General features: G+C 41.5%; 2 protein-coding genes across 5 annotated transcripts; one reads left to right on the forward strand and one right to left on the reverse strand.

Moving 5' to 3' along the window:
• Positions 1-13,504: 13,504 nt before the first annotated feature.
• LOC147642253 (uncharacterized) lies at positions 13,505-36,785 on the reverse strand. Its single transcript, XM_086776937.1, has 5 exons — positions 36,544-36,785; positions 36,412-36,461; positions 35,708-35,813; positions 35,551-35,609; positions 13,505-14,178 (listed from the first exon to the last, which is right to left on the reverse strand). The coding sequence occupies exons 1-5, from the start codon at positions 36,634-36,636 to the stop codon at positions 14,148-14,150; spliced, it is 339 nt and encodes a 112-aa protein (XP_086633063.1). The 5' UTR covers positions 36,637-36,785; the 3' UTR covers positions 13,505-14,147.
• A 19,736-nt stretch (positions 36,786-56,521) lies between these two features.
• LOC147642254 (uncharacterized) lies at positions 56,522-62,574 on the forward strand. Of its 4 annotated transcripts, XM_086804441.1 has the most exons (6): positions 56,522-56,659; positions 56,830-56,953; positions 57,248-58,117; positions 58,376-58,574; positions 61,388-61,538; positions 61,633-62,574. In XM_086804441.1, exons 1-6 carry the CDS (start codon positions 56,583-56,585, stop codon positions 61,634-61,636), a joined length of 1,425 nt encoding a protein of 474 aa, XP_086660567.1. In that variant the 5' UTR covers positions 56,522-56,582; the 3' UTR covers positions 61,637-62,574. The 4 variants fall into 4 exon arrangements, with proteins under 4 accessions (XP_086660567.1, XP_086660568.1, XP_086660564.1 ...); XM_086804442.1 differs by lacking the exons at positions 61,388-61,538; positions 61,633-62,574 and adding an exon at positions 60,384-60,704; XM_086804438.1 differs by lacking the exons at positions 61,388-61,538; positions 61,633-62,574 and adding an exon at positions 59,192-59,924.
• Positions 62,575-72,089: the final 9,515 nt, after the last annotated feature.

Below are 72,089 nucleotides of genomic sequence, written 5' to 3' on the forward strand. Positions count from 1 at the left end.
GCCCCCTCCCTAGGAGAAAATGTGCACGTGTACATAAGTACACACAAACTTGAGACCAAAAAAAGACTTTGAAAAAAAGCATCACGCTATCGCATAAGCTCACGTGTGCTACGCCATCACGTAGACTCACATTGCCATGTCATCACATAGGCTCACAGTACCACATCATGACCCCCCAAAAAAAGTACCATATTCCAAAGGCTCATGTTTACCACGTCATCCAAATAAAAAACTTCAAAAAAAAAGTGACATCATCACATAGGCTCATGTTGCCATGTCATCACTCCCAAAAAAAGTATCACATCAACATATGTGCCACACCGTCACCCAAAAAAACTTAAAAATAAAAAATCATATATACACACACATTTTTTACTTCTTATTTTTTTCTTTAATAATAATAATCTGAGACAGAGAGCAAGAGAAAAGAAGTAGAGAGAAAGAGAAACAAGGCAGGAGAGGACGCATTAAAACCTCTCTTGAGACCAGAACCGAGAAGAGAGAACCTAACTTGGGAGAAGAGTCGACAATGCAACCAAAGTCGATAAAAGTCTAAGAATCAATCGGGCTCTACATCTCCCTCCAAGGCTCCAAGGTGTAAAGCACGCCCACTACCATACTAACCAAACGAGGTAGAGATGCCCAGATCACTGCAAAGTCTCATCCCACAATCTTGAAATTATCCAACAAGCGACCCCTCGCTCACAATTTACCAATGTACATACCATATTTGGTGTCCTAAATTCTTCCATACTGGGTGTCATAAATTCTTTCATTCTTATGAATAATCCAACCTCATTCACCCCCGCTTATCAGCCAATCTCGTTACACATCAACAATCAATTCCCTATCTAAAACCATGTGTAAGAGTTTAAAAAGCAGAATGAAAAGTGTCTAAGAAAGTAGGGTGTTGGAGTTTTCATCAAAAGACGCTTCTACACAAGCCCATTTTTTGGCCAATGCCTATGCATGCCACCTACAATATATCCCTCCACATCATCGACAACCCTCCGAGCGACCATGCCGAGAGAAAGCTTGGCCCATGGTATGAACCATCACCTACTAGACCTTCCTCAAATCAACAAAAACCCTACGTGACGTCATCTTCAACCACATCACCCAGTGATCCACACTACCTCTATTCCAAATGCTCGCCTACACCAAATCCATCAAGCCCCAGCAACCTCCTAGCTTTATTGCAGCTATGAGCATAGCCATGTGTAAAGTCTACTGGTATGACTCAAACAATCTAATGATATTGACACCCCGAGAAAAGAAACATCAAGTAAATTTTTAACAAAGCAACAATAGCAGAAACCCTTCATGCCCTTGTCTTCAATCGCATCACCCAGTGATCCACATTGGTCTATCCTAAATGCTCACCAACACCAAATCCATAAAGCCCTATCAACCTCCTAGTTGCATTGCAACCATGGGCATAGTCATACACAAAGTCTGCTCATATGCCTCAAACAATCTAATGATATTGATTCCCAAGAAAAGAGATGTCGAGTAAATATCAAAGAAAGTAGTTCAGTTTGAGAAGTCTTCGTGTTAGAAAAGTGCACACACGAACAGAGCTTCCACCCATTACCCATGCACATCACCTATATATTTCACCATGAGTATCACAATTTTTTCACTTCATGGCACGCTGTCGTGCCATGGCACGTCTATGGTGTGAAACCATGCATGTGAGGCCATCAAATGCAAATCCAGATGCATGGGTTAAGTGCCATGACGAGTCATTATATGATGCCGTGTACATATGTTCATATTGTAAATGAGGTTCAATAAGACGAGCTGAGGCTGAACCAGATCTAGGAGTTTTTGTATATGAGTGTGGTGGGTGATGGTTCTGCTGTTACTCAGAGCTCATGGGTAAGATAGAAACATCCAGTTATATATGATGGTATGAGTGGCTCGCAAAAGGGATAAGTTAATGATGTTAATGGCTTCCCATGTGCATAATGTGTAGTAGCTTCTTTATGGTATCGATGGGTCAAATTAGTGAATACCTCTTATGGAATGCAAACATGAGGGCATGCCAATGCACAAAGGAATGCATTTATGAAGACATGGAGATATATTTGAGTGAACAATTGGGGGATTCTATAAATCACATGGTCGATATGATGACATTATAAACTATGGAGGCATCAAGAGCAATGGAGATTTAATGGGGCATTAGAGTGCCGAAGTCTTTATTGAATGCGGGAGATACAATTGGATGATCTACTTTGTATTGGGAAGCTTGCCCTAATGCCAAGGTTAGGAGCATCACACACCTTATTGAATGAAGACTATAATAAGGGATATTAAGGGGGCAGCTTGCGTGGCATTAAAAAGAAAAATAATCGAAAGTATTGGAAATGGAAAGGTGGCGCATGAATATTTTGGAAGAAGGAAAATGCGTGAAGATAGCTGCAAAAGGCGTGGGGGCGCCGATTCCCTTGCGGGAAAGTGTAGAAAAACCAGAGAAAGGGAGAGGTGCGCTTATCAGAAAAAAGTCTGCAGAGAAATGGAGATAACCAGTTCGTGTTTGACCAGAGGCAAAAATTCCTAAGTGGCGGCTACTGTTCAGCGCTTGTAGGAGCTAGAAATGATGAGTAAATCGTGTGCTATCTAGTGATAAGGTTTTTAATAAATACATATTTTCTGCTTCTCACAGCCTGCAGCGAAGCGCTGTTTGGAATCTTACAAAAAAAATGTGGAATCCGCCTTCGCTTCAGATAAGTGTTGAATTACTTATTTAATTTTTCACTCTACATACCCACGATTTGAAAAATCGTTAGGTCCATAAACCATAAAGGTTTTTTGTAAATCAAAAACGACTTGGTGTGAAGAGTTGTGGTACTAATGTATCAAAAATCATGGGATCAAAAAAAAATCAGAAAATGCAGCAAGGCTTTTGGTAAGTTTGAATTGTTTCTACCCTAGTGGAGCTGAAAAGCAAGCTATGGAATTTCTTTTAAAAAAAATCATGTGAGCATGTTATAGTTATGCCATATATCGTCTTGTACTTGTGAGTTGTTGGAATTTATAGGCAGGTTTTCAGGTGATAAAGAACATCATGAGATGATGGGATTGGAGATACTGAATGTATGGAATGAAAATGGTCACATGTATGTTGGAATTATTTGAAGGTTATGCTATGCCTACATGTGATTGGCTTGAAGGATTTGGAAAAAGGAGCCAGTGAATCTATGCTTAGAAAGGGACAAGCACTTGGTACACAATTTTGTGCAATCATCAGGATGAATTCAAGGATGTACTGAAGTGAATTGACACATTTATATGTCATTAGAAATGGATATGTCTTATGCTCCTCGGGGAAAATTTTGTGTGTGAGTTTCCTTGTTAAATTTGGAACCTACTCTCACAGCTGGAAGTCTCGTACTTTCCCAGCGACACCGCCCACGTCACGACATTCTTTGGTGAACCCGACGTGAAACTGCTGGGGTGAGAGTGTGGTGAAATATACAGGGAAGCTATGGCTGAGAATTCTAAGGGTCAGGGGGTTCATTTTGACACCGGAGTTATGCAGATGTTTCAGATGTTTACTATGTACATGCAACAGCAGCAAGCTGCTGAGAGGGGACAAATTTCCACGACCAAAGCACTACAATCAATTGTGAAAAAGGTGGATCAATTTGATGGAAAGGATATCACAAAGTACCTGCGCAATTACATAAAAGAAATGGAGCTAAACAGGGTGACTGAGGAGGATATGGTTCGAAGTTTTGAGCTGGTATGTGTTCCTGAAATAAGAGAGCGCATAAGAGGATTGCAGATAGCACATGGTGGCAGAAATTGGGAGGAGTTCAAGCTTGCTTTAAAGGACGAATATTTCATGGAGGATTCTGAGCGAGTGACCAAACGAACTTTCTTGGAATGGGTCACAAAACCTAAAATGGGAATTTCTGCCACAGAATTGCTAAGAGAGTTTGAGAAGCGCTATGCCCAGCTGTCAAGGATAGAGCGCACAACTTTGGACAGAGAAAAAACAGAGCTCTTCTTACAAGCAGCTGGGAAAGATCTCCAAGAGAAATTGGAAATCCTCCTTGAGGATAAGGATACAGAACAGGGACTAAAGAGTGATTGGAATGATGTTGAGGATGCGGTCACCATGTTAGCAAAGCGGCAGCGAAGGAGGGATAAAATGGTGATGAGCTCCGCAACCCCTATAACTGTCGTTACCCCTGAGAATCTACCAAAACCAGCTGCTACAATTCCAAAGGTAGAAGGGCCGATGGATGAGCTTATTAAGGGTATGCGTGACCTAAAATTGAAGATGTCCAGGATTGAAGAAAAAGGGCTACCATTGGGGCAGGCTTCTATGCAAAGGCCTCAAAGCAAAGAAGGGTTTACATACAGATGCATATGGTGTGATGACCCAGAACATGCAAAGAAAGATTGTGCTAGCTATAAAGAAGCTCTTAAAAATCAACTTGTGTTTTTCAAAGATGGGAAAATCCATCTTACAGAGACTGGACTTCCATTGAGTACAAACTTTGGGAAAGGAGGGATGAAAAAGCTGGTCGAGGATATGGCTGCTAGTCATGCCATTTCTATGGTTGAGGCAGCAACCTATGGATTAAAGGTTGGTCAATCAATGCAGGGATTTGAGAATGATGAAGATTATGAGAATGAGGATTTTTGGCCATCAACAATGGAATTAATTGCGTCAAAGAAGGTGTCTAAGCAAGCTTTGCATGAGGCAGGTGATTGTATACATCTTGAGACTGGCTGGGAGGAGCCTGTGGATTCTTTATCTGTTCATGCCTACATTGCTAAATGCCAAAATAATGAGGCACAGGTAGAGGAGAAGCGTAAAAGGGAAAATGAGGAAGGAGGGCCATCAAAAAGAGTTACACGTGGAAGTGAAAAGAAAGATCCTGGGCCATCACATATGCCTCCACCGCATAGCAGACCTCCACAGGAAGTATCAATGGAAGAAGTGCCAGCAAAAATGAAGCATGAGAAGGAGAAGGGTAAAGGGAAAAGTCCACTCTACAAGCTTCAATTTGATATTGAAGCTGCAACAGATCTCAAAAAGGTGCTTGAAGAGAGGATTCTAAACAGCAGGGTGGAATTTACACTAGGGGAAGTCTTGGGGATTGCAAAGAAAGAATTTCATGATGAGATAATTGATATTATACGAAGAAAAAGGCAGTCTATAATTGAATCTATTCCATCGCAAGGGGAGGCAAGCACTTCCAAGACTCATGGAGTACAGGTACAGCAAAAGGAAGAGAGAGAAAATGTGGTGGAATGTAATCACTCTGCTGATGGGGCACAACAAGTGCGTTTTGTGGAAGAGGATGATGAAAAAGAAGTTCTTACAAAGAGTCATTACTCCAGGAGCCATTGGGCAAGAGCAACTACTGAAACCCTTGTCAAGATAGGTGATTTGGAAGAGCCATATGTCGCTCTAATTGATCATGGGTCTGAAATAAATCTTATGGCTAAAAATCTCTACAACAAATGTAAGTGGCCAATGGATGTAGATCATGGGTGGATGATTAAAGCAGCTAATAACTCATCTGGAGAGCTTTATGCAGCATGTCCAAATGTAAGGGTAACTATAGGGGATGTGAAAGATGATCAAAACTTCTTTGTTCAGGAGATGTCGTCGTATCCCCTCATCCTTGGGCAACCCTACATTACAGCTGTGAGGATGGAAACAAAAGTTTTGGACGATGGTTCGGCATATGCAAGAATAAGGAGTAAAGATGGCAAAAAAGCTGTTCAATTTTTGACAGTTTGTATTAACCATGAAAGGAATCGTGAGTCTCTTCGAGCACAGTCACTCCCAAAGATAAACAGAGAATTCATGAATTACAGGGAGATGAGGGATTTTGGCCAGGTGCCATTGTAAAGCGGGATTCCAATGGTACAAGGGAAAATGAGTTCTCGCAGGACTCAATCAATGTAAATAGCTTTTCGGTAAATTTTCAGGGATTCTCTAGCTATGGGTCACTGGTCTTTGTAAAAAGCAAGGATTTGAAGCGTGGCATGCGTAAACATGTACAAAGTGAACAAAAAAGTCTTGAGCAGTGTGGTCTTTTGGAGAAGAATGAGTTTATTTCAGGGGTGCTTGATGAGGTGTCATTTGTAGATACTATGGATGTGCTTTTTGATATGGGAAGAGCATGCTTACAGGGTGGAAATGAGATAATAGAGGTGTCATCTATGGAGATGTATGATATAATCCAGGAATTTGAGGGGGTGGAATGTAAAAACATGAATTGCGAGATGGATGCTCATGTTGATACAAAGTACAAAACAGTTGCAAAGAAGGTGAAACCAGTTGCCTTGCCTTTGCCACCAGGAAGCAAGGAGAAGATAGATGAAGCTTCTATGCAACCAAATCTTAGAGATCCGAAGAAAATTGGGCATAAATTTACTCAAGAAACTCTAAAAGAGCTGAAAATTGGTGAGAAGGATTTTCTGTTGCCAGTTGAAAGGGAATGCTTTGAGGAGATGCTTGTAAAACATGGGAAAGCCTTTGCTTTTCAGCCGCATGAGATAGGCTGTGTTGATCCAAGTGTAACAGCACCAATGGTGATCTTTACTGTTCCACATGTGCCCTGGAACCTGAGGCCAATTCCAGTACCAAAGGCTCTCTTGCCAAAGCTGATGGAATTACTAAAAGAAAAGATCAGGATGGGAATCTTGGAGCCATCATGTGCCCCATATTCCAACAGATGGTTTACTGTGCCAAAGAAAAATGGGACATTACGCTTTATTCAAGACATGCAACCTGTAAACAAAGTCACAATCAGGAATGTGGGAGCTGGTCCGATTGTGGATGAGTTTGCAGAAGCATTTGCAGGGAAAGCTATATACTCTATGGGTGATCTGTATTCGGGATATGATCAGTTCCAGCTGGATATACAAAGCAGGGACTTGACCACAATGAGAACTCCTTTAGGATTAGTAAGGATGTGTACCTTACCACAGGGAGCCACCAACTCGGTGGCACATATGATGAATGGAATGAATAAAGTCTTACGAGACTTTATACCACAAATAACTATGCCATTTCTGGATGATGTGCCAATAAAAGGCTGTGATGAGAAAGACAAAGATGGAGATTTGGATTCAAAGGGGTGCCGCAAGTTTGTGGCAAATCATATAAAGGATTGTGATATGATTCTATCCAGGCTTGAGGAAGTGAATCTTACTTTATCTGGGCTGAAATCAGTGTTTGGAGTTGGAGAAGTGCTAATAGTGGGACATCTTTGTAGTACTAGTGGACGCCGACCTTGTCCGGCCAAGATTGATGCAATACAAAGAATGAAAGAGACATGCATTAATGTTACAGAGCTGAGGAGATTTCTTGGAGCATGTGTCTTTTATGTTATTTGGATCCCACATTATGCACATGTAGCAGATCCTCTTTATCAACTTTTGAGGAAAAATCAAAAATTTCTGAGGAGTGCAGTACATATTAAAGCTATGCGGAAGCTGAAATGTTTGCTCCAATCATCACCTACTCTGAGAAAGGCAGATTATGAGTGTGGCAGGCCTGTGATTGTTACAGTTGATACTAGTCCTACTGGGATAGGATGGGCAGTAGGGCAAGATGATGAGGATGATCATAGGTATGTAATTAGATTTGGAGCAAAGGTATTAAGCTTTCGACAACGAAAGTATCCACAGATCAAGAGAGAGTTATGGGGAATAGTCACTGCTCTAAAATGTGAAAAAGAATATCTTATTGGGACATCTGTACTTATGGAAACTGATTGCTTGCCACTTCTTGGGATGATAGCAAGTTGTACCACTCCAGATATTGCTATGCTTAGGTGGATTGCCTATATCAAGTCACTAAATCCTGAGTTTGAGCATATTGCGGGAAAAGATAATCCAGTTGCAAATATGCTATCAAGAGCCAGGTATGAAGATGAAAAAGAGATGATTAGTGACATTGATGATGTGGGTACAAAGTTCTACACTATTGCATATGCAAAGGGGGACCATATTTGCCTATCAAATGCACTTGATTCTTTTACTGAGGAAATGTATGAAGGAGATTGGTTGCTTATTGGTCAATACTTGAGTACTCTGACAAGACAGGAAAATTGGTCTGACTCAGAATTTAAGAGGATCCGCAGAAAAGCATATGGTTATTTCCTAAAGGATGGGTACCTCTGGAAGCATCCTAAGCAGAGGAATGCTATGCCACAGAGAGTCATATGTGATAAAGAGACTCAAAGAAAGCTTGTGAAAGAATTCCATGAGAGTCTCTGGGCTGGACATAGAAGTGTGTGGGCCACCTTTACCAAAATAAAGGAAAAATATTGGTGGAAAGGAATGTACAAGGATATTTCCCAATATGTGGAAACATGCATGGTATGTCAAATGTACTCAAATGTGCGACATCGTGATGGATTGCAACCAATCTACCCACCTGCCATGCACTATAAATGGGTAGTGGATCTAGTTACAATGCCTTTGGGAATTTGGCAGATGCGGTATATAGCACTTGCAAGAGAAGATTTGACAAATCAGGTAGAGGGGCGTGCTCTTAGAACAAAGAGTACGGAAACAGTATGCAAATTTCTCTTGGAAGATGTGATCTGCCGATATGGTTGTGTTGGGAAAATAACAGCTGATAGGGGTGAGCTAGATGTTGAAGAAGCAAGGGAATTCTTCTCTAGAATTGGTATCAAACTGTCCCTAACATGTGCTTACAATCCTGAGGGCAATGGAAAAAGTGAGCGAGGACATCCTCCAATCATTAAAGCTTTGGCTAAGGCATGCAGAGAAAGAATGCGAGAGTGGCCAAAGCTGCTACCATATGCCTTGTGGGCTGACCGTACAACTCATAGCTCAGTGATACATGCCTGCAGAATTAATGTATGGTCAGAAGCCAGTGATGCCAGTTGAAGAAGTAGTTCTAACTTGGAATGTATTGCCCTGGGTGGAAGGATTGAGCAGAGATGACCTCCTTGCATTGCGAATAAGACAGTTGGAGAGGAGGCCTGAAGATGTAGAGCTTGCTAAAGCTCGCTTGAAAGATGCAAGGTTGAAAAATAAACAAAGATTTGATAGAAGACACTGACTCCGGCCAAAACCTATTGAAGAAGGTGATTGGGTTCTAATGTATGATAGTAGCCTTGACAACCAATTCACTGTTCAAAGAAAATTTGAAAAAAGATGGTTTGGCCCTTACATTGTCAAGCATGTGCATGGAAATGCCACTATACTCTGTGTGAGCTTGATGGAACAGAAATAAAGAATCTTGTGGCAGGCAAAAGAATCAAGATGTTTAAAAGAAGGCATGATAGTGATCCTTTTGATTCACAGCAGACTCAGGATGAGAGGCTTGACAGTGGTAGTATGGATATGGTTGAAGAGGAAGAGGATGATCTTCCTGGTAATGTAGAAGATGAAGACGACATCCAGTTATATGTGAATCTTGATGATGATTTGGCACATACCAGAGGATGTGCAGGTTTAGAGGGGGTGGATGTCGTGCCATGGCACGTCTATGGTGTGAAACCATGCATGTGAGGCCATCAAATGTGAATCCAGATGCATGGGTTAAGTGCCATGACGAGTCATTATATGATGCCGTGTACATATGTTCATATTGTAAATGAGGTTCAATAAGACGAGCTGAGGCTGAACCAGATCTAGGAGTTTTTGTATATGAGTGTGGTGGGTGATGGTTCTGCTGTTACTCAGAGCTCATGGGTAAGATAGAAACATCCAGTTATATATGATGGTATGAGTGGCTCGCAAAAGGGATAAGTTAATGATGTTAATGGCTTCCCATGTGCATAATGTGTAGTAGCTTCTTTATGGTATCGATGGGTCAAATTAGTGAATACCTCTTATGGAATGCAAACATGAGGGCATGCCAATGCACAAAGGAATGCATTTATGAAGACATGTAGATATATTTGAGTGAACAATTGGGGGATTCTATAAATCACATGGTCGATATGATGACATTATAAACTATGGAGGCATCAAGAGCAATGGAGATTTAATGGGGCATTAGAGTGCCGAAGTCTTTATTGAATGCGGGAGATACAATTGGATGATCTACTTTGTATTGGGAAGCTTGCCCTAATGCCAAGGTTAGGAGCATCACACACCTTATTGAATGAAGACTATAATAAGGGATATTAAGGGGGCAGCTTGCGTGGCATTAAAAAGAAAAATAATCGAAAGTATTGGAAATGGAAAGGTGGCGCATGAATATTTTGGAAGAAGGAAAATGCGTGAAGATAGCTGCAAAAGGCGTGGGGGCGCCGATTCTCTTGCGGGAAAGTGTAGAAAAACCAGAGAAAGGGAGAGGTGCGCTTATCAGAAAAAAGTCTGCAGAGAAATGGAGATAACCAGTTCGTGTTTGACCAAAGGCAAAAATTCCTAAGTGGCGGCTACTGTTCAGCGCTTGTAGGAGCTAGAAATGATGAGTAAATCGTGTGCTATCTAGTGATAAGGTTTTTAATAAATACATATTTTCTGCTTCTCACGGCCTGCAGCGAAGCGCTGTTTGGAATCTTACAAAAAAAATGTGGAATCCGCCTTCGCTTCAGATAAGTGTTGAATTACTTATTTAATTTTTCACTCTACATACCCACGATTTGAAAAATCGTTAGGTCCATAGACCATAAAGGTTTTTTGTAAATCAAAAACGACTTGGTGTGAAGAGTTGTGGTACTAATGTATCAAAAATCATGGGATCAAAAAAAAATCAGAAAATGCAGCAAGGCTTTTGGTAAGTTTGAATTGTTTCTACCCTAGTGGAGCTGAAAAGCAAGCTATGGAATTTCTTTTAAAAAAAATCATGTGAGCATGTTATAGTTATGCCATATATCGTCTTGTACTTGTGAGTTGTTGGAATTTATAGGCAGGTTTTCAGGTGATAAAGAACATCATGAGATGATGGGATTGGATATACTGAATGTATGGAATGAAAATGGTCACATGTATGTTGAAATTATTTGAAGGTTATGCTATGCCTGATTGGCTTGAAGGATTTGGAAAAAGGAGCCAGTGAATCTATGCTTAGAAAGGGACAAGCACTTGGTACACAATTTTGTGCAATCATCAGGATGAATTCAAGGATGTACTGAAGTGAATTGACACATGTATATGTCATTAGAAATGGATATGTCTTATGCTCCTCGGGGAAAATTTTGTGTGTGAGTTTCCTTGTTAAATTTGGAACCTACCCTCACAGCTGGAAGTCTCGTACTTTCCCAGCGACACCGCCCACGTCACGACAACGCACTAACACATGCACCTACAACTAACCTCATCAACACCAACCCTCCAAGTACATCTCTAGATGGAGAGACCATGGCGAACGTAAGCCTGGACCATGGTATGACCCATCGCCTTGAGAACCCTCGACCTTGCAAATACCATGAGCTTCCACACATCTCTACTTTCAATCCAATTTACCACGACCACATCCTCACCCTGGCCAACATATTCATAAAGAAGCCTTATCTCTATGTATCACACTATGCGATCAAGACCTAATTTCATGTCGCATCATAAGATCCGACCACCATCTATCCATGCAAATCATTCCATGGTGGTCTTGATGCTTATTCCGCCAATCTCATAAGGTGCAAACTCCTTCCACCCACTATCTAACATTGAGGAGTCTATAACCATGGAAGGCTTGGCATGAAAAACCCTCTACAACACCTATCACTTTCTGTACCGCCTCAACGAGATGTCTTCCATCAAGGTTGCCCAAAGCTTTCCACCAATTTTCCCTGCATCCATTGTGTGTCCATTCCAAACTATACCACTTACTCTCTCTCAGCCCCCAACTTCATGGTTTATCTTGAATCATCCACACTTTCCACCACCTCAACAACAATTTCACCACCAACTTAAGTGACAAAAGGACAAGGCCACCATTGGAAAGGGAGGTTATGTTAATCAAGAGTAGATTAACATGAGTTAACCTATACGACCTAACATAAGATACTTTGCTATCTTACCCATTTGAGCAAACACCTAACTTTTGTAAGACGTCGCTAGAACATATAATTGAGCGGTCTTATCCTATGCTTATTATCAAATACGAAAAGTCTATGGACTTAGCACACATAGTTGCTTAAAACTAGTAATAGAGATCGAACCATTTTTAAGTTTGGCATGCCTTGTGTAAAACTAGTTATTTGTGTGTAAATCATTTTTTACAATAAGCAATACCCAATCATTCCCTTGCTATAATTTACTTGTGAGCTCTCCTCTTCCCTCTTCTTGCTTGCTTGCTTGTATGCTATTGAATCTTGCTTGTTTGATGGATGCATGCTAGATAGATTTCATTGTAGGTTGTTTTCTTACATTATCTTCCCCTTCATTCCCACCTTTTGTGAGAGAAAACCACTGCGAATACAGATCTCTTTTTACCTCCATCAAGGCATAGGGTTCTCCCTTCACCCCATTGACAAAGAAACATTTCCATGTGACAACAGACAATGGACGAGCTAACGCAACCACATAGGAAAGTTGCAATTACAACTGGCAAAAGACCTAAAGACACATGCTTCGGCGGCTAAGGTAAGCTTTTGACTTGTACAGAGGTTATTTAAAAGCTCTTGGACAATAGGTAAAGAAAAATTACTTTGGAACTTAACCACTTAGATAGAGGAGGGCCTTACAAGTTGAAGCGTTGAATCTTACATTTTTAGGTTTCTTATGGAATTTCCTCACTCCTTCAAGATAAGAAGGCCTCCAGTCACAACTAAGTTTAAAATTTTGATACTCTCTAGGAATTCACTTTGGAGATGAGAAACTAGAATAAGTATGAGAAAAAATTTATTTCTCGCAATATATGCACTGCAAATAAAAATTCTTGCAAGTAATGGAGCATTTGGCTTGGGAAACTAAAATCACGGTAAAATCTACCAAGACAAGCTTTTGATTCACTAGTTGATGTGGCTTCGCTCAACTTTATGTTTACTTCCTTTTTTTTAATCCAACACCATGTATTCTCATAAGGTTATTTAGATTCACTCTTGCCATGAAAACATATATTTTTGAGAAAGAATTTCTAGCAAGTCTCAAGGTAACATTAAAAGAACACAAATACTCAGTGACATTAACAAACCATACACAATTTTACAAGATTATCACTAAAGTATTGGAGAATCTTCATGACCACTAAAGTGACGGAAAATTTGTATTCTACCTAATGAGTCCAGAAAATAATTGCACTTATTTTTACAACAAACAACCACAAACAAGGAAAAGACACCAAAAAGAAAAAGGAAATTTGATATAGTCACTACTAAAACAAAAAACTTCAAAACTTATAATTTGAATCAAGAAAAGCAATCTATAAAAAGAGGGAGGGAGGGCCTCTTAGTAAGCCAAGCAATACCTTATGTTTTATACCACCCTTGCATAAGTTGCTCACTAGGTTTCAAGCAAGTCTTATCTCTTCGGTGCACAATGTTCTAACTAAGTTCTTATTAAGAGGCAAGGAAAAAGTGAGAGAGAGATGAAGCAAATAAGAACAAAACTATAGTAGATATATAAAATGTGGCCTTCAAATATGCATGTATGCATAGATGTGAAACATACATTCTTTCAAACACACTAGAATGATGAAATCAAAAGCCAAAAGAAAGAACCTCCTTGATGGCTCAACAACAGTGAGCCAGAACCATAAAAGCTATCAGTGGCTATCAATGATGCAATGCTGCCCACAGCTAACTCTCTTATGGCAATCTGTGGAGATGGATCACATGAGAGCCACATCTGTATATTCTTACATTGTCTACCTCCAGTGTTGTGGATCTGAAAAACCACTCTACCCCAAAACAAAAACAAAGCCAGACAATTGGGGCTGCACACCGCCCCCCACCACACACACACACTGTATGTTCAAACTCACCACCTCATATGAATGAGATAATTTGGCTACTACAGTTCACTGCCTAGTTTAGAACAGGTATTGGGATGGCTTTGAGAAAGACGTGATATAGGAGTTACACATGCATGTAATCATGAACTATGCATACAAAGCCTAATGGACATCAGCTGAAAACACTAGAGACAACCTTTGAAAAAATCTTTAAAGAGACTCAAATTTTTTGTTTTTTGAGGTTTTTTGCCACATGCACTATAGCAATCCTAAGCAATATATCATCCATCTATCCTGTGATGCTTTCTCCGAGTGATTCCCTGCAAGCAGAAGGTTTTGGGTGTTAGTTTGAATCTTACAACCTAGAGAACAAGCTTAATTGATGCTTGATGCAATTTGCAAGTAAAAACTGTGATGTACATACATCTTTAAGAGAAAAGAACCGACAAATGTTTTAAGATGCTAATAAACAATGAGATATGCTTGAATTGTCATGTACATACATCAGCACCCACATGCAGTTCTCTTTATTAAAAATAAATGAGGTCTTAAATTTCTTTACATAAAAAATATCAGCTTTAAGTGCAATGAGAGAATCATTAAATGCTTCCATTCTGAAGCTCCAAAAAGCTTTGATTCTTTCTGGTCATGCGTTACAATAATTTGTTTTCCCCTATTTTTTTACAAAAGACATGGACACTAACCACCTGAAAATTTGCATTTTTTGAACACTGGTGCATGTGAGTTGTGTAAAAGTTGACTGTTGTCACAAATAGAGGGACTCCCGGAATGACGATAATAGACCAGACCAACACTTCAAATACCAGACAGAGCATCACAACACAACGGAAGAACATAATACAATAACACCGCACTGAGCCAGAACAGCCGGCCCCCCGTAGGAACTTCTTTATTCACACAGAAGCTTTTACAAGATACCAAGGTGCGGGTGCATACAGCACCGGATTTTCCACAACGCATCAGCACATCTCTTGCAAGATCTCAGTCTAGAGCCAAGATACAAACACAGCTCCAAAAGCCATCCGATAAACTGTCTCAAAACAGTCCCATAATCAGCTCATAATCAGCCCATAGACTGTCCATAAAACAGTCCGGTACGGAGCCCAAAACAGCCCCGAATTCCATGCCAAATCAGCCCCAAAACTGAGCCATAAATCAGCCCCAAAATCTGCTCCATAATCAGGCCCAAATCTGCCCATGACAAGGCCATAAGAGAGAGAACTGCTTGCTGTACGGCCAATGCAAGAGGTCATTACCAAGAGCTGCTGTACGGCCAGCGCAAGAGAGGAGAGAGAAAATCTGCAGTCGGCCAACAGGGGGGGAGAGAGAGAGAGAGAGAGAGAGAGAGAGAGAGAGAGAGACTCCAAGAGTCATGCGCATGGCAAAAAGAGAATCCCCCAGCTCCTTTTACTGACGTCGACTAGCTAAATTTGAAGTGCTTTTCCCCTTTTTCCCAAAAATAACCAGGTTGGCCCAAAATAACTACTTTATGCTTTCCTTGGCTTGTACTCCAAGTTTTAGCCCAAAAATATCAACTTTTATGCTTTTCCTGACTTAATGCCCAAGTTTCATCTAGGCGCCTCCTTTTGTCCACATATCCATGCCCAAAATAATAATATATCCACATCTTTAATGATATGTGAACACACCGACTTATAAATATTATAAGTCACTTTGATGAATAAAATCCCATGCTGCTCATGCTGTATGGCCATCTTTCAGGCCAAACCATGCTAGTAAAATGCTCTAGCTTTCTTTTGTGGAAAATCCACGTTCACACCTTGGTTCCGCTCAGTGTGTGACACTAGTCAAGACTGGTGAAGGGACCAAATGGTGACAACTGCCTCACTATGTCCGAAATATAGAAATAACAACAGAAGACAACCACCTACTAAAATAGCAGTTAAAGTAGATTGTAAGAGCCTTGTATAACAAGTCTAACAAGGAAGAAGCTTGGTCTCAGCTTGTCTTAGTCAATCTTCATAGGGCGACACCTAAAGCAATGACTTGTTGGGTGGGCTTGCCAGAAGTCAACTTACTTTGTGGAAAGTTTGAAACCTCCACCGTTAGGTCAGAATAGTTGAAGGTATATGTGAAGCTTGGAATAGATACAAATACCTTCTAAAATGGCATCAAAGTGCTGGCATTCATCTCATTTTCAGCCTGCCTAGAGGATCATCAATTTGACATCAAGTGGGCTAGAGGCCTAGATAGAAAGGCCTCTATCAATGGTGTGATTTTGGGGACCCCAATTTAGTTTCTGGGATTAAGAGGGATAACTAGTTCAGGAGATTCTTTCTCGATGTGGTGGACAGACACATCATGAGCCACATTTGTGCTTGGAAGAATGGGAAGGAATTTTGTCTCCACTTTCAAGGATTAGATTGGCTGAAAAAGTGGCATTGGGGTAGGTTTTGGCTAATGAACATTCCCTAGTTTACAAGTCACAAATTTCCCATGTGGTTAGGTGTTAGAATTTATGCATCTCTGTGTAATTGGGTTGTACCATTTATCGGACATTTATTGTATTTTCTCCTTCATTTATGGGTCGTGGATAGTCGGCCTGTCCCTAGAGGCAGTCGGCCAATTCACTCATGCACTATATAAGGAGGCCTCCCATTTCTCACTTTTCTCATCCAATCCCTTGCACAGGTTCAACATTCCCTTGCTTGCCGATTGCCATTGTAAAGCTTCAAGCTAATATAAAAGGTGATCTTGTCCACAAGCTCTCTCTACTCTCTCTCCTCTTGTTTATGTTTCCGCCTGTGCATTCTCCAACATGGTATCACTCGCTTAGGTTCAGGCTGCTCCATCTTTTGCAAATCTGCCCACCTTCTCATCTGTGCCTTGCGTTTTCTGCCCTAGCTCCTCCCGGATGCAGATCATTCCCAAACAGTGGCTGTGTTTTCATAATCTGCTGCATTTTCTGGTCCAGCCAGCCCTCTTCTTGCTGCCGCGGCCAGTTTCTTGGCTGCGTTTTCTCCTATAAAGGCAAGCCGGCCATGTTCTTGGCTGCGTTTTCTTCTACAAAGGCAAGCATTGGGTTTTTGGCTGTGTTTTCTGCTCCGGCATCGGTTGTTGGTGAGTTTCTTGCATGTGGAGTTGCCAGACAAGTGGCTGTACGTCTCCTCCTTCCTCCACGAGTCCCTTCCCTTCCGGTAGGAGGTTCCCGGTGGTTTCTTGGACTGTTTTGCTGCTGTCCAGACTCCTCTCTCAGGTTTGAGAGGGGGCTGATTGGTTCTTAAGCCTCGCTTCGTTGGAAAGCACTTGAGAGAAGTCTTTGAGAGCTGAGATATGTGTTTCTTGTTGCTATGGATATGGCTCCCCCCTATACGAACAAGGATGACAAGTTGAAAGGACCCATCTATGCCCATTGGAACCTTCAAATGCGGATCTGGTTCATCCACAAGGGTTTCTGGGATATTGTGGAGGGCACTGAGAGGAAGCCCAAGCATCCTCAAAACTCTAGGAGGTGGACTCAGGATCAAGAGGATGAATTTGTTACGGAATTACAAGACTGGGAGAATTGGGACTCGAAGGTGCATTCTGTGCTTGTGCGCACCATCATAGAGGAGGTCTCACCGGCCGTGCAAACTCTCACCAGTGCTCATCAGGTATGGTCTAAATTGGAGGATCTCTTTGTTCGAGATTCGTCGATGAGGACAGTTACTAAAACCGGTCTATGGACACATAAAGCGGTAATTCATTCACAAATAACCTGGACTTACTGAGACACACATTCACAGAATCCTCGCTCCCTCGCTCAACAACACATTGGCCCCGAAGTCCGGCGCCCCTTGCGGTATTTCTTTATTGTTAAAAGGTTGGAAATTACAAAGCACAAGTGCAACAAAGCACTCTACTTGCATCAGCTGAGTTTTACAAATTCTGAGAGAAATTTGCCAGCATAACTGCACTAAAACTGTTCCATAACATCTCAGAATGAGTCCCGACTGACAGGCATACTTCCATAGGCATCAAGCTTCCCAATGGAGTCCAAAACATCACAATTCAGCTTGCTGTAATTTTCTGCACAGGCCTGTTTTCAGCTCTGTTTTCAGCCCAAATTAACCCTTGTACTGTCCTGGAGGACTTTAGCAAAGTCCTACTGCATTTTGGCATCAACCGGGCAACATAACAGCCCAAAAACAGCACCTAAACAGTGCTGAAACAGCATTGTTTTGAAGAGGTTATTACCCTTTTCTGTGCCTGCTTTGGTGTAGGAACCAACTACACCTGTTCCTGTTCAAGGAGGCAACTAACCTTTGCATATAAGCATGAAATTCACACAACTGTACCTGATTTTATCTGATGAGAGCATTTCCATAGTCTGCAAGAGAGAGAGAGAGAGAGAGAGAGGCTGTGGGGAGCAAGCTCAACCCTCAATTCCTGAGTTAGGGCAAGGGAATGCACCACAATAGCTGGTTTTCCTGCAACAAAACACCACGATGGCTGCAAATTGAGCCTCCTTCCCCAAATTCCCACGCTTCCCTCTTCTTTATGAGGAAAATGCACCAAAATTTGACACTTGGCACATTTTTAAGCCTTTTCCACATGCAATCTTCCAGGCTAAAAATCTCCTGACTGGTTCACATTCTCACAACAGTCCTTTGTCAGCTTTTGGTCCCCTTGACATTCCGCACAAACTGACGCGAACACTTTTCAATTCCGACACTGCCAAAAATAGCAGTTCCCTAGATTTTAGGGATGATGTCATCTGCATTCCTTCTGGTCTCCTGACCATCTTTGACCACTATGGTCACTTCAGAATTTGCTTAGAATTCAAGATACATTCACATTTCGGTGGCGGCCACTTACTAATGTAAACTGGCCTATACCCTCATTCAGTGGCCATGTCCTGGACACTGTCCTTCATCTTTCAGTGCCCATGGCCTGGACACTGTCAATCATCTTTCAGTGCAGTTCTCAGGCTTAGCCAACCATTGGTCCAAAGTCCCACTGGCTGACCCATTCTGACATTGCAATGGCCCAAGCCCTTCCAAGAGATCCCGGGGGAAAGCAACAGCAACCAAAGAGAAAGAAAAGAAAAATATATATTTATAAAGAAATGTAAATAAGGAAAACAACTGCAAAAAGTTTCACCTCCTGGTGACATACCCCCCTCTTGAAAGAAGCAAGCGACCTCGATTGCAAGTCCACATGCAAACGGATGACACAGGACGATCACAAGATTCCCCATGTGATTAGTGTCATCGCATGTATCTCCTGCCAACGGATGACACGGGGCGATGACCACTACCATTTGTGCCATCGCAGGTTCAAGCCTTTCAAATACATGTTTCCGGATGCAACACAGGGCGATAGCATATGTTGTACTATTAGTGTCACAACATGTAAATCATTCATTTGAAGTGTAACAGATACAACTTCAAAGCACTGAAAGTTCATTCATTGATTAAGTCATTGACAACAAATGTCAAAACCGTACATTGCCAAACATATAATACAAATGTACAGGTCATTCAGAATTCAGCTTCAAAAAGCATATTAAATCATTGCAGGTTCTAACAGGAAGGCTTCCTTGTAAAGTTGCATCAACTGAGGTGAATCAGCCAGTTCAATCTCATCCATCCATTTAGCATCCATTGGTGAATAATTTCTGAATTTCACCAAATATCTTCTTGCAACTTGTCCTTTTACTTTTCTGTCTTTATGGGCCAGAATCTGCTCAGGAACCAGAATTTCATCCAATTCCTCCACTTCAGGTTGTTCCTCTGGCACTATATCTTCTGGCACATTGCCAATAAAAGGCCTCAAAAGGCTCACATGAAATGCATTATGTATCTTCCAGGTTTCTGGCAATTTCAGCCTGTATGCTACATCACTTATCTTCTCTGAGACTTGGAAAGGACCATAATATCGCATACTCAGCTTAGGAAACAGACGTTCCTTGCCCTTTCTTTTTCTCAGTCGTGCCTTTTCAAAGCGCAATAAGACCCAGTCATTCTCTTTAAATAAGAGCTCTCGACGATGCATGTCAGCAGCTCTTTTCTGCTTAGCTTGTGACTTTTCCAAGGCATATTTGACCTTCTTATACGCTTCTTGCCATCCCTCAACATACCGATCTGCTTCAAATATCTTATCCTTTGTCTGCAGAATGGGAGGTACTTTCTTGCCACCTTCAACAATTTCAAAAGGCGCCTTGCCAGTAGAGGAATGCACTGTATTGTTGTAAGCATACTCTACTAATGGCAAATAATGCTCCCAAGCTGCCTTATGTTCTGACACATAACATTTCAGCAGATCCAAAACAGTAGAGTTAGCCTCTTCAGACTGCCCATCAGTTTGAGGATGAAAAGAAGATGAGAATTTCAAGGTCGTGCCCATATTCTCAAATAATGCTTTCCAAAACAAGCTAGTCATCCTTGGGTCTCTATCACTGACTATAGACTGTGGCATACCATGGTATTTAAAGATATTCTGCATGAAAATCTTAACCATGTGCTCGGGCTTTATCTTCTTTCTAACAGGAATGAAGTGTGCCTGCTTGCTGAATCTACATATTATAGTCCAGATTCCATCATTGCCTGTCGTTGTCCTTGGAAGATCAAAAATAAAGTCCATGGCAATACTTTCCCATGGTCTCTCTGGAATAGGCAGTGGTTGCAATAACCCAGGTGCCTTCTGTCTATCAAACTTGACTTTCTGGCATACTAGGCAAGATCTGACATAAGCATCAAGATCACGTCTCAAAGCTGGCCAATAAAAGAAAGTCTCAACCGCTTTCACTGTAGCATCAATGCCTCGATGTCCAGCATACGGTGGAGCATGGCTTTCTAGCATTACTTTCGGCCTTAACTGCTTAGTCACACATAGCTTTCCATGCATCATGAGAAAGCCGTCTTTCAGAACATAGTGATCATGATGTTGATTATTCATTAGCTGTTCATAGATTCTGGAAAAATCTTCATCACTGGCATACTGTTCTTTCATATCATCCAATTCCTGGTGATAAGAAATAGAAACAGCTGACACTTGTGGTTTGCGAGACAATGCATCTGCAACCACATTCTTCTTGCCTTCTACATGCACTATCTGAAAATGGAACATTGACAGAAAATTTGCCCAGCGCATGTGTTTTTCTGACAACTTTGCCTGTGTGAGAAAGTATCTGAGCGTCTGATGATCCGTTTGCACAACAAAATCAGCACCAAGCAAATAGTGTTTCCAACTGGTAAGTGCATGGATCACAGCTAACAGCTCTTTCTCATAAATCTGATAGTTCTTCTCAGTGTCAGAGAGTATTCTACTCTCATATGCCACGACTCGGCCATTCTGCATCAAGACAGCACCAATGCTGTTCCCACATGCATCACACTGCACAACAAATGATTTAGACAAATCTGGCAATGTCAACACAGGATCTGTAGTCATTTTCTGTTTCAGGCATCTAAATGCTGATTTTTCTTTATCTGTCCATTGCCATTTAATGGCCTTCTTTTCAAGCGCATGTAACGGTGAAGCAATCTCTGCAAAATGCCTTACAAATCTGCGGTAGTAAGAGCATAGGCCAAGAAAACTGCGAACATCATGCACAGTCTGTAAATCTGGCCATGAAACGATTGCTTCAATCTTAGCAGGATCCATTGTGACACCATCCTTTGATACAATGTGCCCAAGGAAGTGAATTTCTTTCAAAAAGAATTCACTCTTCTTGCCATTAATGAGCAATCTGTTGTGTTTCAGCTCATTAAAGACTGCTGTCAGATGGTCTCTGTGCTCCTCTTCACTCTTTGAATAGACTATCATGTCATCAAAGAATGTGCCCACAAAGCTTCTGTAAGGACGGAAAATTCTGTCCATCATTCTGTTAAATGTGGCAGGAGCATTTGTCAATCCAAAAGGCATGACTAAGAATTCATAGAGACCAAATGTAGTGCGAAACGCGGTCTTGTGCACATCCTCGGGTCTAATTCTAATCTGATGGTACCCACTCTTCAAATCTATCCTGCTAAACATTTTTGCTCCTTGCAAACGGTCAAGAATATCATCTATGCGCGGAATCGGAAATCTATTCTTGATCGTGTTCTTGTTCAAGGCTCTGTAGTCAATACACATTCGCCATGAACCGTCTTTCTTTTGTACTAGTAACACAGGTGAACAAAACGGGGAACTACTGGGCTGAATTAGTCCCTTCTCTAACAGCTCATTAACCTGTGTCATAATCTCTTTCTGCTGGGCTGCACTAACCCTGTACGGTGGCCTATTGGGCGGACTAGACCCTGGAATAAGATCTATGGCATGATCCTCTGGCCTCTCAGGGGGTAACTCTCCTGGTAAAGACTCTGAAAAGCAGTCTCTGAACGTATCCAAGAAAGCTTTTCTACCTTCGTCTAGTGTAGACAAATCAGTTTCAACTTCATTCACTTGCTTTGCAAAAACCAAGTACGCAGAAAGATGATTTTTCATTACTGAAGTTATAGCAGAAGCAGAAATAACTGGGACAGACTCTCCTTTCAGCTTCACATCCAAAACATGAGTCTTGTCCCTATGTACAATTGTGATTTTCCTGTTGAAAGCATCCAACACTGCATGTTTCCTATGACACCATGGAATTCCCAACAAGACATCACATCCTTCCAAGGGCATGATAAGAAACTCCTCTGTGTCCACATAACTCTGTATATGCATGCGAAGTTTGCCAAGTATAGGAGTGACAGGAACTGAATGCCCAGGGCATGCCAAATCAGCCTGTCCAACTGGTCCCATCTCTTCAGCACGAATTCCCAACTTGGCTGCCAATGCCGGTGAAATAAAGTTGGCTCGAGCACCAGGGTCAAAGAAAATCAGCACTGTAGCATCTCTGATTTTACCCCATGCTCTGCACAATTCTGTAGCATTATCACATGGCTGGTCACCAACCATGTCAGGTACCAATCCTGCACTCGGCATTGTCTTCTTCTTGAGTGGCCCTTCTTTATCCTCGGCATCTTTTGCTGGCTGTTGTGGACATTTTGCAGCCATATGCCCTTTCTGTTCACAGATGAAACATTTCCCAGCTTGCATCAATGCCTTTCTCTCTTCAAATGACTTGCCATAGAGTGGCCTCTTCTGTCCTTTGCCTTGACCAACACTTTTCTGAGGTTGTGACGGCCAAGTCTTCTTCTCAAATGGCTTCTTTCTATAGAATGGTCTAGGTGGGAAATCCCTCTTCATAAGTGGTTCCTGTTTGCCCTGAGGTTCCTTGTTTATTGTGCTCTTAAAGCCACGTGAACCTCCCTGTAGCAATGCATTAGCCATGTTTGCATTCTCAATGAGCTGAGTCATATTAGAAACATTGGTCTTAATGCAATAATCCCTGATTTCTTTGGGCAAACCACAGCAATACTTCTCTATTTGCTCTAACAATGGCACTGTCCTGTAGGAAGTTACTGGCAAGAGTGCATCCCAAAACTTCTTATTATACTCTTCCAAATTTACACAGTTGGCTGCATCAAGTTTGTGCCATGCTGTCATAACATCCACTTCAAAAGTATTTGTAAGCCAGGCAAAAGAGAACTGCTGCTTAAACTGGACCCATGTAGCAGGTGCTTGTCCTTGCATCAACAATGAGGTCCACCACTGTAATGCATTACCTTTCAAGAAAGTAGCAGCCTTCCGCACCTTAGAAGACTCCGTAAAGTTACCCCCAGTGTATGCTGCATCAAACTGCTGAATGAAAGTCAGCGCTTTCAATTTGTCCTGCATCCCACTGAAAGTCTCAAACTTTACTGCTTGACCTCCTTCTTTGTAATCCTTTTGCACCTTTTCTACATCAGTCCTTACTGCTCTTTGTCCACCAGGTTGAGAAAATTCAGCCACACTGACAGGTGCTGTGGGCCCCAAAACTGGACTAAAATAAGTTTGAAATCCGGGCTGCATACCTATATTGGCATAAAGAGGGTTCACAGCTTCCATAGGCATCATTCCTGGTGACCCTCTTGACATCAATCCTGACAAAACTGTGGGCGGTCTAGCCATGGCCTGGAAAACAGATCCACCACCAAAATAGCCAGGCTGGAAAGCAACGAATGGAGGAATGGTCGGCATGACCCTTGCACATTACTTTCCTGGCCATTAAATGCATGTACCTGTGCCTGTGTAACATGCTGCACTGGATCAGCTGCCACTGTTGGTGTCTGCTCTACATGCTGTGGCATCCTTGGCATTTGTTCCTGTGCCCTCTCAACTGCATGCTGAGATGATTCAGCATGGGAATCCCCTGTCCTTGACTGCAAATACCTCTTCATCCTGGGATTCTTCACCAACTGTTCAAAGGTACCAACCATGCTCAGGAGCTGCGCATGAAATAAATCCTCTTGTTCCTGTTCTTCCTCTAACAAGGCTGGCTGTACTACTGGCTCCATCCGAGCAGAGACTGACACCTGGGCACCTGTCACCTCTATATGCTGTCTGCGAGTAGAAGAGGAACTCTCTTCGACAGGGAGCTTGCCTTTCCCTTTGTCTGCCATACTGTCAACTGAAAGTTTAAGGGAACCTGTATCCAAAGAAAGAGACCGTACTCTTTCTCACCTGTAATTAGTTGTACCTCACTATGTGTGTCTCCTGTTCACCCAATCCAATCCGTGTCCGGGCTCTTACAGAAAAGAGGACCCTATCCCGGCAATGGAACCATAAAACCGGTCTATGGACACATAAAGCGGTAATTCATTCACAAATAACCTGGACTTACTGAGACACACATTCACAGAATCCTCGCTCCCTCGCTCAACAACACATTGGCCCCGAAGTCCGGCGCCCCTTGCGGTATTTCTTTATTGTTAAAAGGTTGGAAATTACAAAGCACAAGTGCAACAAAGCACTCTACTTGCATCAGCTAAGTTTTACAAATTCTGAGAGAAATTTGCCAACATAACTGCACTAAAACTGTTCCATAACATCTCAGAATGAGTCCCGACTGACAGGCATACTTCCATAGGCATCAAGCTTCCCAATGGAGTCCAAAACATCACAATTCAGCTTGCTGTAATTTTCTGCACAGGCCTGTTTTCAGCTCTGTTTTCAGCCCAAATTAACCCTTGTACTGTCCTGGAGGACTTTAGCAAAGTCCTACTGCATTTTGGCATCAACCGGGCAACATAACAGCCCAAAAACAGCACCTAAACAGTGCTGAAACAGCATTGTTTTGAAGAGGTTATTACCCTTTTCTGTGCCTGCTTTGGTGTAGGAACCAACTACACCTGTTCCTGTTCAAGGAGGCAACTAACCTTTGCATATAAGCATGAAATTCACACAACTGTACCTGATTTATCTGATGAGAGCATTTCCATAGTCTGCAAGAGAGAGAAAGAGAGAGAGAGAGGCTGTGGGGAGCAAGCTCAACCCTCAATTCCTGAGTTAGGGCAAGGGAATGCACCACAATAGCTGGTTTTCCTGCAACAAAACACCACGATGGCTGCAAATTGAGCCTCCTTCCCCAAATTCCCACGCTTCCCTCTTCTTTATGAGGAAAATGCACCAAAATTTGACACTTGGCACATTTTTAAGCCTTTTCCACATGCAATCTTCCAGGCTAAAAATCTCCTGACTGGTTCACATTCTCACAACAGTCCTTTGTCAGCTTTTGGTCCCCTTGACATTCCGCACAAACTGACGCGAACACTTTTCAATTCCGACACTGCCAAAAATAGCAGTTCCCTAGATTTTAGGGATGATGTCATCTGCATTCCTTCTGGTCTCCTGACCATCTTTGACCACTATGGTCACTTCAGAATTTGCTTAGAATTCAAGATACATTCACATTTCGGTGGCGGCCACTTACTAATGTAAACTGGCCTATACCCTCATTCAGTGGCCATGTCCTGGACACTGTCCTTCATCTTTCAGTGCCCATGTCCTGGACACTGTCAATCATCTTTCAGTGCAGTTCTCAGGCTTAGCCAACCATTGGTCCAAAGTCCCACTGGCTGACCCATTCTGACATTGCAATGGCCCAAGCCCTTCCAAGAGATCCCGGGGGAAAGCAACAGCAACCAAAGAGAAAGAAAAGAAAAATATATATTTATAAAGAAATGTAAATAAGGAAAACAACTGCAAAAAGTTTCACCTCCTGGTGACAGTTACCTTGCAAGGGCAGCTCTACGGTTTGTTATTTCCTAAAGGCAGTTCCATGCAGTCGTTTCTCATGAAGGCCAAGGTTATCCATGGGCAGTTACTGGCTATGGATGCTACTTTGTCCTCTGCTCAGCTGGCTACACTTATCCTCACCAAGCTTCCGCCGGACTATGATGTGATTTCTCGATCTTCGCGGTGCCAAGTCACATCCACTCAGTTGGATTTTGATAATCTTAGCTCCCTACTATTGAAGGAAGAGTCTGTTCTCGTCTCACAGGGTAAGTTGAAGGTGTCGGTCAACAGTTTTGACGACGCACTTTTCTTAGTTCAGAAAAAAGGTCAGAGTCGCTGCTTCTCTTGCGGGAAAAGAGGACATCTGTCCAGGATTTCCCCCCCCCCCCCCCCCCCCCCCCCCGAGAAAAGATCCTTTCATTAGTTATATAAAAACGCCCGTAGGGCTACAAAAGATCCTCTCCTACTCACAAGAAAAACAGAGCAGTGAACAAAGCAAGGCAGCTCGGGAGACTCTCCCTAGGTGCTGCAAAATACAAGCATCAGTACAAAGAACTGAGGGGCTAAATCATACAATAGGAGGGGGGAAAAGCCAAACAGGTGGCCTCTAATGCCAACGGGGGGATCCCGCGTGTAGGGTATAGAAGGGGCCGCTGCGCCAGGTGGTGTGAAAGGCCTGGCGCCGCAAGATCGCCTCATCCGAGTCGCCCCGGATGCGGTCATACTGTCCTCGCAGGGTGTGGATCAACTCCTGCCAAATCCCCCGTACAGTCTCTGCTGGTGGCTCCAGTCTCCCCTCAAAGGCCCTGAAACACCGGGCCCTCCAGGTGAACCAGATGGTGAGGCTGCTGAGGAGCTCCCATCGTAAATCCCTCTCCCGTGTCCAGCTGGCGGACGAGAAATCCGGTGACGGAACAAGGCGAGGCTGGCCCCTAATGAATCTGATGGCCTGACTGTCCTGCTCCATCTCATAGCCCATAGCAGGCCCTGACGAAGTCGACCAAGCAGCGGCACCCCACGTAAACATACCCTCTGGAGAGAGGGGGGCCAGAATACGCAGCATCCGCAGCCAAATCTGCTGCGCCTGAGGGCAATCCCATAGGCAATGTCTCTGTGTCTCCATAGGGTGGCCGCATCGGACGCAGGCCGCCGGAAGACCGCTGAAAACAAGCCAGGTGCCAACTGCTGAGCCCCTGTGGGCGACCAGCCACTGGAAAGTCGAGATCCTGCGGGCCTGTCGACTAGCCCAGAGCCGGGCCCAAAAATCCTCCAGGAACTCCTGTGAGAGTCCCTGTAGCCACTAGTGCCCCGCTGCAGCTGGAGAGACCATCCTCCTCGCCGTCAAAATATGCCGCCCCAACCGAACAGTATACTAGAAAAAGGTGATCTCTGTGGCCTCAAGGGATGCATAAGGATCATGCCACTCGTACTCCCCAGGGTCCCACTATAGCCGGGCCAAGGGACGCGCTGCATATGCCCATATGCGCCAATCCGGGAGCACATCTGCAGGGTCTGGCCACTTCCGAGAAGCAGCAGCCACTACCCGTATCCTCTGAAAGGTGCACTCTGCAACCAAAGGCGACTCCACCTCCACTCTCTGAAGTCTGCCCTCATCCTGAATCTCATAGTAGAGGCATCTGCCATCCTCAGTGCAAGCTCTGACAGCAATCAGGATCTCCAACTGTGTAAAGGCTCCCATCCACCGTGGGGCCACTAGCTCGATAGGCGTGAACCACTCCTCTGTGAGTGCCTCCTGAATATCATCCCTCATAATCAACCCCCCTCTGAAGTGACTCAGCCTCTCCACCTGGATCTCCTCTGGGAGACTGCAGAAAGCCTGCCAGTCTCCAAAACTACGTGCTGGGCCTGCCGCCAAAGATCCCCAGGCTAGACGAGGCCGAGAACCCAGCATATGACCCTGCTCTGTGCGAACCGCTGGGCTCCAGATGAGCGGCTGTCTGGCCCGCTCCTCAACACAAGAAGGAGGTCGCTGAGAGAGCCCCAGTCTCAGCAGCTCCCAAGCTCTTAGGATGCTCAAAGCAAATATGTCCTCCCATCCTCTACTGAGGCCTGTCCTCCTCATCTCTATGAAGATCCATCGAATCTCTGGTGCCCAAGTGCCCCCTGCTGGGGGAGCCCGAGCCTGCAGCCGCTGTAAGAGCAGCTCTTTCCAAGGCTCAACGCCTGGAAGCAACCCTCGAACAATAAGCTTCCCCAATAAGGCTCTACTCTGATCGACTGGATCTATAATGCCCAAGCCTCCCTGAGCCAGCGGAAGTGTAATAACTGCCCATGCAACCTTTGCCCGGGCTGGCTGACCGTCCCGCCCAGACCAAAGAAAGTTCCTGATCAGCCTCTGTACCTGGCTGATGCAAGAGCTCGAGAAGATCCAGCAAGACGTAATGTACCACATGGTCGCTAACAGCACCTGATTTGCCACCACCACCCTCCCAGCCAAGGATAGTCGAGCTGTACTCCAATACAAAAGCTTCTTCCGAATGCTCAGAAGAAGCGGGGCAATCTGCTGCTCAGGTGATAAATCTAGTCCAATCTAGCATCCCAAATACCGCACTGCTGTGCCAGGAGGAATCCATCTAAAACCGGGGTCCGGGCTCCATGCCGGAGTGGGAGCGTTGCTGATCCAAAAGGCCACTGTCTTGCACCAATTGATCAATGCTCCCGAAGCTGCACTAAAAACCTGGAGCGACTGCTCTGCCCGAAGAAGATTGGCCTCTTGGCCATGCAAAAATAAGCCCATGTCGTCAGCAAACTCAGCATCGAGCAGGTCCTCCCCCCGGACTGGGAGCTGGAGTCCTCTCAAACCAACCTCCTCTGCCGTCAAATACATGCTCATAGCCTCCGCAAAGAAGAGAAAAAGAAAAGGGGCGAGGAGACACCCCTGACGGACTGATCTGGTCAGCTCAAAACTCGGCCCCCATCCTCCTGCAATCAAGACCTGGCTACGAGCTGTGGAATACAAAGCCGCCACCCCTCTAAACTCCCCCAGGAAGGGCTGGATCCTCAAACTCAAGGCCTTTGCTAAGACCTTGTAGACAGTATTGAGGATCATAATAGGTCTCCAATAACGAATGTCATCTGATACTCCCTCCCCCTTAGGGATAAGAAAGATCAGGCCCTCTGAAAAGCTCTGTGGCATCACCCGAGTGTCCAAAACATACTGAAAGCCCCTGCGGAGGCCTGGCCCCAAAAGGTCCCAATAGCGCATAAAAAAGGCAGGCGTCAGTCCGTCCTCCCCTAGGCAACTATGTCGCGGCAGGACCCTCAAGGCCTCAGTAAGCTCAACCTCTGAAAGAGGCGCACCAAGAACTGTACGCATACGATCTGTGACCCTCCTCTGCACATGGGCCCACACAGTCTGTCTACAAGCATCCCGATCCTCAGTGGCTGGCTCCGCTGAAAGCAGGTCTCTATAGAATCCAGTGGCAATGGCTCTGATCTCCCCAGGCTCAGTAGCTACCGATCCATCCGGCCTCCCAAGCTGACGGACTCCTGCTCGAGCATGGCGAGGTCCAGTAATCTCAAAAAACTCCCCAATCACTCTATCACCAAGCTGCGTCCACTGAGAGGCCTGGCGACGATAGTAAAACTCATGTCTCTGCTCCTCTGCCTCTCTAACCTCCTGGCGTGCTTGGCTCAGCTGGGACGCCACCCACTCACATGCAGGCTGCTGCTCCTGAAGGCACTGAAGCGACGCAAGGCTGCGTCTCAGCCGATGCTCCCGCTCGCGAATCTCCCCCAACCGTGTCAAAGCTGCAGCGTGCTAAGCTCGATGAGTCCCTGGACACACTGGCCTGCTGCATCCTGGTCAGAGCACTGACTATCATGCCAGATCCTCTCAATGCCCTCAGCGAGACTAGGATCTGTAAGTACCCTCTCTGGGATCCTCAACTGCAAGCTGGGCTCCGTGTCCTCTCCTCAAATGTCAAAATAACTGGCGCATGATCTGAAAATGAGGTGCCAGCGAGAATGCCGACATAGCCCCCTCGCTCCCCTAACCAGTCGCCCACATAAAAGCGATCAATCCGTGATAGATTAGTCCCTCCCTGCCGGCGATCCAACCGAGAGAAACTCAGACTGTCCTGAGAGCGGGAGAAGGCCCCATGCTGCCATGCATCAGTGATCCTCAGTGACATGCAAAGTCGCTCCCAAGCTGCAAGCTCCGTGCCATGCACTGTAACATGACTGCCTCCCACCCTATCGGCCAGGTCCTCAAGCATGTTGAAGTCTCCCCCGACACACCAATGTGCGGCCTCTGGCAATGCATCCGTAACCTGGGTCCAGAACTCCGCTCTGGCACTAGCATGGTTGGGCGCATAGACGTTGAGCACGCCCAATAGCTCATCATGCATCCTCAGAATGACATACTGTGCTCTACCAGGCATAATGATCCCTCGATCCACAATGGCCTGCCGCCATACATCTACAATGACCATGCATACTCCTCCCTTGATGGGGAGAAAACAGAATTAGGGTTAGAGTTCATTCATGGGAGACATACACAGAGAAGCACAAGGGAGAGAGAGAGAGAGAGAGAGTTGTGGGGATAAGTCAACTCATGAGGCATGAGTGTGTGACTCCCCTATCACACATGTATATTGCACTAGTACACATAGTGCACTTAGTACATTAAAAGTACTAAGTGTACTATGTACTATAACTTATGGGCTTGTACACACTATAAGGGTGGGCATAATGCCTTTACCCCAACAACCTCCCACTTAAAGGCAAAGTGCCCCTAAGTAAAGGAAAAGAAAAAATCAGCATGTACATGATAATATACAAGGCCATATCAAGGCTGAAAATGGCCTCATCCAATGCCCATCAACTGGTATCAGAGCTTAGTGGTCCCTCCCTCTTCTCCTTGATGATTTCTGTCCAAAGTCTGTTCTGGTCGTATTCAGCCCCATCAACTGCTGGTCGCCTGCTTCCATCAACTGCTGGTCGCCTGCTTCCATCAACTGGTTACGTGGAGCAATTAAACGTGGTGAGGCGTGCAAAAGCGCTGGCCCTTCAGCGTAAGAAGCTAAGGTCGAGTGTGAGCAGTCGAGCGGATACACAGTCGACTACAAGCGTCTATCGCTGGGCTGCCCACTGGCGCTAGGCGACGTAGCACTTCAGCGCTGGGCGGCAGCAAGAATGCCAGACGGACACGTTGAGGCGTTTTGTCACGTTTCTGCTGGCTACAAAGCGTATTAGCGCTAGGCGAAATCATCAACAACTGCTTGTCGACTACTCGGGTGCCTTCGTCACCTAGCGCCGCCCGCCTGACGTATTCGCCATCGCCTAGTCGCCAGCACCGTGTAGCGTTACACACTTGTGGAAACGAAGAAAGCCCCATTACCATAGCCAGCCCACGTGGCTGCCCAGGCTGCCCAACCAACATACGTGGCTGCCCAAACTGCACAGCCAGCAGGTGTGGCTGCCCACAGCCAGGTGTGGCTGCCCACAGCCAGGTGTGGCTGCCCAGCTGCTCCAGAAGCTGCCCAGCACCGAAGTCGCCGCCACCACCGCCTCCATCTCAGCCTGCAAGTCAAGAAACTCAGAAAAATCAGAAATTTCAGAGGTATTTGCCTTTAATATTTTGGGAATTTCTTATCAATTCAAGCAATTGAGCAGGTACAGGTGCCCAATTGCTCAATTTTGAGTAAAATTGGCAAAATTGGGTGACATTGGTCACAATCAGGATCAATTTGCAGGAAATTGGTCAAATCAGGATCAATTTGCAGGAAATTGGATGTCGAAATTTGGGGCTTTGGATGTAATTGTGCAATTAAGCACTCATACATGCTGTATGATGTGAAAAATCGCACATTTGGGCAAAATTGCAGCAAATTGCAGCAAATTGCAGTGCAAATCAAGGGGCTTTTGCGCCGATTTGGTTGATTTGCATGCAGGCGATCGCATTTGATGCTGTGGATAATGTGTTGATACCTTACAAGCACTCAATGTGCCTGTAAATCAAGGGGCTTTCATGTATTTGATGTATATGTGGCCAAGGGGAAGCATCGTGAACACTCTGGATGCCTTCATGTGCGCCAATGTACCATGCATGATCAGAAATTGATCTTAAATCAAGGGGCTTTTCAAGTTCGTATGCTTGTTGAGCTTGGCAAAGCAGCAGGCAAGACATTTATGCCTTGAATCCTCAAAAATCAGCTTGCAGTCAAGGGGCTTTTGCCCAATTTCTGTTCGGGACTGCTGTATGCAGTGTACAGGACTGTAAAAGTCTGATTTTCACTCATTTGGACAGCCAGGGGAGCATTTGTTGCTATTGTACCTGCTGGTACAGATTTGGCACAGCTTTGTGCATGTTTTGGCATGGCTGTACACTGTTTTGAGTGACCAAAAGATTCAATTTCAGCTGCTGAAATTGCCGGTACAGGTTTGGTACATCATTTGTAAGCACTTGGTACTGTTGTACAATACTTTGGAAGGGCAAAAGAGCACATTTAAGGTGCTGTCCAAAATCTGCAGCAACCAGATTTTGGTGTTTTCATCACAAAAAGTGGGAGAAAAATTGCATTTGTGCTTCCGCAGTGGGAGATAAAGCTTGGGAGAACATTTGTGAGCACTTTGTGTGCTTTGGGTGCAGTGTTTGCACATTTTGGGTGCAGTGTTTGCACATTTTGGGTGCAGGGAGTCAGGCATTGACAGGTTGCATTTTGCTATGGCAACCACAGGTGAGAGCTCTTCATTGCTTCACATCAAGAAGCTTGAAGGCTCGCATAACTATGATATTTGGCAAACCCAGTGCTACAATGTGTTGCTCCAGAAAAAGCAGCACAAGCCTATCAAAGAAAGGGGTGTGATGCCCGCTTCTCTTACAGCTGAAGAGTGGGAAGATATGGATGAGCTGGCAAGATCTACTATCATCCCTGTCCACCCAAAGGACCAAACCCTGCAGACCAAAAGGTGTCCCATCTACCAGGCATCACCGAACCATATCTCCGGATCCTGCTCTCACCCAAGTGGTGCTCCTGCATCATCAAAATATCAATGCTGCCACCAACCAGGCATCTCTGAAGCTCCTGCCTCAAATGACGCGCTCCTCTAAACTTGTCTTCAAGTTGCTCAAGGTAATGGGGCGGTAGAAACCGCCACTTAAGGTCGAGGACAAACTCGTCCCAAACATAAGCCACCATAACTAATCTGGTGTGGACATGAGCCCACTGGGTCCACCAAGGAATGGCCTCACCTTCCAAGTACCAACTATAGCCAAGATCACTCTATCAATATCATTTTTTCTAACTGTAGCAAAATAAGCTTCAATTTGATCAACCAAGAATAGAGAGTTGTGGGGTCGAGTTTACCATTATACTTACTGAAGTTTTTTTTCTCAAAAAAATGACTCGAGGAAGCCGCTGGTGTCATTCTTGCGTCTAAAGCCGCAACGTATCTTTCATGTTCCACACGTCGCCTGGCATCTTCTTGTGCAGCAACACGGGATGCTGTCGCACGGTCTTCCATCTGTCGAATCTCCATTGCTTGCATTTGCAACTCGAGCATCGAACTCGGCTGCGGTCGTACCCCTTCAAAAGGATCGTGTTGTAGAGAATTTGAAATCTGGGAAACGGAAGGAGAGGGAGGAGGAGACAGAAAAAGAGGGCCTGAAGAACGGGTGCGCTCTTCCAAGGCCAAGATATGCACCTTCTGCTCTTCCGATTTGGTACCCTGTTCTGCGATTGCTTGCATCATCTACTGGAACATCTCCTGTACACTCATGTATGCCGCCCTCGAAGGACTGCCTGGTGCACTTTGTTCCCAAGGTTGTCATTCTCTCTCGTCATCGTGGCTCGACATAGCAAGAAAAAGCACTTCTTTCCAAAGTGCAATCTGACCATCCACTATGCGTGTGGGAGACTTCCGGAGGCTTCAGGAGGCTGAAAACCAACCGTCCTTGCAAGAGTCACACCGAAAGAGGTGGTCCACCGAAGTCTAGAAACCAACCACAAGCTAGAAAAAAAAACTTTCTTTTTTTTTAGTTTTTTTGGCTGAATCTTCACACTTGAAGAAGGCTCTGATACTAATGTAACATGCGGAAGCTTCGTGGCCGAATCGGTAACTTCAATGCTAAGAATTCAACAATCTTTCACGATGAATATAACCACAAAAACTGAAGTAGATGTGCAGAAAGAGAGAGAGAGAGAGAGAGAGAGAGAGAGGGAGAGAGAGAGGGAGGGAGGGAGGGAGAAGAGGACACAGTATTGGGTCCGAAATACCCTCTGTAAGGCCCCCACCACGAATGGTGTATTTGCTTTATTAGAATGATGTAAATCAGAAAATAAAGACAGAATCTCGACCTGCACTTTCACCTTGGTTGGCTTGGCTGTCCTAGCCCTTGGAATGCAGCAACCCATTGTGAATAATGAGATACTCAACCTTAATTATGGCTGGGCATTATATACCTCTTCAAGCTTCAAGTCGGCCAATACTGTTTTTCTCCACGACTTGTTTTTCAGCATTTTATGCTTTTAATACTTCATTTCACACTATGGAGACTGGTCGCCTTGCTTTTGCTGTTTTGCTAAGCCCTAGCCGCCCTGTGGACTGCCTTGTCACCATTTGGTCGCCCATTTGGCCCATCTCCATTTTTGGTGCCACTTCTATGGGACTGCCAGTCCATAGAGCAGCCAGATTTGTGCCATGTTCACATGAGGCCAGGCTGGTGTCTCATGTGAAAGGGCCAGTTACTTTGTGTCACATGGATGGGAGCCAGTTTCGTGCCACCAGTGTGTGACCGGGATCATGTCATATGGACTGGAGCCTGTATCGTGCCACCCGTGTATGGCCAAGACGGTACAGTGACCATTTTCTGAGGCTTACAAAGAATGGATTCGTACATACGCCAAGGTACATAGTCACATGCCCTGAGGATAGCACTTGGTCAGCTTAGGGTCTCATTCCATACTCAAACTTCTCAGCTGAAGCAAAAGCTTTGTCAAAAGTGGGGGAACGAAACACCCACATAGCATTGAAATCTTTACGTGATTCCTCATATCCTGCAAACAATGGGTAGACTATCCCACAACCTCGCCATCCCTCCAATCAACACCCTTGTACTCATTTTTCAGCTTCTACAACTAAAGCAAAGAGAGGAATCCCTACCGCAATCTCTCCAATGTGCCCTACCTCAAGCTGCTGCCACCAAATCATGGCATCGCCCATCAAGCAGACAAACGCTTGCATTCCCTTTGTCTTTTTTTTTATCCTAACCACCTTGAAGTCCCTTGTAGAGTTTTCTTTTTTATTGAAACGGTATGAGGTACAAGGCGATACCTCCATGCACTTTTTCTGTGCTTTAAGGAGCAACACATGATGATCTCATCCTTCAAGATGTTCAAATCTGCTAGCATTGAGGGCACTACAGGCCTTTTGCTGATTGATAAGTTTCACCCTCTCCTGGCAAGAATCTGGAGGCTAAAGCAGAAAGGTCTCTACGCTCATTACTATTATTACGTGTGTATAAATATTTACATATAAATGCACTTTATTTACACAGACAAAACATATGAAGGTAAACAAATTGAGTATCAACATTGCATTGATAGTAAAATATGATATACCTGCGAACACAGTAATGGAACTCTCGACTTCGCTTGAAATCAATCTCACCTTCCTCCAACTACAAAAAAAAAAAGGTGAAATGATTGTCAATTTATAAAAGAGCAAGAGCTTCTCCAGTGAACCCTACAAACCTAGGAGGCTATGGATGCAACTTACATGATCTTCTCCATATATTTTCTCATAGCAAGCATTGGAGACACAACGAAGAGCACAATTCTCTTTTGCAATAGCTGAAGATTTGCAATGCCATCCCCATAGACCACTGCCAAAATACAGATGTATACACATAATTCGTATATACATTCATGCATTAAAGACTACTACCACAATCAATCATTTCCCAAAAATATACATACATAGATGTACACATAGATACAAGCCCCACACACACGCATAAATACATATACACATGAATATAACGGCTTATACCCTAATCAAGCACTTCACGAAAACATACATACATAGATGTAAACCTAGATATATGCCCCACACACAGGCATACATACATACACACATGCATACAAATACGTACAAAAAAGACTACTACCATAATGACAAAAACATACATATACAATACATACATGCAAAACACGCATACACATACACATCAAATATGTGTACAACCATAAAATACACATATCAGCACGCACATGTGAACAAATATACACGCAAACGTGCATGCCCACATTTGTATAGATACATGGACAAAAGACCACTACAGGGTAATACAATTTACAAAAACATGCATAGAAACATACCAAATACATACATAAAGTGCATACTTACATATACACATACCAAAATACATACATACGATGCATACAGTGTCAAACAAACATCAAATGATAGGAGACACCGACTTGTCAATGTTTTCCATGCATAGAGTCTTTTTCTTTCGTATTTCAAGTTCCTGCAACATGAAAAGGCAAACAAGAGTGATCTCAAACGCCAAAATGGTCAGTACTGCAAAAGACGACGTCGATCCAGCTTACAGAGATGGGGAAACGCCCGCTGTTGTGAACTGCAGAAGCTAGGCGTAAAAACAACAACATAAAGACTAGGCGTAGTCCAAGGGTCGTTGCCATTATACGGAAAGAGCTTCACTGTACTCGGGCTTTGTCCGGGTGGGTTAATCACCATCGGAAAGTGTAAACTCACACAAACGCGTCTCTTTCCTCTCTCTCTCTTCTTATGGAAACAAGAGGACATTCCCACACACACACACACACTCTTCAAAAGGCTGCTCATGCACTCACTTTTTCGGGGGAGCATGCTTGCACACTAGAATTGTAAAAAACGCTTGATTTTGCTTGTTAGCCGTCAATTTCGAAGGGCATGGCACCCCTTCAAAAGGCAACCCTAAGGGGGAGGCATAATCCTAACACCTAAGAAAACTTCAATGCAAGCCGTATGTGGCACACCACACAGAAGGATAGTTTCCAAAGATTTTGATATAATTGTCTTCGACACAATGGAGCGATATTATCGTTAATTTGTACAATTCACAATCAAACTACTAAAACTACGTATCCTAAAATAGTAACACCCCAACATGGAGAGAACATTCACACACACACACACACACACACACACACACACACACACACACACTCCCCAAACAAGGAGGAGACACACACTCAATCATATTACACAATTTTAGGCAATGGACAAAAGACACCTCATCAAATTTATTCCACAATTGGACCTTCACTTTCACAATTCTCCATGTAAGCTTTGATACAGTGGGGGTTGGGTGTTAAATGATTTTGGTAGGCACGTTGATTGCCCCTCTACTCTAACAAGACTATTGAGAGAGAGAGAGAGAGAGAGAGAGAGAGAGAGAGAGAGACTAAGGGCCCATGCTCCATGCTCTACCCAATCTAGAGGTATGCTCTTAAGCAAACAAGTGTTGGGAACCCTACAGGCTTGCTATATGTTTTTAAACTCGAATATTAAAACAAAAAGAATAAAAGCTTCAAGTTATGTAAGATATGTAGGCACAAAGACAACAATTGAGCAATCTCTAGAGTCTACAAACCAAGCTCATTGAGGAGTGGATTCGATCATAGTATGTAGCACCACTTTTATTTAACGAATAAGATAAATTTGTAAGTTTAAATTTATTTTTCCTCCCCATTCAAAGATGAACTAACACTAAGGCCTACACATAGCAAGCCAAAAATAGTGCTAATACCTTACATCCACCATTACCTTGCTAGTAGCATGCCCCATGTTCATAGTTTGTGCTTCACTCTTTAAAAACACAATGTTACCTTTCTTATGCAATAACTAGCACCCAATCAAATCATCGTTCAACTTATGAAGGCCAAAAACATAAATTTAGATATGGTTTATACTTTTCCAATTTGAAGTAATATGATCGGGCAATGACAACTGGGAGTGAATGTCTACACTATGTGATATTGGAAAGGGGAAGAAATGTCTGAAGACTTGTAAAAGAGGGTGCACATACCAATGGTGGTGATGAGCTCGGAGGATAAGGACTTAAACGAGGAGCAGGAGTGGAGGAAAGAGGAGGATGAGGATTTAAACAAGGTGTGTGCAAGCCAGAAGGTTGGAACTAAGGTGGCATGCACAAATCATGAGGCTATGCAGACAAGCCAAGAGGCTAGTGCTACTATAGAGAATAGTGGGTTTGGCTTCTTGGCCCCTTAGACTGGTCCAAGGACTCTTGGGAAATAAATACCTAGGATTACTTATGTAATCTATTACAATAAGCCAACACTGAAAGCATGAGAAGGTAGCACCCGTGGAATATTATTAAGGTAGAATTCAATACTAATTTGGTGGTTACAAGCCTGGAGAAGCTAGTAGAACTAGGGGTGCTGCTTTAGTTTAGGGGAAGGCCCATAATGGAGGCCTCCTTGAGATCTTGGACAATATGACATAATCTTTGTACAAGAAGAAATCTCGACTCACTCACCTTGCAAACTAGAATTGAACAACTTGTGCAAATAACTCAACCACGGAAAAAGTATACGGAAGCACATAATCATGTAGAAAATCAACTCAAGGCAAAGCATACGGATTCCTACAAGTAGGATCCAGATTTTTCAGAGCCTTGGAACTCAATGAAAGATAATGATTGGATTCCAAATAGTGAATACTCATATAATGAAAGATAATAATTGAACTCCAAATAGTGAATACTCATATAATGAAAGATATATTTTCTTCTAAAAAAGATTATGCATTGCATAACCATTTAAACATATTGTTTTAGAGGAGATGCATCATCAACCTCCATACATGGGCTATAGAAGGGCATCCTCTACATTATATGCTATGGGTAGAGAGTTTTTTTTTACTATATGATGAAAAAGGATGTAGCTAAATTTGTTGTTGAGTACATGACTTGTCAAAAGATCAAGAGCTACAAAGGTAAGACTCAAAGTCTCAAGGCCTATTAATGCCATTACCCATTCCTAATAAGCCATGTGAGCTGATATCAATCACATGCTTCAATGTAAGAAATCAACCTTCAAAGCGCACTTGGAAAAAGGCGAGACGATTTGGTAGCTTTTTGGAGATGTTTTCCCTTGTTTGTAGCACTGAGATTATGCAAAGATTTTGTATAGGAAGAGCTTGTTGTTTGTCAGGTAGCACCGAGATTATGCAAAAATTTTGTTTTTCGAGTAGCATCAAGATTATGTAGAAATTTTGTATAGGAAAAGCCTCTTATAGTTGGCCCCTAATTGTGATAAGGACACAATCTTTGGGTCCCTAAACAATGTAAAAATGCTAATTTTTAAAGCCTAATAAGTATAAGGCTTCATTATTAAGCTTAATCATCAAATTTTTAATCAAGAAAACTTAAGTAGAATATGAGAAGCTCATGAATATGACACCTTTTGCTTAGGGGATTGAAGAAGCTTGATCTCTACACATAAGGTAGCCATGTTTTTGCATGTTTCCGACCACCAAGACATTGCTAAACACTAGGCCTATGTAATCAAATCTTGAGGAGATGCTTCGTAGCAAATTTCATCATAATTAATGATAGGTGTCGTTATATGTGAGGTACCATTATGATGAATGATAGGCTCCATTATATGTGATAATTCCACATTTTCTTCAAGCCTTTCAACTACACAAGCCTTTGTAGGGTTTCAAGCACCTAGCTTGGGTCCTTCGTAAGCTACGTTTCAAGCACCTAGCTTGCCCATAGGTCATTGCCTTTTCTTCTTCTTTGTCCAAGGGTCCGTTTTATAAGCCTTTATTTAAACTTTAGTTTCTCATTTACAATCTTTTAAATTTTCTCCTTGATTAATACCGTGTCTCTAATAGCACTGACATGATCTTCGTACAAGGAAAAATCACCACTCACTCAACTTTCAAACTAAAATTGAATGACGTGCAAAGAAACCACTCTCATCACTCACTTACCTTTCAAACTAGAATTGAATGACATGTGCAAATAAAGCACGTAAAAGCATGAAGAAAATTAACTCAAGACAAAGCATAAGGTGCCATCTCTCTCCCCTTCCTCCCCTCGATGTTAGTGGCTCCACTTTGCACACATGGTGGTTTATATTTATTCCAAAATAGCCCAAAGAGCCATAATTAGCTTTCATTACAAAATTATGCTTGTCTTTTACAAAAATAACCATAAGTCCATGAGAAGAGTTAACAAAGTGGAACAACCAAAAGATAAGGTAGCATAGTTAAAGAGTGGAACTTGACCAACGGGGAACATATAGAGGGGCATCTAGAGACTCCTCTCAATTCACCTTGGAGGCCCCAAGTGAAGGGCACACTCGATATGGAAGAAAAATAGAATGGGGGAATTGCCTTTGCTTTTGGGTCTCAATGGGACTATAGGAGGCCAAGTGTGAAGAGGGTGACACATACAAGTATGAAGTGTGACATACAAGTGTGGAGAGGGTGACACATACAAGTATGAAGTGTGACATACAAGTGTGGAGAGGGTGATCAAATTCTCATTAGGGCTATGCCTCAATTTATAGAGTTTACATCAAGCATCAAATCCCATTGATTTTTCCATGATTCACTCCCAGAATATCTCCACCTCTTGCTTGATTCTCTCCACCTCTTCTCTTTTCCCTGAATATCTCCCAGAATAACTCCACACTTCCTAGAATATCTCCACACTTCCTAAATTCTCTCATGCTACCCTTTATTCTCTCCCAGTAGATTCTTCTCACCTTTTCACAGGTTCTTTCACATTTACTCATTCTCTTTTACAGCCTCTAACCAAGGGCTTGTTCCCGCACACACCCTATTCACTTGTATTTTCAACACCTCCCCTCAAGTGAATACTCTCTAGCACACCTGGACCCTATACCAAGTTTCCCTCTTACTTGATAGCCCACGACCAGTGCCTCAAGTCCCTAAACTCCATAGTCCTTGACACTCTCTCTCTCTATGTGTCCAAGGCTCCTATAAGTGCCCGCAACCTTGACTAAAGTTCTCACACATACAGCTACCATGTGGCCTACATCATCGGTGGCTCAGAGGTGGTTTTACTTTATTGGGGCAGGTTACATTGGGTTGTGGGGTCTCTCTCTCTCTCTCTCTCTCTCTCTCTCTCTCTCTCTCTCTCTCTCTCTCTCTCTCTCTCTCTCAGAAAAGATGATTCGACTCCACTTCCTTTGGAGCCTCCATGAAGTTTGCCGATGTCGTTCCTTCTCCACTGGGTTTGCTGTAGCGGTCTCTCGCCATGTGTCCTGGCTTTCCACATTTGTGGCAAGTGAAGGTCCTTCCTCCTTCTCTGCCTCTTCCTCGAGAGAATCCTCGTCCTCGTCCTCGAGAGAATCCTCCTCGGGTGAAGAATGCTTTTTCCTCTCCTGCTGTTGAGTCGAGCCCTTTCTTCTCTTTGCCTCTGCTCTCTTACTCTAGTAGAGCTGCTTCTATCTCTTGTAGCTTCAATTCAGGTACATTCTTTAGTGTTGCCACAATGTTTTCATAATCACCTTTGTCCACACTCTTCAGAAGTACAGCTGATGCTTCATCATCTTCTACCTTTTTGCCAACAGCTGCCAGCTGTTGCTTAATGCTTTTATATTTGTTCAAGTGTGTGATTAAAGGTTCACTTTCCTTCATGTCCAATTTGTAGAATTGCATTAACAGATTTATCTTTGAATTTTTTGCTTGTGTACCAAATAATTTATTGAGTTCATCCCATGCATCTTTTGCCCATTGTATCCTTGTGATGTGATGAATGATTTCATCATTTAAACTGAGTGCAATAAGTCCCAATGCTTTTTCATTCCTGCTCTTCCACTCATTTTCCCCTCTCTCTGGGCATTCATCTCTCCCTTCAACTAATCCCCACAAATTTTTCCTCATCAGCAAATACATGGTTTTTGTCTGCCATGTATAAAACTGCTCCCCATTAAATTTGGCTATTTCTTGTGCTGAACTCATGGTGATGTGAAGGGGGTCTTACCTCTTGATCCAATTTCAAGATTCAAGGGCAATGTCTACCCTTTCACAACTCAATCTGGTGTTTAATAGATGATTACAACAAATTTATTAGCATAAAATCACCAGAAAATTACACTAAATCAAGGGTAACCAATTTGTACGGAATGGTTGGAGTATCAAACCAACTCCGAATTGCAATCTGAAGTTATAGGGATATGTATCAGATACCTAATGGTTAATTTGAATCCTCAATTGCATCAAAAATACAGTGATTAGCAAATTAATGCTCTGTTTTGTGTGCAGAAAACAGAGTATGCGGGGAGTCCATATCTGGTGCCTTAGACTTCAAATGAGCTCAAATGCTTTCAAAGGCATCAATAGCAATGAGTCTAGTAGAGGATTAAGCCAAGAAACACAAGATTTGACCAAATATTGAAAGCTTAATCTCTGTTTTACCAAAGTCACCTGCAGATTTGATGAAGAGCTTGGATCTCACTGTAGACTTGATGAAATTGAATTCTGTCTTCACCGGCTTGTAGAGCATGCTTGAATACACCTTGGGCTAGGAGGAATTAGAGAGATTTGATCTGATGAAGTAGCAATGTCAAGCTCAGAAAAAAGGCGCTGGCAAAAATCACGAATTCTCCTAAATGCCTTGGCGGTTTCTGTGCCATTTTGATGGGCTTGAAGCCAAGTGAGTTGGCTACAATATGCTAGAAGGGTTTGCCCTAATTCTATGTGTGCAAGGTGAATGAGATCCTCCACTGGCTGGGGGTGAAGGGGAGAAGTGAAAAATAACTAAAATTTTGATTATTTCCTAATTATCTACTAATCCTAATTAATTAGATAATAGACTCATAAATCCTAATTAATTAGATAATGGGCTCATAAATCTGATGGATTCTAGGCATGGCTCTGATACCATGTTGAAATTTGAGCATTGTGATGAGCTATGGTGGATCAAACAGTAGAATCAACATCATTAACAAAGTGATTAGCAAATAATTAAGACGTGATTAATAAATAATTAAGACATAATTAGTGGGTAATTAGCAAATAGATTAATGTAGGCATGGATACTCAAAAACCAGCAAATTCTCATTAGGGCTATGCCTCAATTTATAGAGTTTACATCAAGCATCAAATCCCATTGATTTTTCCATGATTCACTCCCAGAATATCTCCACCTCTTGCTTGATTCTCTCCACCTCTTCTCTTTTCCCTGAATATCTCCCAGAATAACTCCACACTTCCCAGAATATCTCCACACTTCCTAAATTCTCTCATGCTACCCTTTATTCTCTCCCAGTAGATTCTTCTCACCTTTTCACAGGTTCTTTCACATTTACTCATTCTCTTTTACAGCCTCTAACCAAGGGCTTGTTCCCGCACACACCCTATTCACTTGTATTTTCAACAATTCCTTCATATGGGTGCCTAAAGAAATCAACAAAAGTAAAGCCTCACCAACCAACCTTAGACAAATGCATGCACCAAACTCTCACATGGTGTGGAGAGACCAAAGAAGAGACTTGAAAAATCTGCACTGGGCGCTAATTACCAATCCAAACATACCCCGATTGTGACCAAACTTTGCAAGTATGTGGGGGTGGGCCCCCCACATGCTTGCAAAGTTTGGTCCCCATCGGAGCATGTTTGGGTACGATGGTATGGGAAGGCCCGGATTTTCCATGGCCTCTCAAGCACCAAGAGACTTGAAAAAATCCGCACTGGGCGCTAATTACCAATCCAAACATGCTCCGATTGTGACAAAACTTTGCAAGCATGTGGGGGTGGGTCCCCCCCACATGTTTGCAAAGTCAGGTCCCCATCGGAGCATGTTTGGGTACGATGGTATGGGGAAGGCCCGGATTTTCCATGGCCTCTTAAGCACAAGAGACTTGAAAAACCCGCATATCATAAGGAGGGTGATACATATGCAAATCATACTTACCTCTCCCAAATTTTCACTTCATGAAAATCACTTGTGTTTTCACATCATGAAGAAACTAGACTAGTTTTTTATGCCATCAAGAAAAACATAAAAATGTTGATTAACAAAAACTAATGCACTAGGGGAAAATTTCCACATCTCAATTAACCATTCCCCTAAGAATTTTACTCATGAAAAGCTCTGGTTTTTAATATCAGCATCAATCATATAAGCCGAAAACATTGATATACCCCTTCTATATAACTTAATATCAAGATTGGTCAACAATGTAAAGAGAAAGAAGTTTTAGCATTGGGAAACCACTAGTTGTTTACACTGTGAAAAACTACCCTAGTTTTTTACACCACACTTAAGCTTTGATGTTTAGCATCCACACATTGATCTATCATCGCTAATGTGATACTACCATGAGATCATGCGAATATCACCAAATGAAGGGAGTTGATTCATCACGAAGAACGAGACATTAAGCATTAAAGTGCATCTTCATGGCCAACTAACTTCATCATGTGTGGCAAGAATCCCAAATAAGCTTAAATCCAACATCAACACCATGAAAAACTTTGGTTTTTCACACTGTGTGAGAAACTAGATTTGTTTTCATCCGTAAAGTGTCCTCTAAAAAATCATCATACTAACCAAGGGAAGTATTAACACTATCAAGAAACCTCCACAAGTCATGTCTAAGGTGAGGGGATCAATATTTGGCCACATGACATCACTGTGAAAGTCTCATGATTTTTATGCTAGGTGAATAAATTACTTAAAGCACAAGTCCACAAAGATTAGAAGATAAAATACTTATTAATAATATATTGCTTCACACTTAGCCTCATGTGTAAATGTATATATATATATATTTATGTATATATATGTGAATAAGTCACTTAAAGTGCAAGTTCAGAAACATGATAGGATTAAATACTTATTAATAATCTACCGCTTCACACTTAGCCTCCTATGTATAAATATATGTATATATGTATGTGAACAAAGTCACTTAAAGCACAAGTTTGATACATACTTGAAATGAAACAAATACTCAATTTATATCAATTGAAATACATAAAATTTCTATTGAAGCCCAAAGAGATAGTCTGGATGCTAGAGAAATGAGAGAGAGAGAGAGAGAGAGAGAGAGAGAGAGAGAGAGAGAGAGAGAGAGAGAGAGAGAGAGAGAGAGAAGAAAGAAAGAAAGAAAGAGAGTTATATTAATATCTTCAAAAGACCCAAAGAGTCTATGGGACAAGATGTATACATAGTGTCATGAAAAATCATCACGAATGAAAAAAGAAAAAGCAACATTAAACTAAAATTAAAATTTGAAAGCTAAGATCTTAGACTTTGAGATTATATAAGATGAAAATCTAGATCCTACTATGCTAGGTATAGGGTATAATAAGTGATGGGATATGGGAGAGGTAAAAGAAAAATAGTCAATCAACTGTATATGGGAGATCCTACTATGTTAGGTATAGGGTATAATAACTGATGGGATATGGAAGAGCTAAATAAAAATAGTCAATCAACCCTATATGCCGGGCAAGAGCCCATCAAGGATGTCCATCATGGGTGATACAAGAAGGCTAGATATGTTGATATTTAGCTGTGAGGATGAGGTCGCTCGATGGGGGACTAGGATGTCTTGAATCTGGGGTTGCTGGGGGTGGTCAAGGTCCAAAGGGACAAGGGTTTCTAGCTCTCTATAGGTGTGTGCCCAATCTAATGTGACTCCCATAGGCGTGTTGCAAGGGGGCACTATGGTGGCTTTGGTGCCTTCATATCCACCCCTCTAGGCTGGAAAAGACTGGTGATGGTAAGTTGAGAGGAGTAGTATTGGGGGCAAGGATCTTTGAGTGGTTACTCTCTATGTTGGTTGAGCTCCAGTAGGAAGATTCTAAGGCACCACTGATCTGGGTACTCCATGATTAGGGATAAGCGTCCAAAGCCCTCTCTGAATAGATAATGAAATCTCTCTCTAATCTCATAGTAGACTAGACACTGACAAACATAATGCTCCTCTGACTCAACCCCCATCTGTTCTCCATGTCTTGTCCTCTCTAGGTGTCCACTCAGCTCTGGCAAACATAATTCTCCTCTAACTTAACCCCTATATGTGATAGAGTCTACATGTCCTATCCTCTCTGGGTATCCACTCAACTCGAGAAGTCTCTATCCTCAGTCTATGGGATTATACCCTAAGCTAGCCAATGGCTATCCTCATAGCATGGGACATCAAGATAACCTGGTCTCTATATGAAATCATAGCATGGGACATGAAGACATCAAGATAACATGGTCTCTATATGAAATCATTTGTGTGTGAATTTAAATGATCTTCATAGGCAATGGGCTTACAAGATGATCCATATGTTACATGTGTATAGCCCCAATAATTGGATCACTTGGTTCATGTTCTCATGTGTAAGCCTAATGTATGGGGAATCTCGATCATACTGAAATGGAGGGAGCCAATCTATATGTAGTCTATGTGTTTGAAACCAAGTGAGTATTGTGCCATACCAATTGAGTATTATGCCATACCAGGATGAATGTTATATGTTATGATAATTGTAGTGCAAGTCAGCGGAGTTGAAGTGGATCCATCTCCCTCACCCTTTGTATTTAAGTGTGACTGTCTAGAACAAGACCTCCACCCACGACATAAAAGCTATAGCAAACTCTGCCTTGATACTCTTCTTGGATGATTTGGTGGGGGACCTATGGTTTGTTGAGTATCATCTGTATGCTCTGAGAGGGCCCTATTAACTGTGTGCATAAGAGAGGTGCTTAGCCATAAGCCCTGCGTGATCCTTTGATCAACCATTCTAAAGCCTACATATAGCCTTCACCACCGTCTCCTATGAAGGAGGTGGTGCCTTGAATCCCTCTCTTTGTGAGTGTGTTGAGCTTAGACTTAAGTATAGATACATAGAGCTTGGCCAAAATATTATTGATTATGATGGTTCTATAGTTATTAGGACCCATGGGGTCTCCCACCTTATGGATAGGTGCAATATTGTGTGATAACGAGGTATGGGGGAAGCCCTCCGAGAGGGCCCTATTAAACGTATGGGCTAGGAGGGGTGCTAGGATGTCACCTACATAAGAAAGGTGCTCAGTCATAAGCCCCTCGTGATCCTTTAATTGGCCATTCTAAAACCCGTGTATAGCCTTCACCACCACCGTGTTGTTGATAGGCACCTCTTGTATGCCATGCGGTAGGACCATAAAGCAGAGTACAACTTGTGCTCCCAATCGCTCCTTGCTTCTATCATCTTGGTTAGAATAGTGCACAATGTCTTGTTTGTGCTCTCAACTTGTCGCCATTTACTTAGAGATGGTAAGATGCTGACTTTGTGTGCACCATAAGTTGAGGTGTCAACTTTCTGTGCACCATAAGGAACCCTTTGAGCAAGAATTCCACTACTTCATTTATAAAATGTGTACCACAATGGCTCACTATTTCTAGTGGGCAACCAAAATGGGTAATCACATTCTTATAGTAGAGGAAATTGGAAGTAGATCTTGCATCAGCTTTTTGTGTAGCTTTGGCCTTCGTTATATGAAGCGTGCCTCAGTTCCTCCCTTAGAGCCTAGGCTAATGGGACCCACAAAGTCTAAACCCCATTTTTCAAATGGTTGTGCATTTGGTCCTTCTCATGGACTATGGTAAACCTTTGGCATTCATCGCAATGTTTAACAAACTTAGCTCCATCTCCAAAGAGTGTAGGCCACCAAAGTCTAGCTTCGAGAACCTTGCAAGAAGCCGACAGTCGTATCATCCTAAGAAAAGTGTCCTCCACCTATGTTAGAATAGGCTTGCTCAAGGACAACAACATTCATCTTTATGGATACACTTCCTCATGATGTCATCTTTATGGACACGCTTTCTCATGATGTCATCATGACCCTTCTTGTTAAGTATTCCCGCTATCAATTGATAAGGGGCCACCTTCCTAATGAGGTATCTAGCTCTATCCTTCTTGATGGGATGGCCAATGGGAAATCCATTAGCTGAGGCAATGTCTTCACTCCATTCTAGTGCATGATGAATGTGGAATAATGGAGTGTCGAGAAGACCATCTTCCATTCCTAAAGATGGTCAGCATAGACATACACACATCCCTTTTTCATGGTGATGGGTTCTCCATTTGGAATTCTGAAAAGGTGGTCGACATGGACATGCACAGACCCCTTTTGCATGGTGATGGTAAAATTAAACTCCAAAAGAATAAGCAACCAGCTAGTAGTGATATAAACTATGATGCATGGTTTATTCACCAAATACAACAATGCTTGATGGTTGACAAAGAAAATGTATTTACATTAGCATCATTGAGTTGACGGCTAGCAAAGGTCACAGGGCAGTGCTCCCCAGCTATGCTAACATGCACCCAATACCAAATGCTCAGGCATTGATATGCACATGAAACACTATATCCTAGTTGGGGGATCTTAGGATGGGTGCTCTTACTAATGCCTTCTTTAGTTTTTTACATGCCCATCTTCCATTCCTAGAGGTGGTCTTGGCATAGATATGCACAGACCCCTTTTGTACAATGATGGGTTTTCCATTTGGATTTCTAGAAATGTGGTTGGCATGGACATGATAAGCCCTTTTGCATGTGGTGATGGTAAAATCAAACTCTAAAAGAGTGAGCAACCATTTGGTGATACAAAATATGGTGCATGGCTTATTCACCAAATACAATAATGCTTCATGGTTGACGAAGAAAATAAATTTGGTAGCCAAGAGTTCTCTTCACAATATATATCATGGCTAACCCCTCTCTTTTAGTGGTTGTGTAGTTGCCTTCAACATCATTACGTTAATGGCTAGGGAAGTGCTCCCTGGCTTTGCTAACATGCATCCAATACCAAATAGTGAAGCATCGATATGCACATGAAAAGTTAAACTGGTTGTGTAGTTGCCTTCAACATCATTAAGTTAATGGCTAGGGAAGTGCTCCCGGGCTTTGCTAACATGCATCCAATACCAAATAGTGAAGCATCGATATGCACATGAAATGTTAAATCTCAGATCTTAGGATGGGTGCTCTTGCTAATGCCTTGTTCAGTTTTTTGCATGCCCATCGACATTCGTCTATCCATTCGAAGACAATCTTAGTGGCTTATATAAGGGTTTGTATATGGCATACGAGAAAATAAATCTTCTATGATACCCTACATATGGCATACAAGAAAATAAATCTTCTATAATACCCTATATGCCCCGTGAATCTTTACACCCCCTTGTAATTGAAAGATGGTGGGACCTCTGAGGTCACGCAGATCTTGTTCTCATCTATGGAGATGTCATTCTTGGAGATAATGTGTCCAAATCTTCTATAATACCCTACATGGCCCATGAATCTTTGCACCCCCTTGTAATTGAAAGGTGGTGGGACCTTTGAGGTCACACAGATCTTGTTCTCATCTATGGAGATGTCGTTCTTGGAGATAATGTGTCTAAAGTGCAAACACTCAAACCTACCTAGCCATCCTAGCAAATGACCATAATACTCAGTAGAGTGCTCACCTGATAAGAAGGCTAGACTCCTTTGGATCCACCTCAAGAGCGAGGAGAGCTTTGGGATGAGATGAGCCAAGTAAACACAGACATGAGGAGAGGAATAGTGGAACGCCTAAAAATAAGAGTCGACAATAGTCCTTCAAGCCTGAGATTCACCAACTTGGTCTGTAAAACAGTGCCATAAACTTCATGAAAAAGACATTCAACTGCCCTATTTTTGGGCAAAGCTCTAGTGAAAGAGCAAGAGCAAGACCAAAAACCTCAAGGTTTGCTCCCTCAGGAAGTGGTTAAACCATGTCAGCAGATGCCACAATGTTTCAAACATTTAGTGTTGATCCTGAGCTGGGATTATCCCAAGATGACCACGACCACCAAAGTAGCTCAACAATTGCAGTTATATGGCAATCAAGGCATCTCTTCTCCTATACTATTAGGAATAAGTGTTCCGCAAACTATACATCATCAAGTACACATAATGCAAGCTTACGACCTCAAAGCCAAGCTAGTTGTAAGGCCAGTTTGCAGAGGACAAGTGCTAATGGAAACCACATAGCCTAACCCCATGGGACAAGAAATCCCAAACTCTGAAACAAAGGGTTTTGAGCAACCAGTCCCTTATATTCCACCACCCATGTGAATATGAAGAAGGCATGCTTAGGATGCCATTTAAAATGGGAAGAGGGGTTGCCACAAACATAGTACTCAGAGTTGGGAAAAACAAATCCAATCCACAATGCAAGGATGATGACCAACTTCTAGATAGTTCTTTGGTGTATACTGTTCTCGCAGCTCTATCAGATTCATACAAGGGTTTTGCATCTACATTTCGGCTCATAATGGAGGGTAATCCCAATGCCCTTACTTTTAATAAGTTGGGTATAGTGCTCTAACAAGAAGAGAAATCTTAACAAAATCAAACTAGTAGGTGTGTGGGAGATCGGGTATTTGTTGCCAATCAAAAAGGTAAAGGCAAAACCTTTTCTCAGGGCAGTTATAAGCCAAAGGCAAAATCAGCCCAATCTTTGGGAAAGGATGTCGAGAAGGGGGGTGATAAGCCTAAGAAGAAAGGCAAGTGCAACTACTATCGAAAGCTAGACCATTATATCAATGAACGTAGAAAAATTTTGGAGAAGGAGAAGAAGAAAGCGTCAAACATGGATGTGGTGCTAATGCATCAAAAGTGCTGAAAAGGAGGAGTCAGCGAACTATGCACATGATGATTAGGCATTCATTATGCACATGATCATTAGGCATTCATTATGCACTATAGTTATGATCCTTTTGTCCATGATGTATGTATGTCAGTGAGATAGATCAACATCTCTGGTACTTTAATAGTGGTGCTCGTAAGCACATTAATTCCCAACATGATGATTAGGCATTCATTATGCACTATAGTTATGATCCTTTTGTCCATGATGTATGTATGTCAGTGAGATAGATCAACATCTGTGGTACTTTAATAGTGGTGCTCGTAAGCACATTACTTCCCAACATGATTTATTCTCCTCACTTGAGTCTACTCCTCAAGGAGGAACAATGAATAATCATATCTGTAGAAAACTCCTCGTATCCAGTAAAAGGAGTTGTTAAGGTTGCCTAGTGTCCAGATTTGTTGATGATAGGCAAGTGTACAGTTCATGGAGACATCACTATGGTCTTTGGTACTCTAAGCCGTGGGCTTTATAGGTTGGATAGGTATGAGAGATTGGCACATAATGGAGACATCACTATGGTCTTTGGTACTCTAAGCCATGGGCTTTATAGGTTGGATAGGTATGAGAGATTGGCACATAATGCTTGTTTAGCTACTACCACACATGCTATGAGTGATGCGGAGGAGCTATTGCATGCGTGCTTTGGTCACTTGAGTTTTCGCAATTTATTGTGTCTTAAAAGGTAAGAAACTGTGTCAGTGTTTCCAAAGCTTGAGGCCCATGTCAAACATGTATGTGAGGAGTCCATTTTAGGTAAGATACAATGGCATCATTCCCAAAAGATGGCTCAGTTAGGGCTTGTCATGTAGCTTATAAAATGACATGTGGGAGCTCGGCCACTAGCGGATCGTGGACGGCAAAGCATGCTTGATGAGTTCTAGTGGGGTCTAGGGGTGAGGGCGCCCAAGTTGGAGGACTTGGGCGGGCGAGCAGGCTTATGGGCGGGCAAGCCCCTATAAGTGCTTGGGAGTGTGGGGTTATTCACATTCTCCTCTATGGCTGAGTGACTAGAGCCCTTAGCCCTCTTTGGCTATGGTGGTGGCTACCACAACAAACATTGGTATCAGAGCTAGATAGTCCTCTCTCTAATAGTAGCTAGGTTACCCAAGTTGAGCAGCCATGTTGTTGTGTTAAGTTGTTTGGCTGGTCTGGACCACCTGGCTAGCTTGGATTGACTGGCTAGTTGGATACCCAGGCTACATTAGGTGCCTTTTGCACAAGAAAGGCCTCCCTTTTGTTAAGATTAACGTGAATGTTTACCCTCACAGAAAGCTTGAGCTTGAAGAGTGCACATGTACATCTTCTCTCCCGTAGGTCTTCTTTAATGAAGCCTTTGTAGGTAGCATTAATGAGCTGAAGGCCATGGAGGCTTCGAGAGTGCCGGATGAAAGGCTGAAGAAAGTGTTTGAGATTGAGTGTCCTCCCGAGGCCCCTCTACCACCTGTTCCTTTTAGGAGGTTGACAATCATCTGAGTGAACACAACGATGAGTTGGCAGAAGTGACTCAAAGATTGAATTAGAAGTGCAGATTAAAGGATCGACTCTACAAATGGCATTGGTTCACTAGGTGTTTCCTGAGGTCAGAGGCTATGGGAATCCTAGCAGAGGATCAAAACTATAGCAGACAAGAGGATCAAAACTATAGCAGAGGATCAAAACTATAGCAGACAAGAGGCTGTGGAGATAGGGAGGAGAAAGCTTGCAAACAAGTTCTTTTTCTAGCATGTGATGCATGAGAACAAATTTAAAGATAGCAACCCCTTGCGCTTCTGGCCTCTTTACTCTTTGACATAGGCACTACACCACCTTTGCTCCATATATTTGGTTTTTTACTTGGACAAAGTGGATGAAGGATGATAAATTAAAGTTTTATGGCATATGTGTCATGATGAGTTAGAAAGGAGGTGCATTAGGTTGTATTGGACCCTTAACCTTATTGACCTTTGACCTTTGACCTTTATTGATAAGTCTTATTGGGCTACCACCTTGCATTATACATATACTTGGCAAAATCTTAATTTCATGTTTCATTTGAAATATTTTAGTGAAACCTCCCAATGCATTACTTGAAGCATCGATTGGCCAAATGATTCCCATTGCAAATGGGAACATAGTATGCAATTCCTTTGTGGGTTGAAGCCAATATCAAGCCACGTAGAGTGGGAACACAACATACAATTCCTTTGTGGGTGTTATGGTTGAAGCCAACATGATATTGAGTGGTGTCCTTGTTGTTTCAAACCTTCACTAGTAGCTAAAACCTAGCTTATGAATGTTTTATTTATGAATAATGCACATATAATACATTTGCCTTCATTCTAAGCTTGTATCTATATCCATATTATACACTGCCACACGATGTTTATTGAATAATGCACATATAATACATTTGCCTTCATTCTAAGCTTGTATCTATATCCATATTATACACTGCCACACGATGTTTATTGAATTATAATCTTTTTGGTAAAAACAAGTTCATCACAAGCTCTTAGCTACCTTACTATTCTCCTATTGCCATTGATCAAGCTTCTACCCATGGCCCTAGTCTTGACTTTTGCACTTACACTAGGTAAATCAAGTCATAACTTTTGCACTTACAATAGATGTCCATAACTTTTTGGTTAAAACAAGTTCATCACAAGCTCCTAGCTACCTTACTATTCTCCTCTTGCCATTGATCAAGCTTCTACCCATGGCCCTAGTCTTGACTTTTGCACTTACACTAGGTAAATCATCCCTCAAGTTTTGAAATGATTGTTGGATTGTAATATCCCCATTTCATGTTATTCTATTTTGATTTATAAACAATTGTTTTCATATTTAGAGACTCTACTTTGAAATAATTGCTGGATGTAATATCCCCATTTCATGTTATGATTGAAATTATGCCTTCTATTTTGATTTATAAACAATTGTTTCATATTTAGAGACTCTACTTTTCTATTCAAATATCATATAAACTTGAAATCCGTAGATGCACTATGAATCTTTTTATTTGTACTTATATAGCTTGTGATGAGATTTTGTGGACACTTATCATGGTTTTTGAATGTGTATTCATGCAGAGATATTTTGATACTTATAAATTTGGCTTGTGAGGAGATCTTTTTGACACTTATCATGGTCTTTGAATGTGTATTCATGCATAGATATTTGAATTAGTAATGGAAAGCATCATTTAAGACTTGTAAACTTCCTTATATGTATGAAAATAAAGACTTAGAAGGTCCATATCTTTAACTAGATTTATTGCTATATGCAGATGTTGACATATAGTAATGACTTGAAAAAAAAAGTTAGTTTAAAAGCTAGTTTGTTTTTTTGGGTGCTACATGTTGGATTTTGATGACAAACATAGGTGGCACAATAGGAAATATGATGCCTTATTGAGCCTTTATTTTCTCCATATGTTTTTCCCATGTCCTCTTAATTGTGTTTATTACACACCTTGAAGAAATTTGCATTGAACAAAGGATCAAAATAAAAAAAAACTTCTCATCACCCTTAAAATGACATTTTTATATGTCCTGTCCAAAGTAGTGCTAATGAATTACATTTTTATGAATTGATGCTAATGAATATACATTTTTATGAATTAATGCTAATGAATATACATTTTTATGTGCAATTAGGCTACTAAATTGGTGATAATGTGATGAATGAAGTTACACCTTGTGTTATTTATGGAGGTTCAAATTGAAGGCTATGAGGGTGTAATATAATGTGGACGTAAGGAGGTACTTGTACTATTGAGTAGTAAGTGCTAAGCAAGTTGGAGTTTGACATGCCAACAATTAAAAAATGTGGAATTGGTATCACGCTAAATCAGAATTCTAATGAAATAAATTGGCCATATCTCATGCCTCATATAACTACTTCTTTAATGATCTCATGTGTCAGCAATGTATGCCACACAACTTTTTTGTGCTTTTAATGTTTAAAGTTCCAAGATGTTTAAACTATCTATTTTAATGAGTGAAAACTAGTCTTGACTTTTTATCTTTAACGACAAACATGATATGTGAGTATAACAGTGATGATGTGTAAAATGCAATCATGAACCATTTATTTATGCTTAAAGCACAAGCACAAAATGTGTTGCGAGAATTGTGTAAGGTGCAAACACAAACTTTTATTGAATGCTTAAGTCACAAGCACAAAATGTAATGTGTGAACTTTAAGCGTTTTACATGATTATGGCAAATGCCGTTTAAGATAGTTAATGTAATGTGTGAACTTTTAGCGTTTTAAGTCTATTACATGATTATGCAAATGCCATTTGAGGGAGTTAATCTAAGTATTAAACACTACTGTCATATTCACATGGCATGTTAACCTTCTTTTGGTTGGACTCAAGAGTGTAGGTAAGAGTGACAAGAAGACACATTGCAACTTATATTCCCTTCTTAGAAGAAGTTGCAAAGAGGAAATAATAGATCTAAATTTTGAAAGTGGCACTTTATGATGAGTTATCCAAAATTGCCTTGCAACCTTATTTCAAAGACATGCTTGAACTACTCCGGAGCTATAAACACATAAGTAAACTAAACCATGTATATGGAAGTAAGATTTAAAGAGTTTGTCATTAGAATCATTATGTTTGTTTTGAAGTAAACAAATGACATGTTTAAGTCTACACTAAGGTCGTAACATTTGTAAATCTCACTACTTATTTTTTAAACAAATCAAGTTCTTGATATTATAAGATATTATATTTTTTACAACTCAAAATTCAACAAAAAGCTTAAACAATAAAAAAGGAAACAATTAGCACATAGTAACCATATCAAGAGACATCTCTTCTCTTACAACCCAATGCAACAATCTCCCTCATGTACATCAATACTTGTAATAGCCGTCTCCTATAACTTTTCATTCATGGCCTTAAAAGGGTTCATCCAATAGCCTTCAAGGCAGCATGCTAGGTAAGTGCTTGAGCTTGTATGGTGTGTCGGGAGCCTTAGCTATGCGAGACTAATCACAAGCCTCATCATTGTCTTCTTTCCTCTTCCATGAATATTTTTTTTTGTGAGAGTTCAGTTGCCATAGTTTGAACCCAGGACCAACACATTGGTTACGTGTGGGTACACCATCACTCGGCACTTGCATATTACAGCAATGTCAAGGTTGAAATTTAAAGATTGCTATGGGTTTAAAAGCACATTTTAACCCTTGAAGGAAACCCACCTTTGAAAATTGGGCTTCAGAAAAAGGTCATCCCTGGTAAGCTTGTTGAGTAACTGGTTTCACTTGAAAACCAAGAAACCGTGTACACAGGGTTGCCTTTTGACAAGCAGCCTTGGATGTGCGGCCCCTGCTTTTTAAAAAATTCAAACCTTTTTCACTTGTTTTTTACGACCAGAAAACCCGAATACGAGCATGACGACTGACAAAAAGCAAGCTTGCATGTGCACCTTCAATTTTGAAGTCTAGGACAGTTCAGCCCTCTTAAATGCACAAGTCAAACTTTGCAATGTGCTCATAGCCAAAAGGCCAAAGCCCACATGATCTCATTGTTTGTTGTGGTTAGGTGTTAGCAGCTGTTGAGGGTTAACGATTAAAAGGATTTAAGTTCCTAATTATGTTTACTAATTAGAAACTTAAGAGGAATTAAGTTTCTAATTATGTATTCTAATGGTCATCATTCCTAATCATCATCGTCTGCTTTAGTGCTTGCAGAGAGTTGGAGGGGGTGAGCTTTCTTTCGCCATAGCTGTCCACGGCTCCTCCACCATAGACGAGCTGCACTGCCGAGTTCCTGCCCTTTCCTTCGCCGCATACAATGGCCATCGCCTAACCCCTCCAAGGTCTCCCGCCTCGCCATCGCCGCCTCCTTTGCAGGAAAAGCCATCGCCTTTTCTATGCAGTTCGCGATTCTTTTTCGCCCTACTTTATGCGTTCTGACAAAGCCTTATGACGAGGAACTTCCACAGGTGGGAGGTGGATCCATTCTTCTCAGCAGCAGAGGAGGTGCAGGATTCTGCAGACAGGTTCACCTCCCCCATACCCACAATTCCCTCCCCCCCGCCCCACGGCCCGCGCTTAAACACACACACGCACACAGAAGAAGCCCCCTTCCTCTTGTCCTCTCCTCGTTTTTCTTTGGCTCTTCATACCAATTTTTTGATTGCTTCAGTTTTGCATTATAATGTTAACACAGGTTGGAATCTGTTTACCGGACATGGATACACACGAAAACTGTAACGGTAGGTTCAGATGACAACGCTGCGATCGAGTTTCACAGGCGAGAACTCAGCACAGCCCTAGGCACAGCGAAATGGCAGGTTTGCTCGATCAGATCCTACCTTTTAAAAGTTTTTCTGCTGATTTGGTCCTTTCTAGGGTTTTTCCATTCCCGTTGAAGGCTTTTCCTGCTTATTCGGTACGATCTTAGGTTTTCCCAAGTCCCAATTGCAGTACTCATTCTGTTGATTTGATTTTCCAACCTTTTTCAGGGCTAGCTAATCTTTTGCAGTTGCCTTCCAGGTTTTACTTTCTGCTGCCTCTTGCAAAAGGTGGTTGCAGTGCTTAAATCACTGACTCTTTTTTGAATTTGCACACGTTTTTTTGCCCTACAGCTAGAAGAGTTCGAGAGAGCTGTATCCTACATGGTCACAGATGATCAACAGTGTGCTGGAGATGCTACTCCTGCCAGGCATAAACAGTTTGTTGACGCTTTACGGAACCAGATCAGCTCAATCGAAACAACCTTGTTAAGCTCAGAAGATAGCAGGGATTTGAAAGCACTCCCTGTTGTAAACTTAGTGCAAGAAGAGAAAGATGATCTAGCATTATTCTTGTGTGGATCAAGGGCTAAATCACACGACAACCCGAAAGAGGCAGATTTTTGTGTGTCTACAGTCCCTGGGGCTGGGAAAGTCGATGAAGAAGCTCCCTGCACAACATCTGAATCTGTGAAAAGCAAGAATGGAATACCCCATTGCTTCTCTGCCTCAGCATGTAACTCGGACACAGCATTGAGAAAAACCGACGACCTCAAATCAGATGTTTGTTGTTGGTCACATGAAGCGAGCAGCTCAGACAAGCTGTTTAAAGATGTCCATGAGGACAACATCGCAGAAGATTTGCTGGAGATCAGGATTGATCAGAGCAGTAAACCTGTATTTGAGCCTACTTCTGAACGATTTTACAGTGACGGCAGTGAAAACTATGCAGAGAGAGTTAATGGGCATCACAGAAGTGTAAGTGTGGGCAGTGGTGTGAGCTCTTGGAATAGTGATTCCATCAATGATGGCAGCAGTAAGAGATGGAAGAACGGGTATGTAGAGAACTCCTCCAGCAGCTTATATTTCTGGTCCTTTTTTGCCAAAAAGCGGCAACCCAGGATTTCAAAAAGTGGTCTCAAAAGGTGGAAAGATGGGGATGCCAATGCAAGCGATCACAGTCAGATGCTCAAACTGAAGCATGGAGCTAGTGACATTGAAAAGGTGTGTAGGCTATTGTTTAGACTATTTGTAGGTGTTGCCTTTAGGGTATCAGTGAATTGTTTAGACTATTTGTAGGTGTTGCCTTTAGGGTATCAGTGAATTGCTAGGAAATTCAGAAGCTATGCTGTTGAGCTAATTTTTTTGTTTCTTACTGTCTTTTGGGTGCCTGTGATGCTTTTCCTCTACTCATTTTGAGGAAAACGTATTGCATGGAGAGTAACTCATGAGCTAAGGTGCTTCTCTGGCCTTCGTCAACAGGGGAATAAAAATTTGTTGCGTGGAGGGAATTCTGACTGCTTAGATACTTATGCTCCCGGTGGTCGTGCCAGTGGAGATAGCAAGCATCATAAGGCTTGGGGTGAAGGATTGCAGACGTTGCAGCATTCACAGTATGGTCTTCCTTCTAGTCGGCCTGTACAAATAGCTTCTGCAATTCTTGTGGCATTAGGGCTTCTTGGTCAGTATTCTAATTTCTAATCCCGATGGATTTCTGAATTTTCTTTCATGTAGAATTTATCAGCTAATAATGTTTATGGACTGGTTTAACTGATGCATCTTATTCTCCATCATATAGCTTATGGGATGAGAGGATTCAAAGTATTCAAAATCTTGTTTTAGTGTTTCAAGCTGGTATTGACTAATCTTGTTTTTGCTAGTAAGGCTTACCTTTATTGGGCGATGTTGGCTAATGTTGGCCATGCACTCTTAGCTTATGAACCTCTGCTCCCCCCCTTCCCCCCCCCAGCCCCCCCAAAAAAGACAACACATCCACACCCACACAGGGCATGGTTCTACACTTAGCAGTGCAAATGTTGCCTCAAGGATCTGTTGTATCATTCCTGTTGATATTTCAAACATCACATGCAGTCTTACTACATAGTTTCAATTGCTATGCCTTTGAATAGTGTTAGGCTTCCATGCCCTGATTGTATTAAGACAACAGTAAAAGGATACAACTTACAGGGGTTAGAATTATTGGTGCCCCCTGCTTCTTAATAGCCTTATTATTATTGTCTTTCAGTTGAATATAGCAGTCTTGGCATGCTTTATGACAGTTATATTGTTTGAATGTAGTTAGAACCATTCAGCTTGTTGAAACAAGTGCAGTGCTCAGGATAAAGAAGCGTAGTGGTCAAGTCAATCAAGAACAGTGGTCATGTGGACCTTATTTTGTACTTCATGAGGCTGGAAAGAGTTACCGCCAGCTTGTTTTGATGCCAGCTGCCTTAAGGAACTGGTGGTGCTTCTCCTATACAAGGCTGATAAACGGTCCTGCAAAGTCTGGGAATCTCTGGGGCTATTCTAACGTGTGTCCAATTGATAGTGGGTGGGGTTTCCTTTATAGCCCCATGTGGGGGCATGCTTGCTAGTCAACCCTAGGCCCGGTTGCCTGCATTAAATTTTTTAATGCTTCTAAGAATCATGCTCTCTTGCGCTGTCCTTTGTTTGCCCTATACAGCATGCATGCAAAGTTTGGTGGAATCTTGGCAATATCTAGCTGGTCAATGGAGGCTGGCTAAGTTTATTATGTGCCTGTCTGGTCACTCCTACTCCAATGGCCAGTTCAGGGTGTTATGTACCTGACCTTAGTTGTAATGAGCTTTTATTTGATTTCATGGCCATCTTTTCTCTAGGTTTCACATGATTTTTGCCTATCTAGCCCTAGTTTTAACATGTAAATGATGAGAGGTGTGATACATGAGACATGGACGTGTATGATAACTAAAGATCTGGGAAAAGTTGGATTTGGAGCTTTGAATTATTTCTGAACAATTCATCCTGCATAATATTATAGCATGAGAGGTGTGATACATGAGACACGGACGTGTATGATAACTAAAGATCTGGGAAAAGTTGGATTTGGAGCTTTGAATTATTTCTGAACAATTCATCCTGCATAATATTATAGCATGATGAGGGTCCTGCATAATATTATAGCATGATGAGGGGGCTTTGGGACAATTAGTTTTTGTCGTTAAAATGCGATACCTTCCCTAATGCACTAAACGGTACCATGGAGAACTCTACGTGGCGCTTTCACCAAGTCCTCGTAGCAAAGCCCCCGCTGTCTCCAACCTGGACTCGGTGAAATTGAATTCTGAACAGTATGGTGCAGCTTTAGTCATATGTGGAAGGTTATGATGGTAATTTTACATGGGTTGCTGCATGCAAATGAACTTTGAGGCATCATAAAGACTTGCATGGTTAAAATCTGCTAGGGTCTGCAGCTGTGCCTGTTGCTTATCTATTGGAATGGTGGCTGCAGGTCTGCTTTCCTTCCATGTGACTGTGTCAGCTCTGTAAGAGGGATGCGAAGAGCGTGTCCTCTATGTGGAAAGCAGTCAATATGCCAAATGGTCTGATGCTGGCTGTACATTATTCTTATCAAGCAATGATCGATTTTTTTAATGGACAGTTGACTACAGCCCCATTGATAAACTGTTTGCAGCCTACTGCTGATACATTTTCATCATTATGTGACCCCATGTCTTTTTCTCTCTGGCCTATATCCTTGGATTAAGCAGGTTTGTGTAAAGGCCAACATCCTTCTCAGGAATAATGTATGCTTGCAAATGGCTTCGTTGTACACATGTATTGAGGGGAGGGAGGAAGGGGGTGGCTTTTGGTTGAGCTCACTTGAGTGCATATTTTGTGTGGGTGAAGGGCCATTGTTGTTTCAAGAGTGCTTGTTGTTTCAAGAGTGCTTAGCTTAGTCACAATCTTTATCAATGAGTTTCCTGGTTCATGGGTTTAACCATACTGGGTATGGCATCTACATCTATCATTGTGATAAGCTAAGCCATCCAGGATATCTGTGATCTGGTTCGACTCATCAGCAAAGCTCTCTGCACTTTCAGAGACTGCTGGATACACATAATTCTCTCCCAGTGGGATGCGTGGAGGCTTTGAGGGGAAGATTGTCAACATGTAGTTTCATTGTTTTAACCGATTCTTTGGAATCTCTGTCAATAAAGTCTTGAAAAAGCATTAAAAAGGCATGACAAAATACATTTTACTTAATTGGATTAAGCTTGGCCAATGAAAGTCCATATGATAACCTTCCGCTATCTTTTAAGTCAAGTCCTCCATGTGTCCTCTTGGTTTCTTTATAAATGATGTGTTAGCAGACCAAGGCATGCAGGATTCTATAGATGATGATCATATACAAGGTTGTAGGTCTAGCATGAGGTGGTTCGAACTTTGGGATACAATGTTTTGTGGTTATTATCCGCAGAGGAGCCGCGCTCTCATATCAGCATGCATGTGCAGGAGTTGGTCAGAGTGGTCAGCTGCAACATGTTATACGTCATACAGTGGTACGGGCACTACAACCAAGGTACTCCAAAAGTGGTCTTATACAGCTACAATATGGAGGCACATCAGTGGGGGGGCAAGGATGTTTTGTGGGCTCTATTTTTCAGTAAGACTGCTGTGCTATAAGCAACTTTGGTATTGTCTACACCATTAGATCAAACGTGTGGCTCAACACAGTAGGATGTTGTTTGCTTCTACAGTTAGCATATCGGCATTCAACAACCAATCACAATAAGCATCACAGCAGCAGTTGTGAGTAGCTCAAGCAGGGAGATTGCATAGGCATCTCCTATAAACACTCCCTTTCACTTCCAGTAGATTCAACGGCATCTCCTAGCTGCACATGACAACAATAGTAGCAGCAGTTGTTCTCGTCTGTAGGTGATGACTGCGAACGCTTGCCTCTCAATAGTGATCAACAACACAACAGTGCACAAACAGGAGAAACAGGGGGTCGGTTCCGTGGTGGCAGCAGCAGTGGCATTGGGCATCCATAGTGTACGATTATATTCCTTTTCTTAGGTGTTAAGAGTTGGAGATAAGGTTCAAACCCCTAGGAATCGTTTTTAAATGTCCAAGATGAGGTGTGCTCACAGTGGTTATTTAAATATGTAGCATTCATCTACATGCGTGCCTGAGATATGACATATTTGGCATTTAGTGGTCATGAGTACCACATTGATTGAAAACATGTGGAAAGGAAGTGACATCAGCATCAACGGCTAAGATGCTCACGATGACATAGAGATGGGCCATGTAATGCCTATGTTATTGTGGTCATGATGAGGCTTGCACATTGCTCTGGTCACACATAGTCTAAAATGTTGTGTTGACCTTGATGAGTCATGTGTATACGTGAGTGATACAAGTTCACTCTGTGAGGAGTGACGAGTTCACCGAGTTATGAGTGACAAAAGTTCATTGTGATGAGTGACGAATTCACCAAGTTATGAGACTAGCAAGGGTTCACTTTTATGGGAGGGTGATGACCTGTGTTAACCATTGCTAAATTGTGGGAAGGATCATACGTGTCCTATTTTCGCTTTTAGTGAGGGTGTTGAAAATAAAAGCTCGGGATTTTCATGTGCAAGTGTGTGAGCACCGTGTGTGCAAATGTGTAGGGAGTTTGAACGGTTTGAGAGTGAGGTGTGTAGTGAGTTGGATAGTGTAACTAGGAAAGATAAGATTGAGTGATGTAAGGGATGAGACCAAATGTGATGTAAGCAATGATGTAAAGATAATCCCTTGACATTATTGGTGTGAGTGTTTAAGCAATGAAGTCTTGGTATTTTTTGAGTGTTTTATGAGTGCTTGAACTTTTCTTCTTGGTACTCCATTTTGTTTTCTTTCTAGGTCAATGGTTGTCATTTGCTATAATCCATCATAGCATTTCATTCCATCCATGCTTTTTAACGTGCCAGAGGCGTTAGGGACCATTTTCAAAGGTGATGCACTAACTTTTCATACACATGCTAGTTTGAGGTTTTTGATGGTTAACATAACTCTTACGTGCTAGCTCTATTTTTTGTGAAATTGTACTCTTAAGGTTTTTTCTCATGCAATCCCATCTTGCATTGGCCTTATTATGATGCCCACTAACCGACCTTTCTTGCTCAACATCATATTTGTCCAAGATGTTTTTCATGAGCCTAGGACCGTAAGTCCTAGTTATTGTAGGAGCTCAAATAGTAGGAGCCCATTTAGATGCCAATCTTTTCAAAAATATACAATTTTTTAGGGGTATTAATCGCTAGTGGCTACCCATATTCCCCAACGAGACACAGAGAGAGTGAGCTTTAGGAACTCAATCAAAAGCCTTTCATAAGTCCACAAACAACATTAGACATTCTGTTTGCGTGACTTGGCCTACTCAATGGGTGAAGCTGTGGTCCAATATCGAGTAGATCTTTTTGAGTCTTGCTTGACGAGTGGCTCTCCATCTTACTCTTTGTTAAGGAGTTGATCTCAGTCTCTTAAAACCATAAATATTGGCCAAGGTAGGCCGATTATGAGCATCCAGTAGATATTAGAGTCCATGGGATTTCATGCTTCATGGGGGTGGGAACAATGATGCTATTGGTCTAAGGACGAGGACGGCCTTTGCACAAAGACCAAGATTTGAGGTGGCATAGGTGCCAAGGTATTGCATACATGTATGAATGGCTATGTACGGAGGTCTTCATGATCCTTGGTTCTGACCTTTGTGCAACTTTAATAGGGCTTCAGTGACATTGACTATGGTGAAGTGGGTAGTAGATGTGGGATGAGGAAACCAAAGCCACTAACAAAAATATCCCTACTTTGTTGTAAAAACTTCACTAGACTAAGTGGTGAAACTAAACGAATAAACAGTCCAAGGAAAATAAGCAACACACCAAACCAATCCTTCAACAATGTTTAGTCCCAATTGCTCCAACCCTCAAGGAGATGCATAGAGGCCACAAGAACGAAAGACAAGGTAGTCTTAAGCTAAAAAACTCAACATTGATGGGTGCCCATATGCCTACTAGATTCTTACTAGATGCCTAGAAGCTCTATGTGGGCAACAACACTCAAGTATGGCTTCCAAGGCAACCCTTATAATCTTGTTCCCAATGAGCCACCAATAAGTTAACTATGGCTTTCAAACAACCTCGTTCCTAATGAGCCACCAAGAAGAAAGAAAAACCAAAGCAAGGGCAAAACCATGGCACCAAAAGGTCCTCATCACTTGACAATAATGTGTACCCAAAAATTTCTTAGAAGCTCAAGGCTTCTATGAAGGCAACATAAGTATTTGGGTACCCAAGCATGAAGCCCCAATGCCAACACCATCACACCAAATCCTCACAAGAATGTACTTCGTCAACTCAAATGGTGCAATGGGCCAATAAAGTTTATAAAAATATAAGAAAACCACAAGAACCTATCCTCAATCGGGAAAGACATAAGAACCTCTCCTCAATTAGAGAAGACTACTTTTGTTGTGGAAGCACATGATAAGAGCAAGAAAGAGCTACATTTTCCCTATTCTATTCCTAAAAGTGGAGTACTATAACAAAATCTCACCACCCCTTATGCAAGTGGAACCACAAGAACTTGCATCTAAAAAATATACAACACCACAAGCAACCATCTCACATGATTCAAACATGTAATTTTGCTATTAAGCCGGCTATCCCCAATCTCCCCAAAACCAATAGGTACAACAAAGAAGACGACAACAATGCAAGCAGGCTTGGAACAGTTCCTCCCGTCATCTAAGCAAACAATGGGGGACATCAAAGTTAGTTTCTCATGCTTAATTCTAGTACCCTTTGCTTCATCATTGGATCCTCTCCACTGAACAACCAATCTCAAGCAACATATCCCCACATTAACCAAATATTGGTTAACAAATTGTACATGCTTTACATAATTATTTGGTGCTCAAGAGTTGTAAGCCAATCAACTATAAGGCCATTGTTCCACTAAAATTCCACTTTTATAATGTATGGGTGGGCACAATGTGAACACATGCCCACTCATATGAATAACTAAAAACAAGCTCTTGGTTGAGAGAGAGAGAGAGAGAGAGAGAGAGAGAGAGAGAGAGAAGGCTATATATTGTGTCTCTTGCATGAGAGTGAGACTGACCATCTATCTCACTAGTACATTCGAAACTCATTCATAATTAAAAAGACTCTTGGCACAAATCATCAGAGAGAGAGAGAGAGAGAGAGAGAGAGAGAGAGAGAGAGAGAGAGAGAGAGAGAGAGAAGAAGAAGAAGAAGAAGAAGAAGAAGAAGAAGAAGAAGAAGATTTTTTTAACGTCGCAGGAACAATCCCAAGAGAGTACATATGATCTATCGAATGGGAGTGAGATTTGAACATGGGACGTGTTGAATAACAACTCCATGAGCTAACCAATCTACCATACTCGGGTGTTTGTGTGTTTGTGTGTGTGTGTGTGTCTATGTGAGAGAGAGAGAGAGAGAGAGAGAGAGAGAGAGAGAGAGAGAGAGAGAGAGATTAGGCCATACATTGTGCCTCTTGCTTATTGATAGTGAGATTGAGATATGTTGAAGCAGAGAAACCATGATGAGATACATTGAGAGGAGCGTGTGTAGAGGAGAGAAGGGACCAAATTAGAAGGGACCAAATTGGGAGGAGCGTGTGTAGAGGAGAGAAGGGACCAAATTGAAGTAGCACTTTGGAGCTAGGCTCCCTAATGATAGTTGCATTTCTATTCTAGGTTGGGCTTGGGGTAGGAAGTAATATCTTTGGCATCGTTTGTTAAGGAATGGTTTATTGATTTCCCTCTTTGCAGTGCCAGCTTAGCTCAGTAGGTGAGAAAATCTTGCCCATGAGTCTTGTGAGCATGATGGTTGTGTGTGAAGGGGGTTTATTTTTTGTAAAAAGAAAAGTTTTTTTTTGTGTTATTTTATTTGCATTGACTATTAGAAACCATAGGGAAGCCTTGTCAATGGGTCCTAGTGCTTAGAATAGATTCAATTTCTTTAAATTTTGTATTGTTTCTTTTTATTTATTTTTGTTCGTTATAATGGCATTTAACCCAAGAATTTAAAAAAACCCATAAAAATTAGGCTTAATTTGTTTAATTGGTTGATAAATTGGGTGCATATAACCTTGATTTATCTCTTCAATAACAAATATCTATAAGAAAAACCAAAAGAATCCTCAACATCGGGCTAATAGTTAAAAATTCTATAATTATATGACCCAAAACATGTAACTTTTACGACCCAAAACCATGGAGTGGAGAAACCACAGATAGATACATTGGGAGGAGTGTGTGTGGAGGAGAGAAGGGACAAAACTGAAGTAGCACTTTGGAGCTAGGCACCCTAATGATAGTTGCATTTCTATTCTAGGTTAGGTTGGGGGTGTATCTTTGGCATCCTTTCTAAGGAACGGTTTATTGACTTCCCTCTTTGCATTGCTAGCTTAACTTAATAGGTGAGAAAATCTTGCCCATGAATCTTGTGAGCATGATTTGTGTATGGAGGGGTTTATTTTTTGCTTGAAAAAGGGAAAAAATATTTTTTTTTGTGTTATTTTATTTTCATTGACGATGAGAAACCATAGGGAAGCGTTGTCAATGGTTCCTAGTGTTTAGAATAGACTCAATTTCCTTCAATTTTGTATTGTTTCTTTTTATTTATTTATATTTATTTTAATGGCATTTTAACCCAAAAATAAAAAAACCATAAAAATCAAGCTTAATTTGTTTGATAAATTGGGTGCACATAACCTTGATTTATCTCTTTAATCCCAAACATCTATAAGAAAAACTTAAAAAAATCCTCAACATCGGCTAATAATAGTTACAAATTCTATAATTATAAAACCCAAACTATAACTTTTACGACCCAAAACTTACAATTATGTGACATACAATTGCAATTACTAGTACTCAACTTGCACGTTGCTGCTGTGGTATGTAAAAGACATTAAGAAGTGAAACGCAGGAATGGAATACAAAGGGTCAATCGAATACAAAGGGTCAATCGAAGGGATTTTTTCCTCTTATTTTTTAGAAATCCAGGATTTTTTCCTCTTATTTTTTAGAAATCCAGGATTTCTTTTTTCTCTCCTTTCCTTGTGCCTTGGTTGTCCATGTTTAATATGTAATAAATACGTGATAAGGTAATCTAAAACGGTCCATTGTACATTGTACAAATGGTTTTGTATGTATATAATAATTAGAGTTTGGATAATTAGACTATGTATCATTGAAGGCAGCACAGGTAACACCACTATAATTATAAAGCATATAATTGTAATTATCTGCATACGATTAGAAATTTGACATGCAATTAGAGTACAGTAAGAGTCGGTACCATTAGAGCTTATAACATTGACTATGTACAAGGTAGGCATGTATCATTATACTTTGTACAATTTTATCTTGTACATGCAATTTAATTTGGTCCATGTATAATTAGAATTCTCCAAACTTTGGTAGTTTTTGGATTCCCAAAATTTTAATAAGGGCTAAATTCCCTTTAAACTCAACCAATTAATGTACTTTTGATTCAAGCATAAGGAACCGCCCAACACCATCCCTTCCATTTAGACAACTAAGTACATCTACTGATCCAAGGTTCTTGTACCAAAACTAAGCATACATTCTTGTTACTCTCTATAGACACTCAAGGGAGTTTTAATGGACTAAAAGGATAAGAATCCCTAGATACATCAACAAGTGAGATATCTATGGATTAGGGGGATGAAGGTGCATAGATGTAGCAAGATTATATGGATTAAAGGGATGAAGAGGCCAAGAGGTGTAGCAAGATTATATGTGGTCACAAAGGAACCATAAATTCAACTAGTCCACCTTCTGCTACTTCAAATATCCTATTAGGGACAACCTTAGGCTTATTTGGACTCGTAGACAAAATCAAATTCAAAATGCGTAAGCTTAGAGCTAAGGGCATATGCTACGGGATGCTTTGGTTAGCCAACTACGAGTAGGGACCTTGAGAAGCTGGTGGAGACTGTGAGACTATGCTATAAAACCTCAACAACTCTAGTAGAGGAGATTCCTTTGATATAAGAGGAATACACATAACAAGAGTTTCAAGAAAATCAATACTTTATGATGTACATCTATGAGAAGCTAGAAGAGTTGGAAGAAAGAACATGATGTCATCACATAGCCAATACCTAATACTAACACATCAATAGCCTATGTGACCACTCTTCATTTGTTGTTGAGAACTACAGTCCAAGAGAAGAACCTAAAACCCAATTTAGGGAGGAAAATAACTCGGCTAGAACCATGACTCGAACTATTATAAGATTCTATTAAGAAATGGGTTTACACCATAACAAGCTGAGTGAATCATTGACCATATCATTTGGGGCCTTGTCTCCCGCTTTGGAAAGAGCTATAGAAACAATACAATTGAGACAAAATAATGCATCAATATTAAGAGAAACACCAAGGGCTAGAATGGAAGTTACCATGCTAAAGCTATAATAACTAATGTAGGAAGACCAATGTGATAGGAACCCTATATTATGGAATGCTTGAATGTTTAGTTGAACATTGGATGGAAGGGTAGGTGAGCAGTTCATATCACTAAAGCTAGAGGAAAGAGCAGTTACTTGCATTAGCAACTCCTTTAAGATAAGCCATGATATGATAATAAATCTAACTTAGACAACTAGCTATTGGTGTGATAAATACCCAATGGACACCTGCTAAGCTATCCTTATGTCTATATTACCTCAACCTCTAGTACTAAGGCTCAAATTTATCAAGTGGTTTTGATAAGGAATATTAGGTAAAATTTGGACTAAAAAGGGTCCTATAAGAAAGTATTAAAAAAAGAATGGTCAAGCCAATGAGAGAGCTAGGATTCAAGATCCATGTAACATGGATCTTTTTGAATTTTATGCCACCAACTTTGATAAGGTAAAGTTTCTCAAATAAAATATTGAGAGGTTTACATTAAAGCATATTAGGAAGTCGCAAATGTACCTTGTATTGCTGTGATAACAAGGTGATTCAACCATAATTCAAAAATTTTCCACCTTCCTACTTTTTTGTTTTCTCCCTTTCCACATTTTCTCTTTTTTCATCAACCACCACCAACCCCCCCCCCTCCCCTTTCTTTTTCCTACTTTGAATTTAACTCTACCATAGCTTTTGCTTTTCTTCATCTTTTGTTAGGAAACATTTATAGTTACATTGCTTTTCTACTAGCCTTCTAGTCTTTATAATTCTAAATTTTTGTTATAACTTATTGATGTTTAAGTCATTATTTGAATAGTCTTTTAGAATCCAAGTTATTGATAATGTGTGTTATGTTGTATGTTTGAGCATTCTATTTTGAAATTTTGGTGCTCAAGTTTTTTTCAGGGTAGGTAATAAGCAATCTTTAGGTTTTTAATTAACTTTAAAATTTAGATTTGGAGGTTAATCTTCCATGATGTTTTTAGTTTTTAGTTTTTTTTTAGTTTTTTTAATATTTTTTTAAGTTTTTTTTTTGGTGGAGAAGGTAATATTAAGTAGTCTTTAGATTTGGTTTTTAAAGTTTATGCTTTAGATGGGTTTATGGGTTGTACGTTTTTGGTAATCTTCCATGATGCTTGTCTTTGCATGGGTGTTGCTATAGGTTTAAGGCTTCGGTTTATTTATCAACATCTTTTTTAAAGAGATATAAGACACATTTTACATTCTGCATATTCTTTTGATCGTTAGTCTTACTTTCATTATATGCATATTTATTTTAAGATGAGGAAAGATGGATTAACAACACATGGAAAACAAGTTTGAATGGGTATTAATGTACCTTGATAGCTAGGGTTTTGAAAAAGGACAAAGGGGATTGGATAAAACATTGGAAAGGGAAGTGGAAATGCTGGTTAAAGTATAACAATGGAGATGTTAACCCAACATGTGTATATGCATAAAGAAATCTCCATGCATCCAAACAATCAAATTGTAAAGCACAAGCCTAATGGTAAGAATATAACTTTTTGATTAATTAACAGAGTCTTTATATTTAGATTTTTGAAATAAAAATATATTATATTTGGTATGTGTTTTAACATTATATTCATCATTAAGGTTGAAGAATGGCAATCTATAAAGTGCTTAAAAGTGGAAAGCTAAATATTTTTCATGCTAAAATTGAAACTTTGTTGTATGGGGGAGAGAATGCTACCTTCTTAGAATGCTAGCTTCTTAGAATCACAATATATATTTTTCTATGAGTCATTGTATGTTGTGCCATCAAGGAATATTAAGTATGGTTCCTTGCATGCCATGTAACTCCTATCATTTCCACAACCTACTATGGATGTGATAGCTTGCGAGGCAAAACTTACAAATGATGTGCAAGCTTAAATGAAACCAAATAGAGGCTCAAAAGACACTCATCTAAGTTGGTTTATTTCCTTTGGATGTTTTATTCATTTATTTTCAACTTATAAAGAATTGAAGAGAACTAAGATTACATATAGTTACAAGAGTCCAAATTGAAGGGAACTAATATTACATATAGTTGGCGAAAGAGTCCAAATTGAAGAGAACTAAGATTACATATAGTTTCAAGAGTCCAAATGAAACATATGTTGAGAAATGGGATACAAAGAGAACCTATTTAGGATCACATAATTTATTTTGTCGAGTTTTAAAATCTTGTGTTACATTCCGGTTATAACTTGGTTAGTGTGATTATAACTTTTGTTCTTTAGTAAGTATAATTTTATAATTTTTTATTTTGTGACGCATAGGTACTTTATCAACAAACATTATGTATAAGATTTGCTTATAAGAGGTGGAGGGGAATGACTAAGCATGGATCAAGACACATGCGCGGTGATTTTGTAATACGGTGGAACTATCCCAAATTTGTAAAGAAAACCGAATAGCTTCTTCTTAAAAGTTTCTTCTTCAATTAACTCTTCAACATCCTCTGACTGCATTGTGTGAAGCAGCATAATAAACCTACGTTTAAAAAAAGCTATATATTATTAGTCTCTCTCTATTGAAGAAGGTGTTGCACAAGTACAATACAGATTCTTTGACCCATTTTCCTAAAATAAGATGTCAGCCCGATTTAAATAACATATTTTGAGATGTATTTTCTTTAAGTTCCTATTTTTTCATCAAAACTCTTTTTTGAAAACATGTGGACTCTTTTTCCAAAAAATGTGTCTTAGATTTTTTTGAAAAAATTCTTTTCCCAAGGACATTGATAGGCATTAAATTTTCCCTATTTCAAATTAGAACGGCTCTTTTTTTGGGGGGAAAACCTTTTTCAAGAAAAACCGCTTATGTCTTAGTTTTGGATAGGCAAATTTAAACCCCCCATGATTTTTTTTTGGCATTTTATGCTTTCCAAATTAGAGAGGGACGTCTGACACTCCAATATATTTGGCAACATCGACACCATTGTAAATAAACAACAGTATCTCCGGTATCATCAAAATTATCTAAGAGCAACAACAATGCCATTTAGTAAAAAGATTTAACCTTTTTTTTGAATCTTTAGGGTTTTAGGGCATTGGGAGCTAATGTCTTGCTGATTTTAAACAAATCGCTCAAGGGTACCCCACCGTGCGATACAAAGGGCTATAGAGGTCCTAGCAATGTTCTAATCGCATGGTGGGGTACCCAATTTGTAGTTGACTTAGATTCTTTATTTTGTCTCTGAGATAGAATAAAGAAGACATAAAGGAAAGTGGGGACGGGAACATGTCTTACTAGTGTTCTTCTACTTGGAGGGACATTTAGTATTTCATAGGTTTTTTTATCTATCCAAGGGATGAACTCAATCAAATCTAATATGCATTGTCCTTAGAGAGTGTATATCTCTATCCATAAGTTTATGCCACCTTCAAGTGTTTTTCTACTTGGAGGGACATTTAGTATTTCATAGGTTTTTTTATGTACCCAAGGGACGAGCTCAATCAAATCTATAATGAATTCTCCTTAAAGAGTTTATATCTCTATCCATAAGTGTACCCTATAAGCATTTGTAGCCAATATATTTGTCTCGTAGAAACTTGATCAGTAACTCTTCTCTTTTGAAGCCTGTTGTAAGACCTTTTCTCTACCACCTACTAATAGCTTATAAGTTGTGATGTCTTTCACATATACTCCTATATAACCTCTAAAAAGGTAACTTTTAGATAACGTTTGTTATAGCCTTATGTG

This window comes from Cibotium barometz, chromosome 1 (genome assembly GCF_041138505.1).
Source record: "Cibotium barometz isolate CiBa-2024 chromosome 1, ASM4113850v1, whole genome shotgun sequence".
Taxonomy (NCBI): domain Eukaryota; kingdom Viridiplantae; phylum Streptophyta; class Polypodiopsida; order Cyatheales; family Cibotiaceae; genus Cibotium; species Cibotium barometz.

Excerpts from the sequence above, each read along its gene's own strand:
- LOC147642254 (XM_086804438.1), top strand. The coding sequence starts at position 56,583 with ATGACGAGGAACTTCCACAGGTGGGAGGTGGATCCATTCTTCTCAGCA. Across the intron at positions 56,660-56,829 it reads GTGCAGGATTCTGCAGACAG|GTTGGAATCTGTTTACCGGA; the intron begins GTTCACCTCCCC and ends ATGTTAACACAG. Across the intron at positions 58,118-58,375 it reads GAGCTAGTGACATTGAAAAG|GGGAATAAAAATTTGTTGCG; the intron begins GTGTGTAGGCTA and ends CTTCGTCAACAG.
- LOC147642253 (XM_086776937.1), bottom strand. The coding sequence starts at position 36,636 with ATGGCAACGACCCTTGGACTACGCCTAGTCTTTATGTTGTTGTTTTTA. Across the intron at positions 35,814-36,411 it reads TGCATGGAAAACATTGACAA|TGGTCTATGGGGATGGCATT; the intron begins GTCGGTGTCTCC and ends GTATTTTGGCAG. Across the intron at positions 35,610-35,707 it reads AAATATATGGAGAAGATCAT|TTGGAGGAAGGTGAGATTGA; the intron begins GTAAGTTGCATC and ends TTTTTTTTGTAG.